The 71,579-nt window shown below is 40.8% G+C and overlaps 13 protein-coding genes across 13 annotated transcripts in view; 4 read left to right on the forward strand and 9 right to left on the reverse strand.

Annotated features, from left to right (window-relative positions):
* The window catches only part of Z517_09234 (uncharacterized protein), a gene marked incomplete at both ends in the record, with an annotated part of 1,416 nt that extends 1,050 nt beyond the window's left edge, over positions 1-366 (forward strand). Inside the window, 3 exons of the mRNA XM_013425144.1 lie at positions 1-5; positions 59-202; positions 258-366. The exon at positions 1-5 is cut by the window's left edge and continues 609 nt beyond it. Of these exons, the coding sequence (XP_013280598.1) occupies positions 1-5; positions 59-202; positions 258-366 (258 nt within the window). The remainder of the gene's footprint in view (positions 6-58; positions 203-257) is intronic.
* Positions 367-4,365: 3,999 nt separating this feature from the next.
* Positions 4,366-6,180, reverse strand: Z517_09235 (uncharacterized protein; the record flags this gene model as incomplete). Its single annotated transcript, XM_013425145.1, has 1 exon — positions 4,366-6,180. The coding sequence occupies one exon, from the start codon at positions 6,178-6,180 to the stop codon at positions 4,366-4,368; it is 1,815 nt and encodes a 604-aa protein (XP_013280599.1).
* A 5,993-nt stretch (positions 6,181-12,173) lies between these two features.
* On the reverse strand, positions 12,174-12,842 carry Z517_09236 (uncharacterized protein; the record flags this gene model as incomplete). Its single annotated transcript, XM_013425146.1, has 1 exon — positions 12,174-12,842. One exon carries the CDS (start codon positions 12,840-12,842, stop codon positions 12,174-12,176), a length of 669 nt encoding a protein of 222 aa, XP_013280600.1.
* An 8,871-nt stretch (positions 12,843-21,713) lies between these two features.
* Positions 21,714-22,070, reverse strand: Z517_09237 (uncharacterized protein; the record flags this gene model as incomplete). The annotated part of the gene is made up of 1 exon (XM_013425147.1): positions 21,714-22,070. The coding sequence occupies one exon, from the start codon at positions 22,068-22,070 to the stop codon at positions 21,714-21,716; it is 357 nt and encodes a 118-aa protein (XP_013280601.1).
* Positions 22,071-22,718: 648 nt separating this feature from the next.
* On the reverse strand, positions 22,719-23,006 carry Z517_09238 (uncharacterized protein; the record flags this gene model as incomplete). The annotated part of the gene is made up of 1 exon (XM_013425148.1): positions 22,719-23,006. The coding sequence occupies one exon, from the start codon at positions 23,004-23,006 to the stop codon at positions 22,719-22,721; it is 288 nt and encodes a 95-aa protein (XP_013280602.1).
* A 693-nt stretch (positions 23,007-23,699) lies between these two features.
* Z517_09239 (uncharacterized protein) lies at positions 23,700-24,227 on the reverse strand (the record flags this gene model as incomplete). Its single annotated transcript, XM_013425149.1, has 1 exon — positions 23,700-24,227. One exon carries the CDS (start codon positions 24,225-24,227, stop codon positions 23,700-23,702), a length of 528 nt encoding a protein of 175 aa, XP_013280603.1.
* Positions 24,228-27,349: 3,122 nt separating this feature from the next.
* On the reverse strand, positions 27,350-27,763 carry Z517_09240 (uncharacterized protein; the record flags this gene model as incomplete). Its single annotated transcript, XM_013425150.1, has 1 exon — positions 27,350-27,763. The coding sequence occupies one exon, from the start codon at positions 27,761-27,763 to the stop codon at positions 27,350-27,352; it is 414 nt and encodes a 137-aa protein (XP_013280604.1).
* Positions 27,764-28,527: 764 nt separating this feature from the next.
* On the reverse strand, positions 28,528-29,380 carry Z517_09241 (uncharacterized protein; the record flags this gene model as incomplete). Its single annotated transcript, XM_013425151.1, has 3 exons — positions 28,528-28,938; positions 28,985-29,283; positions 29,347-29,380. 3 exons carry the CDS (start codon positions 29,378-29,380, stop codon positions 28,528-28,530), a joined length of 744 nt encoding a protein of 247 aa, XP_013280605.1.
* A 4,587-nt stretch (positions 29,381-33,967) lies between these two features.
* Z517_09242 (uncharacterized protein) lies at positions 33,968-34,432 on the reverse strand (the record flags this gene model as incomplete). Its single annotated transcript, XM_013425152.1, has 2 exons — positions 33,968-34,168; positions 34,217-34,432. 2 exons carry the CDS (start codon positions 34,430-34,432, stop codon positions 33,968-33,970), a joined length of 417 nt encoding a protein of 138 aa, XP_013280606.1.
* A 1,160-nt stretch (positions 34,433-35,592) lies between these two features.
* On the forward strand, positions 35,593-37,762 carry Z517_09243 (uncharacterized protein; the record flags this gene model as incomplete). The annotated part of the gene is made up of 3 exons (XM_013425153.1): positions 35,593-36,234; positions 36,658-37,074; positions 37,142-37,762. The coding sequence occupies 3 exons, from the start codon at positions 35,593-35,595 to the stop codon at positions 37,760-37,762; spliced, it is 1,680 nt and encodes a 559-aa protein (XP_013280607.1).
* An 11,007-nt stretch (positions 37,763-48,769) lies between these two features.
* Positions 48,770-49,213, forward strand: Z517_09244 (uncharacterized protein; the record flags this gene model as incomplete). Its single annotated transcript, XM_013425154.1, has 1 exon — positions 48,770-49,213. The coding sequence occupies one exon, from the start codon at positions 48,770-48,772 to the stop codon at positions 49,211-49,213; it is 444 nt and encodes a 147-aa protein (XP_013280608.1).
* Positions 49,214-50,511: 1,298 nt separating this feature from the next.
* On the forward strand, positions 50,512-50,967 carry Z517_09245 (uncharacterized protein; the record flags this gene model as incomplete). The annotated part of the gene is made up of 2 exons (XM_013425155.1): positions 50,512-50,659; positions 50,735-50,967. 2 exons carry the CDS (start codon positions 50,512-50,514, stop codon positions 50,965-50,967), a joined length of 381 nt encoding a protein of 126 aa, XP_013280609.1.
* Positions 50,968-70,528: 19,561 nt separating this feature from the next.
* Positions 70,529-70,765, reverse strand: Z517_09246 (uncharacterized protein; the record flags this gene model as incomplete). Its single annotated transcript, XM_013425156.1, has 1 exon — positions 70,529-70,765. One exon carries the CDS (start codon positions 70,763-70,765, stop codon positions 70,529-70,531), a length of 237 nt encoding a protein of 78 aa, XP_013280610.1.
* Positions 70,766-71,579: the final 814 nt, after the last annotated feature.

A 71,579-nucleotide genomic window follows, 5' to 3' on the forward strand; every position in this document is an offset into this window, starting at 1 on the left:
CCGGAGTAGGTGGCCCGGCACCCCTTCACTCGCCTGGCTCTCGACTAACAATTCATAGGCAGCCTGGACCTGCTGGCACATCGCCATCCTGGAACCATCAGGAACATCAGAGTGTAGGAAGACCGGGAAACACCTATCACCGCTCAAATCCTGGCGGGTTGGGACCTCGACAGAGTCGTTCACATACCAAGGCGTTCCCACCGTAAGTTACTTGATTGACCGCCCGGTACGCATTGCTCTAATCGTTATGTCTATAGACCACCGCCTCCGTCACCCGCGACCGTCGATGGGGACTTTGGAGACGAAAGGTCGGGGAAAAGGTTGGTGCGCACAGATAGTCGGGCGCCATTGGTTCCCAAGAACTAAAAAGGAGGTTGACCAAAATAGTTGGGTTTGGGGGTGGACATTAATTCCTGCCCACCCGCGTCGTTGGGGATCCGGCTGTGCTACCCGCAGTTGTAGGGTGCGGTGTCTCTCTTCCGTCTGCGCGGAGCCGGGCAGAAAGCTCCCGAGCGAGCAGCAAGCTTGACAAGCGTGATTTGCAGTGGTGTGAGAGCGAGGACAGGGAATTACACAAAAAGTTATCTTCTCATCGAGTTATTGTTCTACCATAAATATCAACTATAACCTACCCGACGTGGTGTTTCGCTCTCCCAGGGCCCGCCTCGACGGGTCGTGGTACGCTCTGCGTTGTAGGTCCAAGGGGGTGAGCCAAAGTCAACCCACCCGTTGCCCTAACCCTATCTGGAAGGTTAGCCGAAATAATTTCCACCGCGCACACAACACGCGCTAGATAGTTTTTCCTTGCCGAATCAATCAAGTTATTCTACTTACACCACCCATGTTGATGGGTGCTGGGGTCTGGCGAACCACGCTGCAAGTGCTGTAGCCTCGATTCCTCGAGCCGGACAAATGCGTCCATGACACCCGGAGGTGCATCCTCTCTGATCCGCGCAGCAAGTCGTGCTACAGTAGCCTCGTCAACGCCAGAGGACCCATGTCTTTTTTCTTTTATTTTTCTTTTCGTTTTTCCACCCCGCGGGGGGACGGAAAGGGTGAGCTTCACTGGGCTGGGGGACGGGGCGCACGCGCAGGTAAGAAGAGCACTTACACGATGGTCTCTGCCACGCTGGGGTATACAAGGAGAAACAGCGACGAACGAGCCTGCGAGGGTCATCCAGCGCCTACCTGTGCTTCGGCGCGCTCTCGCACCATACGCTGCACTTGGTCTGTGGTTAGACTCGACGCTAGACGGGCCTTCTGTCAGAGCTGCTTCCTATATGGCCTAACGAAGTTAGGCTTCCTCAGTCACAGTTCCTTTATTACATAAGCTAGGTCAAGAGTACGTAAGGTATAAGTAGTCGAGTGACTTCAGAATAGTATAGTAAAGTAGATGTCATAAGTTAGCTACGAGAGAGTATAACTATAAAAGGGTAATGAGCGTAGCTATATACTTATAAGGTACGTCCCGAATAGGTAACTAGGAATAGTATATTAGTATATTAATATAGCAGTATATTAATATATTAATATATTAATTACTTCCCTTTTAGGTAGTTACGTACAGTACGTAACCTAGCCTTATGTAGTCAGGCTACCGCCCCGGTAGACCTACCTCTAGGCGCCCCGCACTCTAGGTCATATAAAGGCCGTTTCTAACACCTTCTAGGATTATTTATTACAGCGCTGTCATCACCTAGGTATTAGAGCTACTTCCTATCTAGCCTAACGGAGTTAGGCTTCCTTAGTTATAGTTCCTTTATTATATAAGCTAGGTCGAGAGTACGTAAGGTATAAGTAGTCGAGTAACTTTAGAATAGTATAGTAAAGTAGATATTATAAGTTAGCTACGAGAGAGTATAACTATAAAAGGGGGATGAGCGTAGCTATATACTTATAAGGTATATCCCGAATAGGTAACTAAAAATGATATATTAATATGTTAATATAGACTATACTAACATATCGCTATATCGTCTTTTTCCTTTTTCGGTAGTTACGTACGGTACGTAACCTAGCCTTAGATTACTAGGCTACCACCCGGTAGACCTACCTCCGGGCGCCCCGCGCTCTAGGTCATATGAAGGTCGTTTCTAATACTAGGCCGCTGGGCCGGGAAAGGCCTCTGTCATGTTCAGAACGTACAATGCGCTGTAGCCCGTTGGCAAGCCGTATCAACTCGACAAAGGCCAGCCTTCGTAGTAAGTATGTGTGTGGTCTGCTTACCTAATTTTCACGGACCTGGTCCCTTTGTGTGCCCTTGGCACTAGTGCCACCTGGGACCTGATATCTTGGCACGCCGATCACGTGCCATTTGAGGTATTGTTCACTTAACAGAACCTCAACCTTTTCAGACAGTCCTTCGTGCTTAGGGACTGAGAAAGGTCGGGAAGAGTTTGTGTCTTTTCTGGAACCTTCACGAGCCGTGGAACGATGCAGATTCTTGCGGCGGCCGGGGACCGGCCCATTCGAGTGTCACAACCCCGCTCCCCGGGTGGCCGCCAACGTTGTGAGTGTCAGTCGAAAATGTCCCTGTCGAGATGATGAAGATCTGTTGGTCAAAGACGTGTTGTCTTTGGCCAGCAGGATTTCAACGCTTCCGCTGCCTTGCATAATGCCGACCCCACGCCCACGTCGGTAGTCGACCTCCATGGGGCAGAAGGCCATGACGGCCCCGTGTGTTGCCTGCGGGTCAATATCCATGTTGGCACGTCCATGAGCCAGCCCTACGGACGCCCAGCCATAGTGTAACTACATCGGCGTGAAAGATGTGTGCGCGCTCAGCCTCGTGCGGGGTAGCCAGGCGCGCAGGCCGTAATATTTACACCTGTGGCTGGAGAGGTCCAGCCACACTACTCTCCCGTCACCTATCGTCCTCCTACTCTCCTCCCTTTCTTTCGCCCGCAACCGCGTGCGGCGCGAATCTGCCTCATCCCCACCTCGTTACCTGCAGCGGGCGCCTTCCCTCTCCTGTTCGAAGCAATGCTTTTCGGGAGTCAGCAATCCGTCCCTCTCGCACTCCACTCTCATCACGGTCCTTGTTGTTGTAGAGCGATAGTACCCGGGGCAGGACCGAAGATAGAAATCGCCACACGGGCAAGCCGACCGCGATGGACCTGGCGAAGCTATCCCTCCCTGCCTGTCGCCTTCTCGAGGCGGTCCTTTATGTCTCCTCCTCCGACCTCCCACCTGGCCTCCTCTTCTTCTCGACTCTCCACGTCTCGGCGGTGTGAAGGGCGGGGGAGGGGGTCGCAGGTTGACACTGTTGGTTGAGGGCGGCGCAGACAACTCACGCGACAAATGGAAGAAAATACTCGACCGCGTCTGGGTTTTGGGGGCGAGTACCGCAGCTGGAGTTTGCTCATTCTCGTCCCGTCACACACACTTTGGAGCAAAGAATGAAAGGGCTGGGAGTGATTTGTTTTCCACCATGCGAACGGAACGACGAGAAAAAACGTCAGCCAAGGACGCGAGATGGTTGAGGAATGGGCCTGCCACCAACTTCGACCGTGGAAAACGCCAATTTTGTTTTCCTCCATGGAAAGCTAGATCCGTTTCCGGCCATGGAATGCAGATCTGGTATGTTGTTTGTTGGCTGGAATTCCAGGGTGGCTGGTATTTGCTAAACCACCGGATCCGGCGTTGGGAATTTCCCCCTTTGCTCCCAGTCTTCCCTGGCTCGGTGCTTTATTCGCCCGCCAGATGTTGCGGCATCCGAACACGGCTGACAGACAGACATGTTGGCGATTTCCTGGCCGCGACTTTTACAAAACCAAGTGTCGGTGTTGGTTGCAGACCGCCCCGACCCTTGGCCAAACTTTGACTTTTGCTGCTGGTGTTAGGCTGTGGGGGGGTTGGGTAGATGGCACACAGGTAGTGTGTTGTGCTTCACCTGAAAATAAAAATAGAAATGGGGGGCTGCAGGAAAACTCTCTGTGACCCCGTCTCTCGAACAAGGCCTGACAGCATAGACCAAGCGGAAGATCAACAAGCGAATGCGTAGTTTCCGACGGCACATAACTTAATTGTCGCAAGGACTCGGATTTCCGCCGATGTTTATATTACTACTACCGTTATCCACTGTTCGCAGCGTACGAGTTGGCTGCCGCAAGCGTGGTCGGTGGCATGGGAGGGTCACGAAATGGCGAATCGCGGTCGTAAAGCACCAAGCATATTCAGTAAACGCACATTGATTGTGTCTAACTAAAGGAGAGGACGACACCAGGCTATTCCTAGGTCATCTATCGATATCACGTCATGTCGATCGCCGGATCTCAATCTGGATCTCAATCGGAAACTCAACCTGAAACTCAATCCCGCCTCTGTTCGGATCGACGCCATTCAGTTTGGTGATGGTCGCTTTGATTAGCGAGAGTCCAAATGCATAACCTCATTCCATTTCGCATCGATCATGGCCCACACCGGGTCGCCCTCGTCCCAGTACTGCTTGACGTTGTCGAAGTTGTTTCTCTTGTCGCGAGTGCGGTAGACACTGTCGATCAGACGAACGTCGGCGGTATTGCGAAGCAGTCGTAGTCCCAGTCCGCTATTGAATTCACTCGTGGACATGTTGTAGAATCGCTGAGTGTTGTGTTTGAGCTGCTGGTCGACACGCAGTGCGCAGTCTTTGCTCTCCCTCAATTCACCGTGGAAGGCCCGCAAGTGGCAGAGAGTGGAGGACGCAACGGCATCACGAAACGCTTCCACCCCTTGAGCGGAGAAGGCAGTGCGACCGAGGTCCAGCAAGCGGAGCTGCGGGTTCCGTAGGAGCTGCTTGAGCGCAGGCAGGGCATCGTCGTCGATGTAGTTGTAGCGCTGGCCGTGAGCATGGGTAGTCATGCTGGGCGAGAGGACGACGGAGCGAATGGCAGGGTGTCCGGACAAAGCCTCGCAGATGGCGGAGATGCCGGTGCTTGTGAGGCCGTTGGACTGGAGAGCGACACGGACGAGCGATGTGTTGGAGTGAAGGGCTCTGGCGAGACGGAAAGCGCCCTCATCGCCGGTCGGATTTGTTCCCAGCATGAGCGACTCCGGTTGCCACCCTGCCTCAAGCGTCTCAGCGATGGCTTGGGCCCCCTTCACACCAATCCCGTTTGCATTGAGGAATACGTTCTTCAGAGCAAAGGCCTTGCCCTTCAGGTTGGTGAATAGTCGAGCCACGGCCTCGTCGCCCAGCTCCGTGTTTTCCAGGTCAAGAGTTCGGAGGTTGCGGGTCTCCAAGATCAGTCTAGTGAGGTTGCCGACCGAGCTCGGCCCAAGAGGATTTCTCTTCAGCCAGACATTGGTGATGCTGGAGCTGGTGACCATTGCACTGACTAGATCCGCAAAACCCGCGGGCTTGATATGATTGCCAGCCAAGTACCAAGTCTCCATCTGGTCGGGCTTCTCCTTGATGAAGGAGGCGATGGCGTAGCAACCGGTGGCAGAGATGATGTTGTTCCCCAGCAGAAAGTGCTTGACAAAGCTGTTTGACTTGAGTGAGTCCATCAGCGCCTCGATGTGGGTGGGGCCGACCACCATCTTGCAGAGGTCGAGTCGTTGGTCAGCATACACGACTCCGCGATCGAATTCGACCATCGGCGTGCCCCAGATCAGCTCGTTGCCCACCCGCAAGTTGTGCGCTTTGTCCTGTCCCTGAGCGTGCTTTGATCCGCCAGGGAGGAAATCGTTTGGGTCCATGTCAGAAGCCAAGAAACGAAAGCAATCCTTAAAATGCTCCTCTTCGCCGATCTGCACAGGCATTGGCAGAGCTACTGGACCAGTCAGAGGGATGGGATCGAGCTCTTGCCCAGCCCACGGTCCTTGCGTCACCGGGCTAGCCTTGAGGGCTTCCTTGGTCGCCTTCTCGTATTCCTCGTTGGCTCGGACAATCTGGCAGGCTTTCCTACGACTAGCCTCATAATGGATGATTGCTTTGTCAGGACTGTAGTCGGGGAAGAGGAGTTGACTGATAACCTGCACCTGCTGTCTCACTAGGCGCGAGCTGCGGCTCGGCAGCTTCTTGACGTTGCTCGGTATTGCATGGGATTTGAAATCATTGTCGATGGCATGCTTAAGTACGTTGACGGCCTCAAGAATGTCTTGGTGAAAGACTGACAACAGCTCCTCATCGGCAGCACTGGGATTGAGAGAGTGTAGAATGGAATTTTCTGTCAGTTTCTGACCTGCCTCGGACGCCATCATGGATGTTGGTAAGATGGATGTTGGTAAGATGGGTTTTGGTAAGATGGGTGTTGGTGAGATGGGTGTTGGTGAGATGGATGTTGGTAAGATGGATGATGGTAGGATGGATGTTGGTCAAGAGGTCAGAGAGAAACGAGATACTTATAATCGATTGAGGCAGCGACCGACCCCACTGGCTAAGGCAGTGGACAAAGCAGTGGTCACAGGCAGTGGGTGAAGCCCAGGAGCATCACTCCATGTTTTCACTGGGATGGAGTCAAAGTGAAGAACACATTGCATACAATCGCAAGCGGATATGAGTCACAAAGCGTGTCTGGGATCCTTTGTTCAATAGCGGCACGACTCACCATGATGAATACGAGGCAGTGCCTTTGAGCCGTGGGCCTTTGTCCTCTGATGCCGCCCCAGGGCTCGTCCCAAGGTCTGACGTAGGATTCATTCGACGCCATCAACGCATGCAGGACCATTGAGCTCTGATGAGATGGTTGCAACCGTTTGGAGGCGATGTTGTCTTGGGCTTACATCAGGGACACACAAGCTCAAGTGAGTAAGTTTCGATGATTAGTCAGCAAGGCCTACAGTTTGGCCGCGATATTGAAGACCTGCAACTTGAAACCCGTACAGGATGGGGTCTGGAGTTGAAGACCGCAACTTAAAGATGATGCAGCATGTGGCTTGGGCGTTTTGCGGCAGCTTGGACGTTTGCGGCAGCTTGGACGTTTGCAGATCGTATCACGGCCTGCGCGCCTCAGGTGGTGGGCTACCCCGCGCAAGGCTGTCTTCCCCGCACAAGACTGAGCGCGCACAACCTTATCTTTCATGCTATCGCCGCAACCACTAGTTAGACTCGTTCGTCTCAGAATTCATGTCATAATTGCACCCTTAACAGCGGTCACGTTCCTGTTTTAGGTTGCGCCGTGATAGATCGAAGGACGGAGGTTGAAGGCAATGACGTCTTGAAGGCGGTGTCGAGACCTCGCAGACCACCTTGCCCACGCTTCGACGCAGACAACATAGTCTACTACTTCAGATGACACCGCGGGCCGTCCCCCCTTCCCTTTAGCGCCTCCCTCCTCGGCCTCCTGTTCCTAGAGGAGAAGCCCCTGCCAGTCCCGGATGCGACTGATGTACGCCAATACAGAAACACACCAGTTCCCCAGCCGCCGGTCCGTAAGGCTGTGGATACCTTCCCATTGGAGACATACGGTCGGAAGGCAGACCATCTCAAGACTTTGGTGCTCCTCAACCTGCAGGAAAAGGCGCCGGCGCTCGCGAAGTACCCGGGACTTTGGGGACCTATATTTGAAGAGATGGAGAAGTGTGTGCCACAGATAAAGCGGAATACATTGATGATGGCGATAAGGAGAGCACGAGAAAAGACAGCATACACAAGGGCCCAACCACTCACACGGAAATCAGGGACTAACCAACCACGCGCGGAGGACCTTGTATATTCAGGAATGACCGTTACTCATACATGACAAATCTCTCCGTTCGCCCGAGCGCGTCTCGGCGATATCCTTACTTGTCAACATACCAGCATCTAAAAGATATACCGAGCGAGCCAAAGAGACGTTCTACCCTCCGTCTCGGGACATGTGCTTATTTCTTCGAAAACATCGACGCCGCCGACGCGCTTGCTCCTCTTCATCCTGTGACCGAGGAGCTATAGTTGTGCTACATGAAATAGTTTCTCTCGCAACCAATACCGAAGAAAGGGGGTCCCATCACCCCCGGACCCTTGCACCGATGCACCTCGGTGGGCTGTGAGCGGGCTACGTGCGGCAGCTGCTCGGGCGAAGTGTACACAAGCGAGCCTCGCGCCACGGCTAAGCTGGCGGCCGCAGACCTGTACGGCGCCGAGGTGGCCGTGCCCGTGTCCGTGGCCATGCTGATGGCTGATGACTGGATGTACTGATAATGCAATGGAAGGCGTCTCAATGAGCGGTGGAACCAGAAAACGGGGTCAGGGTCTGAATGGGTACGAAGTATCCACTATTCCATCCATCATCAACTTTCACCTCTTATGACTGCTTCATGACAAAAGGACCCGCTCTATCGGCGGGTGCTCGAGTCCCTATGGGCTTAATCTTCTGTACTTAGCATGCCTTCGCTCTTTGTCCGAGTGTTATCCTCACTTGGGATGCGTCTTTGTTCTTCACTTCAGGCTCTTCCTTCTTGTCTCTAAGCTCCTCCTCTTTCTCTTTCAACCTTTGTTCCACTGTATGGATCTTCGTCGTAGTCTCTTTCGTTTTGTGGAGAGCGGTGCGGCAGAACCTGTTCGAGCAGAACAATGAGAAAAAAGACGCGAGCCTCGACCCGGTCCACAGCGGTCGGGAGGGTCAAAACCATGACTTATGATGAATATTTTGGCAGCCCAAAAAAAAGCGTAGAGAGGAGGAATTTGGCATCGACGGCCGAGCCAGGAAAGACCGGCAGATTGCAAAACGAGGTATCGAACCTCCCAAACGGCTTGAGCCCTTGTTGGATGCTCCATCACTGGTCAAGGAACTAGAAATAGACACGGGCGGGATTGAACCTAGGGGACTGGAAAGTTATTGTTCTGTTTTGCGGTTCGGATTGTCCATTCAGCCCTCATTGTCCGACTTGCCACTGAGTGTCGCGCAACAGTTATCAGCCACCAAACGGTCTGCTTTTCTCATTTTGGAACATGCCCCAAACTCCGCAGCACTAGTTGGCTATCCTCAAAGGCAGTTTGTTGATCTAGCATAGAGAGGAAAGGCTAGGGCCCAACAAGGGGAAAGGTTATCTTCGCAAGGGCGTTTGCGGCTTCTGTTTTGGAGTGCGATAAGGATGCCTTGAGCTTGATATCGGGCGTAAAGGCGGCGAAGGTGAAAGAACAATGCGGCTTGTACAATAGAACAATCCTATGCAGTAGACTGTAGCATTTGGTTCCGATGCATGTCTGTCGACTGGAAGCTGCACCTTCGGCTAATCTTCGGCTAGTCCAGAAAAGCTCTTCAAAAGGATGTCATGTGATCTGAGGTAGTTTAGCTTGGCAAATGCTCGGCCGCGGCAAGCTCATGTGAATCGCGTCCTCCTCCGACCTCTTTCGACTTGAAACATCAACCAAAATCACCCTCGCATTCTTCTCTCCTACGCTCAAAGGGTGGCCCTTCGCTACCGCCTCGTCATGGCCGTCTTTGAGTGCGTCGAGCCTCACGATCTATATGCAGAACCCAAACGCTGCTCCGAGCATGCTCAACAGCAGAACCGAAGGGCCCTACGAGTTCATATCGATTCGATTTAGGATTAGATTACCTTGATGAAGATATATTACTCTCAGAATGTTGTCGGGGTCCTCACCCTAGAAAAAGTTAGATTAGGCATACACCTTAGCGGCTGGGTGTTAGAAACGGCCTTCATATGACCTAGGCCGCGGGGCGTCTAGAGGTAGGTCTACCGGGACGGTAGCCTAGTAGTATAAGGCTAGGTTACGTACCGTATATAACTACCGGAAAAGGAAAGAGACGATATAGCGATATATTAGTATAGTCTATATTAACATATTAATATACTATCCTTAGCTACCTATTCGGGATACGCCTTATAAGTATATAGCTACGCTTATTCCCCTTTTATAGTTATACTCTCTCGTAGCTAACTTATAATATCTACTTTACTATACTATTCTAAAGTCACCCGACTACTTATACCTTACGTACTCTCGACCTAGCTTATATAATAAAGGAACTATAACTAAGGAAGCCTAACCTCGTTAAGCTATATAGGAAGTAGCTCTGATACTAGGACCGGGAAGCTATGGTAAAAGAGGCCCCGGAGAAACTAAATAACGGTATAAAGACCTGATAGGCAGGCAGAGGCGAGAACCTACGGTATACGTAGTACGTAGAGAGGAGGTACGGGAAGAGGAGGATAGCTAAGTGGTCTAACGTTAGAGCTACTTCCTACATAGCCTAATAGAGTTAGGCTTCCTCAGTCATAGATCCTTTATTATATAAGCTAGGTCGAGAGTACGTAAGGTATAAATAGTTAAGTAACTTTAGAATAGTACTATAAAGTAGATATTATAAGTTAGTTACGAGAGAGTATAACTATAAAAGTGTAATAAGCGTAACTATTTACTTATAAGGTCCGTCCTAAATAGGTAACTAAGGACGGTATATTAGTATATTAGTAGAGTCTAGCCTAATATACTAATATATCGTTTATTTCCTTTCTCGAAGGTTATGTACTCTACGTAACCCTAGCCTTATCCTCTATATATATATATCCTCGTTAGGCTACCTAACCTAGTAGACCTTCCCTTAGACACCCCGCTCCAGGTCGTATGTAAGGCCGTTTCTAACATCTAACTGGAAGGCTTGTACCCTGGATATCACGACGCAACCTACAGCAGGAGCGATCGCTGTCAAGGGTGCAAGTATGATATGAATTCTGAGACGAAAGAGTCTAACTAGCAGTTGCGGCTACGGCACGAAAGGTAAAGTTGTGCGCTCAGCCTCGTGTGGGGTAACCAGCCTTATGCGGGGTACACCGCATGAGGCGCACAGGCCGTGATACTGGATGGGATAGACTAACGCGGGAGGCTATACGGTTCAATGGCAAAGATAAGCACCTCTATAATTCCTTGTGTGGCTATGAGCTAGGATGCACGGTTCGTGTAATTGTTAGGTGCTTGGAATCGTGTGCGTCGAGAGCACCCGGCGTGGGGAGTTAGGCTAATTCTGACGAGAGCATGTTTCACGTCTGTTAGGTAGCATCCTCAAGCCAAAACATTTCTCTTGATGATCAGATAGCCTACACTTTAGGCGTTTATGGTGTAATGGGGGGATCTACAGGCTGGCACGTGATTAGTGGAATTTACCTGTACAATGTACAAGGAGACATTCCTACCTCCTGATTATCTGGCTCTCGGACACTAGGTCCGAGAGTTCTTTTCTTAGAGACCCTCTTAGAGGATCAGTTCTTAACAAGTGCTCAACAATAAAAAAGTAAGTAATCAATAAAGTAATGGAATCTATCTGATCCGGAGCTTCGATACTGTTTTATTGTTACTATGCGACAGTCGTTACTCCCCACACCGTGCCCACCGCCGTACGAGTTGATGCCTCTGGCTAAGAGCCTCGCCCCAATTCAATGGTTTCGATTCTCCCATCTCAACCACTCTGCAAATCCGAGTAATGCTAGGCTAGTCTCACCCCAGATGACGATTCTCATCTTATTGGCAGAAGGCGGTTTGAAATGCCTACAAAGTAAGACCATGACGAAAGTCGGCAAAGACCGATGATGTTGAAGCCAAATCCTCGAGTTGCTCTAAACTTGCTGCTTCACATGATGGATGTGTTCTACAAACAAGACGTTCTCAACTGTCAAAGTCAATATGCATAAGGCTGGAAAGTTTGTTCGTAGTATAACTTAGTCGACTAAACCTCATCCTAAAGCTCGCTGCCACAATCACGTTGGAGAATATCAGGACCTACGCCGTACAGTAGGCACTGACGATTGGAGAACTGTATCCGATTGCCTAACTGTAGTTCCTATTGACAACGACTCAACGCTTAGAAAAGGAGAAGAAACAGACCCCTCCTGAATCGCCAGGGGTTTATATCCTGTAGCTTCCCCTCTTGTACTGTCACGTGTATCAGTACCTTGTTCGAGGTGCTATATGCCGACAGCCTTACTCTCTCAGCCTTATCTATGACAACCTTATCTATGACAGCCTTATCTATGACAGCCTTATCTGTGACAGCCTTGTCCATGTCCATCCTGTTATCCTTTCCACTCCTGCGAAGCCCTCCTGATTTAGGAGGGTTCGCAGGGCATCGAGGGGGTACAAAGCCCTCTCGATTCAGGAGGGCTTTGCAGGGCGCCTGTGGTAGCTGTTCGTGACAGAGAACCTCACTTGATCGATTTCGAGTCATAATGAAGAAGCGTCTCTAGGGGATCCTATTGCTAGCTAGCATCGGTGACAACTAAGCGATACCGTCATGAGGTATACCGCGACATCATCCTTCATTGCCCTCATCCTTCATTTGTGTACTCCATCCTAGGCTATGTCTCCAAGGCCATAATGCAACGCCAAGCAAAGATTGAGCATTGCCCTCGTTTGATTGTTTTAGCTCCTCCAGCCTTATCCTGTCTCGAATTTTGTAAATATGGACGTTGCCTGAGGTTGCATCGCAGGCGTAAGGAGAGAACGGAATGTTGAAGACGCTAGCAGAGTTCTTCAGCTCGTTTCCGAGATCTTTCCAGTCGGGGCCGCCTTCCACGAATAAAAAGCAGTGCTTACTGTCGCATCGTCCTCCAAAGCTATCGATGATTTCCTTTGTCTGGCCAGGCTTTGTGATAAAGATCGTTCGGGCTTTGTGGCAGACATTTTGAGGGTGTGCCACCATCCGTGGCGTCATTTCAAACTGCCAGATTGCACCTGATGCCCAAAAACCTCTGGATTGGATAGTGCGGTAGAGCGAACAGGATTCGCGGTTCGATGAAAGTGCACCGTTATCTGGGGCCTGGTAGACGAGGACCTGGCAGCCTCGATCCATGAAATGCGCAGCCAGCGCCAGTCCGGTCGCGTCGAGTCCGATGACGGCGACGGTGTTATCTGCGGGGTCTTGTTCCGGTTCGAATTGCGGCGAGAATGCAGTGCCGTTGGTCGGCGTATGTCCCGCCATTTTGCGTTGTAGAACTGACTGTCAAGTTTTGCGACTGCGGTTGGGAACGATCTGGCTGACAGGACGCAAAAGGGCGCCGACATGAAATGGGTGCCTATTTCTACCTGAGCCATGTTACTACGGCGCGGTGAGTGATTAGCCCGACCAGCTAAAACTCCTTGGCATTACTACTTCAGTCACGTGGGCGTATCATAAGATTGGGATGCAGGTTACGTACCGTGATGGAAATTATTCGGCCAACCTTCCCAATAGGGTTACCACCTCCTGCCTAGAGTAACCAGTCAGAAGTTCCCAACAGAGTTTAATGCGGCCATTTAGTTGGCTACCACGCGATTATGAGGTCATGTCAGTATGCGGCTGGAAGAGGAAATCGGCCGAGAGCGAACATCATCTAAAAGAGAAAATCATCCAAAAGAGGAAATCCGTCCGAAAGAGGAAATCGGCTGAAAACTGACTGGAAGTGAAATTCATCCGAAAGAGGAAATCGGCTGAAAATTGACTGGACGAGAAAATCATCCGGAAGAGAAAATTGGCCGAAAAGGGAAACCAGCTGAAAAAAAAACCGCCCTAAAGAGGAAATCAACTGAAAATTGACCGGAAGTAAAAATCATCCGAAAGAGGAAACCGGCTGAAAATTGACCGAAAGAGGAAATCATCCGAAAAAGAAAATCAGCCGGAAGAGGAAATCAGGAGGCCCGTGTTCGTACAAATGGCAGACTGTAGCTGTAGTACCATTTGCTAACCTGAGCATGCATCCTGCATCAAACTGCTTCCAATACGGGCAGACAAAGTTTGAGGATATGCTGGTTTAGGCCGAACAGGCCGAGCTGGATCCCTTCTGGTGACGGTGGTAGGCTTTACATCCAGCCTTTCATATTCGTAATAGAACGGTCTGTGAGGTTCGGAGTCTCAGGCGAATACACCTTCGTCATCCTCATCTCGCCGGCAAAAAGACTTTCTTCAGCAGTTCGGTGCTTAAGGTTTATATCGAGCCCAGACTGAGGAGAGCATCTCTTGGTGGCGCCGGCAGCTCAAAATGCGGGGGCAATTATGCCGCTGTTCTTTTACGGCGGGAAGATGTCATGGCTGCTTTCAGGCACTGTTATCCGATGGGGAGCGCGGAGAGGGGAAAAAAAAACAAGGAATGCGAGGTCACGAATATCTTCTTTGTGGGATGGGACGAATTAATTTGGAACTCATCCCTGATGGTCCGAGTGCTTTGCTATCTAACTTTATTTTGTTTCCGGCTCTTCAATTCTCCATCCATCATGTCGAAAGTGGCCTCTAGCACTTTTCTGATCACTCCTAGCGATATCTACACACTATTGTAGGAAGTGACTAAAGTTTAGGGTTGGGGCTCTCTTTAAAATTTAGAAACTCAGTTTTAACCAAGGCTTTTAGCTGAGTAAACCACTATTTAATGGGATTTAAGTCCGGTGAGTAAGGGGCTAGGTAAAGTAGCTTAACACCTACATCGTCACACATTTACTGTATCCCTAGGCTACGATAAGACGAAGCATTATCCATGACCTGGACTGACTTAGGTTCTAGCTATCGGCCGCATTAAGGGAAGAGTTCTTCGATGTATATCTCGAAGATGGGGCCATCGGTAGGGCCTTGGTGGACGTAAGATGTTAGTATGCTGTCGTAAGTGTACGACGGTAGGATATGACATCGTTACACTCGTTAGAAACGGGCGATCTAAACCGGGGGTCACGCCTAAAGGAGACCAACAAGTGCGACGAAATCCCGCCGTATTGTCGCGGTCTATTTCGTCTACATATACAACCTAGTCTAGGTTAAAGGAGGATAGATCGTATAGGTATATATTACGTAGATCGGCACTCTACTCCCTAGAAATTCGACGAGCTACCTTCTTTGACTATCCGGCCTTCTTTAGACTCCTACTCCTATTTAACGCTAATAGCAGCTTATTATATTCGTCCCGTAAGCAAATGAACACCTTTCCTAGTCGTAGCTAGGGCTTCCTGCGAAGGAGGTCCAGTAGGCTACCGAGCATCTATTTTATCATTAACAGAGGGCTGCCTCCGCGGCCATTATTTAGTGCCGTCGTACTGCTAAAGAGTTATAAATTTGTCCGGTAGGTAATGATTATACCGGGGCTGCACCTAGCAACACTTACTATTTCATGATTTACTAGCCTTCCTTCTTCGATCACTACCTGAATCATCGCATGCTGCGAGGATGCGAGATTTGGAGAGCATCACATAGCTTGACAATTATGTATTGATCCCATTCCTCGCGCGGTGGGCTTCCCTCGACGCGTTACGGATCTTCTGCCATAGTAAAACCGGCTCGGCCTGAGAGAATCGACTCAATTTCTCTGTTTGTCTCCGCCTGACGCGAGAACTTGGGTCTTATCAACAACGGCTCTGTGTGGGTGGGCAACCCGGCCGACGGAGGAGGATCATCCAATTCGTAGTCAGCCTCATAGCCCTCACTGAACCTATCGATCCACCCTTCGGAATTTTGCTTGTACATATCTGGAGTTCTGTCAATGATGAAGGTCGCTTGATCCCGCTCCGCAGCCTTGCCCAATTCAATCGCCAGGATAAGGGTTTATTTCAAGTCGGGAAAATCCTTGGGAATCGACCAGAATCTACTGCAATGGCCTCATGATTTGTTGCTGCAAAAGCTTCCAGATCTGATCCTGTCCATTCGTCTTACTCGTCTCGTCGAGATTAAGCAACGTCTGCAAGGTGGCCAGGCCACTTTTCACCAGTGCTGAAAGTCTGTGCTAACTTCGGCCATGGCTGAGTTCATTTTCGAAAGGACCGTGTCGACACATTCACGTGGTTAGATAACAGACACACGGAGAGAAACGGGTGCTATACTGTGTCGCAGATGAAGTTGATAATAATGTGCTCGGCAGTGGCTTACCGTAACATCACCGAACATTCCAACTCGGCCATGGGGATTTGTTCGACTATTAGGTTATGCAGGCATACTTTCTCGGATATTTCCATAGGTCTCTACATGATAGATGGCGTTGGTCAACATAAGATTCCTCTCGAGAGGCTTAAACTTGCTGCGACGTACCTGTAAGGCTTTGTCTGAAAGATCTGTCCAGCGCTCGCAAACAATCTGGTTGACTCGTTCCTATACGTTTCCGTCCTCCTCCATGCTATCACAATAAGTCAGGACATCTCTCATTAGGTGCACTTCAAGCTTGGTGAAACAGGGATGTGACGGGGGACTTACTAATATCTCAAGGATCGCGGCTCCAACTCATCCTGACCTCTGATGCTGGCAAGCTCTCTTTGAAGCCCTGTCGTGTCATTTTGCATCTTCTCTTGTACCATTATCCGTAGCTCTTTCTCCTGGTCCCGTTCGGATGTCCTGTCGTGCAGGTCCTTGCTGAGACGGCCCTTTGCCATCTCCAACTCCTTCCAGTCCCTCTCTCGGTGTGCAATTCTTTGCCCGTTGTCCTGTTACAGCTGCTCTTTCTTCTGTTGATAGTCTTTCTCCAAGTCCTGTATTTAGTAGACTCGCGTTCGCACGACAGCCTTATACTTTCAGCCTTGTGATTTCAGCCTTGTGATTTCAGCCTTGTGATTTCAGCCTTGTGCCCTCAGCCTTATGTGTAATATCTGTTTATCCTTTGTACACTTATCCTTTGTACACTTATCCTTTGTACACTTATCCTTTGTACACTTATTCAGTCTTACCTCCACTTCCCTCCTGAATTGAGTGGGGAGTGTATGGCTCCTTGGGCGATTGTCTGTGACATTAGGGACCAACTGGGGTAATGTTTGTCGTCGCACGCTGACATTGAAGGGCCATGCAGGGTACTTTACGCTTGCGTGATTAGTAGAAGTTGCGTCTACGAATGGGATCCGCCCACGTTTAAGCATGAGAACATTGCATTAGACGTAGGGCCTGGAAAATCAGAGCACATCGAGTATTTGATACTTTTTATTGCCAGTGGGAGAAACAGAATGAGACAGCATCGAGCCGTCCTTCGGTCAAAGGGTGCACGTTCGAAGGTATGCTGCCCGGCTAGCTCATCCGTGTTGGCAAAAATGGGGAAGTAAAGACGACCGTATAGATTCCTGGGTGCCCAGGATGCTCTCAGGCTTGTGATTATGCATAAAGGTCAAAACTTGTCGACACGTCGCTTCCGTAAGCCACAGCATTTGTAGTCCTTGTCGCAATCACTATACCTGTCAAATCATTGCTTGGAAGGAGAAGGGACAAAGAGTAGATTGTAACCTTTTGAAGGAATTCTGATGTGGCGTTTTCCATACTGTCACGGTACCCCGCACGAGGCTGCCTACCCCACACGAGGCTGAGTGCATAACATTATCTACCGCGTTGTCTCCACAACCACTAGTTAGACTCTTTCGTACTACAATTCATCAATTCAAGCGCACAGCGTGATACATACCATGGACGCTTTGGAGGTTTATCATAATGGGTGCTGAAGCTGAAACATGGAAGACCACCTGTCGATCGAGGCAACATCTTCGTTCGAGGAAGCACATCAATTTCACCATCACAGGTTCTTCTGCAGTGTTACCTCGGGCTGATTCTCACGAGAATAACCCCATAACCCCAGGCATCCCAAACTGGTGAGATCAAAAGCTCGGAGTAGAACAGTGGGTTAGTGTAACGAAGAGCGATGATCTGCCGTGGCAGCATTATCTGACTCGGTGCATTACTTGAGCCCCCGGTCGGCATATAGTAGCGTCTGACTCGTGCCTCTCCGTCCTGTGAATTGAGAAGATATTCAAAGATATCTTGATCCCGTCTTCCACACATCTTCGTGTACATCTCTGTTAAAATGGTCGCTCCAGCTTCATTAGCGTCGCTGTTGAGTCCACGATAACCGGGGATAATCTTATCTAGTAAAGCTTTAGCTAAGCTAGTTTTTACCGGCTAAACTAACTAAATAGCTACGCTTCTAATTAGTTACTCTTATCGACGCTTATCGATTAGCTAACGAAAAGATAGATAACGTAACTTTCGGATCTTAGTTAATCCGATCCTAATTTTAACTATTTTACTTTCTATTTACCGTCTCGTCACCGCTACTCTTTAACTAACTTAACTTCCTTTAATAATAACATTAAATTAATCATCGATAGCCTTATTTTATCGTTCTCTAACTAGAATCTATCTATAAATAACTCTATTAATAATTCCTTTATAAAATTAAGTTATAGACCTATTAAACTAATAAATTATAGGACCCTTAAAATTACCTTAAAATTACCTCCTAACTAGTCGAAAACCTTCTTTTATTCCTCTAATTATCCTCCCTTATCTCTACTCTTAAAGGCTACTAACGTTAGATAAAAAAAGGTAGAACTATAGCGTTATAGATCTTAATTAGACTTACGGTTAAAGCCGGCGTCGTAAGACTTAGTAGGTTCCTTAGTACGTCCTCCGGACTTAAGTAGTTATTTATCGCGGTTAGTTAAGTATAGGGTTCTATAACTACTAATAATATATAACTATTAGCTCTTATTTATACATTCCTAGGTAGCGATAGCTATATTCTTAGTCTTAAGTAGCCTTCCTCTAGGATCTCTACTACTAGGACTACTATTAGGACTACCTCTAGAACTACTACTAGGGCCTTCTAGACCCTTAAGAGAGATAAAAATATATATTAATTATCTTTAGACTAAGCTAATTAATTAATTCTATACTATCTAGAGTAATAGAATTATTATAACTTACCTTACTTACTATAGTTATTCTACGAGGAGTAAGCGAGCCGCTATATCTCTAGTAGTTCTAGTATAGAGAACTCTAAGTTTTATACGTCTTAGTATAGTCTCTATAGTACGCGTAATTATACCTTCTATACCTCTTCGTCGTAGATAGTATAGCTAGGATAGCCTTACTATAGCGGCTATACGTCGTAAATAGACCGTTATTTAGAGAGAATATTAGGCTTAGCGACGTTAGAGTAAAGCGCCTTCTCTAATATCTACTCTTAAGTAGTTAAGATAATAACGTTAAGCTTTAATTAATAATCCTATAACGTCTTTAATAGTTAGAGCTTAGACTTCTTTAGTTAATAGTATTTAAAGTTATAATAGTTCTATTATATCTTCTTAATTCCGGCGGAGTTCTACTCTTAGTTAAGCTTAACGCTATACCTCTTCTTAACTAGTTAATCTTTAACGTCCTAACCCTCCGCTTAATCTAGAAGATACTAATTAGTAAGTTAATCCTACTCTTTATAATACCGATTAAGGCTACTTAAAGGACTTCTATAATACCCTTACTTAGTATTAATTAACTTATTATACTTAGTATAATAAGAGATAGTTTAACCTTAAGTTAATACTAGATAACGTCTACGCCCGTTACTACCGTATCGATAAATACCTCCGTAATAGCTAGCCTTTCCTATATGTTCGGAGGACTTAGAGGATTACCTAGATAGGTAATAGATAGGCTCATTATAGGATTAAACCGATAGGTATTGACTATTCGACTGTAGAAGACTTAGTGAAACTTGACTATCTAAGAGAGGGGAGAGGAGTATCTTTATATAGGTAATGAGTGGCGATAGTTAGAAGGTAAAAGAAACCTATCGAATCGCTATTAGTAAGCGATGATGTGAGTAGCTACGCTACCTAGTTATCTTACCTAGCTAAGCTACCTAGCTACGTAATCAGGTCATAAGCTAAGCCTAATTAGGTAAGAGGCCTAGATAGCGATATTCTATACTATATAGTATTAAGAACTATATAGATCCTAGGCTAGGCTATCCTAGTCTACCTAAACTTACTTAAATTAAGGAAATACTTATTACTTACGTCTACATTACTATTAAAGTTCGCTAGGTTAGAGGCGCCTAGTACCGTTATAAAGGTTACATTTATAACTTCCTTTATAATACTAGACTTATCTATAGTAAGCTACCTCTTCTACCGTAAGACCTTAAGTTAGTCTTACTACGTCCTCCTAATACTAAAGCTAATCTATTACTTAATCGCTAGTTTAGACGAGACTTCTGTATTTATTAGAGGACTATCTATAATAGCTCTAATTCCTACGCCTTAATTATCCTAACTATTCTAATATTAAGATTAATAAGGCTACTCTTTAATAGCTTCTAATTAACGATTCTATTATCGACTAACTAATTATAGAAGAAGTATCTAATAGCGTTAAAATAGTAGATAGCGATAAATAGGATATTATAGATGAAGACGAAGGTATCTAGACCTTAGTTATCCCTAATCTTCTTACCTATAAGGAAGAGATCGAAGATCTCCGTCGTTAGGTTATATAACGACGCTACTTAACCTTATCGCCGATATATACTACGCTACTATCTAAGTTTAATATAATCTAGTTAATACTATCCTAGGCGTTTCCTACTCTATTTCCTTATAGTATTATAAAGTTTATTACTCCTCGCCTACGATCTATAATATATATTAACTACGTTAAGTATCTCCTTAAGTATTAAGATAGGCGTTTTATAAAATATCCTTACTTTAAGTACGTCGTCTTTAATATTATTATATAGAAGTAAGTTAAATACTAGATTAAGCTTCTTTATTAAGAAGACTAATCGTAAAGAGATAACTATTAACGATCTACGAGCTACCTTTAATAATAATACCGTTAAAGCTTAAACTCTACTAAATTTAATTACTTACTACGTTAATAGCCTTCGTAGAATAAGACCTTTTTAGGCTAGCTAACGTCGTTAACTTAAGATCTTTATAGAAAACCTAGGATCGCCTTATCTCTTTATTACGCTCTCCGCGGCTAATTACTATTAATATAATCTTATAAAGTATCTATCTAAGTTCGATTAATAGAAGATAGTAACTCTAGATAAGCGAATCTAAATTATTCGTCGTAATATTCGCGATAATCTCCTAATCGTTATCTACTACTTTTATACTTATCTTAAGGCCTTTAAATAGACTATCTTTATTCTAAAGTTTAATATTAAGGACTAATAGAGTTATTATAAATAGTAGAGCTATAGTAGTATCTATATATACTATAAGTAGTTTTCTATTATAGTAGCTTACGTAATTATAGTCTATAAAGCTTAATAAATAACTATAGAAAGAGCTATTCTAGACTTAAAAGAACGAGACTTCGCGGTAGGACTTAATTACGTCGCTATTTTACGTATTAAAACGCTTAGTAGTATCCTATTTAAGAAGTTCTTTAATTACGAATACTTCTAGGTTCGTCCGTTAGAGACTATAAAGGTACGGAATACCGATCGTTAGCGTCGATTAACGTAGTATCTACGTACTTAAACTAATTAGGAACTAGTTATTTAAAGTAGTTTACTAGTAATACTAGAGTAAAAAAAAAAGCTATAGGAAAAGGCGCGCGAAGAGGTACACGAAAAGGTACGCGAAAAGGTACGTGAAACGGCGCGCGAAATAGTCGAAATAGCGTAGGTAACGGCTAATAATAAGGCGTAGGTAATAAGGCGCTAGCTAGCGCTAGCGTAAAGTAGTCGATTATAGAGGTTTTTTTAAAATTAGCTTTAATTTCCTAATTAGATAGGTAGTACGGATAGGTAGTAAGGATAAGTAGTAAGGATAGGAATATATAGTATTTTAATATATAGTTTTCGTAGGATTCTACTACGATATATAAATCCCTAATTAGGCCCGTTTTCTACTGTAATTATAGGGTAGGAGGGGTATAGATATTATATAGAAACTAGATGGAGGAGACTAATTAAAAACGCGTATAGTAGTTAATCGCTTCGCTAGCGTCTTAAGGAGTACCTAAAGGGTTTACTCATCACAGTCTATTTTTATAGGTGGCTGGTAGAATATATCTATACATATGGTTCAGGCTTTCGAGGTCGGAATCCCAGATCTTTCAGTTTCCGCAGAATTTTCTCTACGTAAACTTGGGATGTCTTTTACTAATGCCCTCGTTCGCCGCCAGCGAGAGGATATTACCGTGAAGAAGTTTTTGTAATCCGGTGGCAGTCACGGTTGCTCCACCTTTTCGGGTGTCGTAGGGGTAGGCGAAGGAGTCCATAAAATCTCTGCGAGCTTCGCAAATACCGTCGCCGGATGATTCCCATGGCCCATGGGCATCTTTAAATCCAGCTAGGGCTTCGAACAATGCTAATCTCGGGTACAACCTCATGTCCACACTGTGGAAAGGATCGTTCCAGGTTGACCCCGAAGAGTCAGCTGTTGCATTTTGGGCCATGGTACGCGGTCCTAGCGGAGCTGTAGCCACTGACATGTTTGATGCCGGCTGGGTGGTGCGGCTACAGCCTCGTCAGAGGTAGTGGGGGGTTCGGAGACAGTGTCTCAAAGACGAGACTGACTCAATCTTAGTAATAATCTTGATTGAGAGGGTGCTGCGAGCTCAGATGACACTGTCACACGCGAACGGATGCATCCAGGGCATCCGATACGTCAACGAGATCACGTACATGAGGCAACGTCGTGGCGCACCATGCTGGTGGGAGAATGTCCAGTATTAGATCCAACTCTTCGAGATCTGCAGAAGTCCCCGCGGTGGCGTGAGGGATCGTCAATCAAGTCTGAGATTCTTTTTCGCATAAATCGAATAGTAAACGGCATAAGTTGGTCGACAGCGTAAAGCATTATTCTCCTTTAAGCGTCTGTAAAATCCCGACGATGCTATCACCAGAGCTCCGGCCCGCTCGATCCGGTACAACAAGCACAGGCACGCCAGATATGTCAGGAGCAAGATTGGATTGTCAGTGAATTCATCGGCTTCGATTTTGGATTCAAAGCGGATGGACTGTCCAGAGGTCTGGAACCACATCGGCAAGCGACTCTCCAGCGATGGTACTTTGTTCATCGGTGGCTCGTTTAGCTCACAAAGTCCGTGGATCTCGGTGAACAAAGACGTAATGTTCACTCATGCTTGCGAATACTTCTCAAGGGCATACCCAGGCTGGCCAATCATCTTCGCGCAATCGGCACTGAACTCGTCTATCATGGTCACGCTCGGCTTGTAGTGCCCATTGTCCATCACATTTGCGTCCGGCCCGGGACATTTGAAGATGATGGCATGACAATATGGCACCTTGCGTTTCTTTTTAACCCAGTCAGGTTCATCCAAGCGAATGTCATTACCATTAGGCTCCTCCAAAGTTGGCGTCCTGGCTCTTCCCCATTTTCCTCGATCTCCAGCCTTCCGAAGCATGATCGAACTCATGCCACAGCGTACCCCAAAAGAATTGGTTATCGGTCATCCGCTCGCCCGGAAATGCCACCCATTGAAAACAGCAAATGGCGGACACTCCCGTTTTGACAGGAACTGGGCGGTCTTTGAGAAGGGGATTCCTCATGCTCACTCGTGCCACAATATTCGAAATTCGAGTAGGAGTTTTGCTGCTCCGTGGCGCTCATCAGTTGCTGCATTAGTCACAGAAGGTCGAACGGGCTCCGAAGTGGGCCGAAATGGAGGTCTGTGCGGCCATAGGTCGAGGACTAGGGCACTCAATCCGGGACTGAAGAAAGCCGAGCCTCAGCGATACGATGAGATAGATGAGACCAAAAACGTAGTGAGTACAGTAGATGTGGGCATGATTTCTGTGATATATGCCTGAGGCATAGGTGCAACGTGTCGATGAATGTATGTCGGCACAAGACAAGATACCTGCCCACTGTGGCGACGGGTGTTGAAGTTGATAGGCCGAAGCGTGAGATTGTGGAACAGACAGCGAGGCTGAGTGGCCAGCCCGCTCAGTTCGGCCAGTTTCATGGAACACTCGGCATGCACCGACCAAATGTTCCTCGACCGCGTGGTTTGAGTCGCTTTTTTCACAACTCCACTCAAGGTTGAGATCAAAACTGTGAGTTTTGGGTGTGGACATGGTTCCTTATGTACCAGCATTCAACCCCTGCCCCATCGAAACATGATTCCAATTTTGGTTGAGAAACTCAGAAAATTTGACACTTCAGGAAAGCGATCGGCCAGGTAGGGTTGCTCGACATCGTGGTCCCCGTGTACGGAGTCTTTGTATTCTTGGTATGATGGATTGCCGGTCAAAACTTCGTACACCAAACACCCATAGGCAAAGATATCAGTCTGTTCGGTAACCCTCGGTGTCGATGGTCGGTAAATGAACCATTCATAACAAGAATTTGTGACTTCGCCATCAATGCTGCAACCTTCGAAATCCATTACCGTGGTTCCAGTCTGACATCCAATATCGGCATGAACAATCCTGTTTCCATGCATGGGATCCTCGTCGTCGTCGGTGGCTGTGTGTTGTTTGATGACTTTGTTCTTGACGAATCCGTAGACAATACTTGATTTGCCCGCGCCGAGGTATTCTGGTGATCGAGGGAGTCCTCTTGTCGGTCGGAACAGAATCGAAAGTCCAGCCCGGGGATCTGGACTGGAGCACGGAAGCGTCATGTGTCACCGGCCAGGGTCTGTTGGGTATTTGATTGAGTTGATTGAGTTGATATCGTGGTATCAAAGAGGCTAAGACTAAGAGATCATCAAAGCGTGTTAAAGCGCGGACGCGCCCCAATCGTAGGCGACGTGACAGCTACGAGTCGGGGCCGTGATAATCATAAAAGACTCGCTGCGCCAGATGACGCACAATCACAGTGCATCCGCGCCACAGTCATTTATCAAAAATAAAAAAAAAAAAAAAAAAAAAGGGATCAAGGGCGCGAAGAAAAAATGGATTCATGGCCAAACTTCCACTATCTGAATACAATGGCATACCGGCATGCAGCGTGGTTTCGATACCGTATCGATAAGCCTGATACAATACTACTATGAATTGGCTAGTATTGGTAAAATGATGATACTCTTGGCATATAGATACTAGTGCTGTATCTAGACTAGCGTAGTTAGATTGAGCCTGGTCTATCTACATATAGTCTAGCGTAGAGGCGCTCCCTAATTTCCGCCCCACCTTTACCCGGCCTTCCGTTAGTTTTGGCCCCCTGAACGCTTGTACCAAAGTATCATGATACCTTCGATACTTATAATACGCCCTAATACTAGTATTGTCATAATCCCTTTCGATACCTGAGGTATCCAAAACCACGCTGCCGGCATCGTTCCCGTACAAGGAACGCTGTTACAAGATCATCCTTTCCAGGTTCCGCATCCAGTCCACTATGACACTGGAGCTTGGTATTCCACCTACACGTCCCACACTTCAGTGACAACAACCATGAACGGGGAACGCTCAACATACGTATGTGACTCTCACAATTTCCTGTGTCAATCCAGAATCTCGGCAGTATTCACACCTTCCACCTTTTCTGCAAGGTTCCGGATCGTAACTCGGCTCGTGCGATGCATCCTCGCAGCGCTGTCCTTTTCCGGGGCGAAGTGCGCATCTGCGGACGATGCGTATCTCAAGCCGATGTGGTTTCAATGGCGGTCGCCTCAGACATTCATGCTTCACCATGAATGCTTTGCCGTACTTGCACATGCTGTCGTGATAAGATGGGGGAGCTGGTTGTTCGAGTAGTTGGGCTCTGACGCATGTCCGCTGTCAGAAACGGCCCATATAGATAGGCAGAGGGTAGCGATAGGGTAACAGGTAGGTATAGGTATTCCTTGATAATATATATTGACAATGACTCAAAGTGCGAGGGAAGGAAAGGGGAGTTGACCTCAGGCGGTGAGCATGCGGTGGTCAAATGATAAGGGGTTGTCACGTGTGTCATGTGCTTGGCGCCTCGTGACATGCGCCCTTTCATGTACTTCGAAAAGAGGTCATGAGATCATTTATCCCTTGTCCAAAATGCATCTAGTCTCCCTCGACCTTGACTTTTCCGCCAGTAATGTACAACCCCAGGCCCACTCGAACTGCTCCTTGCCTCGTCCGGCCAGCCACATGATATTCTTCTCCCTCCCTGTGTTTCTCAAAAACAGTCACGCTGGAACCTTTCCAATACACAGTCTGGCCCCTTGCCGATGACTTGTTTAACGATGTTCGTTCCGAGGCTCTCTAGATCAATTGATGGATCGAGTGGTTGAGGTTTGAACTCCTGCTCAAATGTCAGAAAATCTAGATCGTTCTGTACATGACTGAATTACCATAAAGGTCAAATGCTGTCCGCGAAACCGCTTGCAGGGTTCACAGTGGTGAGGCGGATGGAATGTTTGCTGACTCAAAATGGGAGATTGACAAAACTTGTTTGAAACAGTGCAGGCAGGGGAAGGCAACAGATCGGCCATGTGATGTTCTCGGATCCAAGTTTCTCCATGCGCACCTGGTCGGGAATATCGGATACATCGGATTTCCGAACGGAGCAGCACACATTTGGCAGATTGAACCGCGGTCCTTCCCGTTGCCACGGATCACTTGAGCATCTGAAACCACATATGCGAATGAAAAGCTGTATGCAAGCGGCCTAGTAGACCTTGCACCAAAGCCTTGGAGAACCGGGTGTGATGGGTTGAATCCAGGAGAAGGCTCGGTTCTGGTGAACCAGCGCCAAGACGAAACGCCACCTCCTGATTGGTTGAATTCGCCTGTACAATGTGCAGACAAAATACGGCCTCCTGATTGGACGAGACGCGCACGGTGCAAGAACATGTACATAAGGGATGGATGGCGTGTGCGAAAGAGGGAGGCAAGGGAGAAGGGTAAGACAATGGGCACCCCTTACAGTAGAGCATACGATACAAGGAGAGAGAGAGGGAGTGTTCTTCCTGCTTTCTCTCCCTCCTTATATTTGTCCTCCCTATCACTAGGTTAGCCAGCTAGTTACAGAACTCTTTCCAAACACTCACTAAGCTATCTACCATCTAGAACTGGACATTCGCCCATGACACGAGTCCCCTAACGACGTGTCCTCCCAAACCTCATCAAGGAGTCCGTCACGGACAATTGCCAAGGAGCTATACATACCCCTACCCAATTCAGGAGGGAAGTGTAGGCAAGACTGGGTAAGTGTGCAAAGCACAAATAGGCATTGCACACAAGGCTGTCAATGCACAAGGCTGCCAACGCACAAGGCTGTCATTGCACAAGGCTGAGGGCACAAGACTTTGGGTCAAACGTAAGTCTGCTGACTACCCCACCTTGTGCTTACTCCACGTGACAGTATAGAGGGGCAGCTGCAAGAGCCCTCTCACCCAACTCAGGTGGGAATTAGTTCTTCCTCCTTCTCAAAGCGTTGAGTCGTTATATATATAAGAAACGTTATATATCGAAAATACAGATAGGCAATACAATATACCGAAATCCAAGCTGTCGGCACCTACTCCCTGGCGTAGGTCCTGATAACATCGTCGCCAAAATCAAACTCGTAAAGAGGCCGCCGGCGGCTGAGTCCTTTGCCTCACGACTCACGCTACCCCATCGACGAAAATACACAGTCACCCTGCGGCGAAATAGCTCTGGTGACATTTGCCGCTCGTACGCGGCTGCATGTAACGATGCTCATCAAATGTTCTGTAGATCCAGACTGGGCTTGAAAGACTGATTTCTCATGAAAAAGCTGTGTCGCAGTTGAAATGATGGTGGACAATATGCGTGTCTCATGATAACGACCTTTTTCTTCCTAGAGGATCTCGGTGCTTATCTCGCAGCCTGGGACAACGATCTTCCGTAACGGGTCCATGTTCTTCAACTCTTTCCACTCGAATTCCAGTGTGTACGGAACCGTCGGATCTTTCTTCGGGTGCTCCTCAAAGACCAAATTCGCCGTCTTCGGATTCGCGCTGAACCTCGTCAGCGTTACCTCTGCGGCGTAAGAGCCATTTCGATCGGGATGGAAGTTGTTGTCGAGATAAATTCGACTTTTCGCGCCGATCCGGCTGTCCAAGATGGAATACAAATATTGCTTGAGCTTTGTGCATTCTGCTCTCTGGCATTGCTCACAGCCTTTCTGGTGATCTTTGAATCGTTCCGTCTTTTGTACCCAGTTGGCTTTGTCTCGTCCAGAGGTCTCTCGCTGACTCGATCCTTGATTCATTGTCGTGTATGGGTGAGACGCGTGCCGCATGTGTGGATGGATGATAACCGGCCTGGCACGGTCACCTCCGTCAGGTCGATCCTCGGGTGGCGGATTGAAGCAACAGCGGAGCCAAGTAGGCAACACTCCCCAAATGCTGAAACATGTTTGCCACTTCATACTTTGTTGTGATCTTGATGCAGAAAAAATAAAACCGCTGAAGTATACAAGCTGCGGTGAGGGTGTCGAGGGCGGGGGAGGGGGGCGGGTGTCAGGGGGGCCTGTCGTTATGGGCCAATTGCTGCGAACACTCAAAGGGCGCGTCTGCAAGAGAAATCCCGCGGAGTCTGATAGATAGATGGATTGAACGAATAAACCAAGGCTATGTAGCTATGTCCTCTATGTACAGAGATTCGAAGCCTTGAAGAGGCTGCGAGGAGTGAGCGAGGGCACACCGCTACTTAACCGCCCAATTCGGGTGCGCCCACTCCTTGGCTAGCTTACCCTGGTTAGAGGCCATGGCATATCACACCTTTGTCACACCTTGGCAGTGCGCAACGTGACTTGGAAGCCGTCGAAACAACACTAGGGAGCCATGTCCATCACGATGACTGTAATTGCATCAATCCTATAGAAAATGCCAGACTAACTTTGGACGAATCTCCTTCTCTCCGCGCACTGTGAGAATCATGGCCTGGGCTTGGTTTCTTGAGAAACAGCAAAGGTATGCTCTCCTTCTCTTGATGATGTGAAGACCTGGACTGCAGTCCCTGTTGTGGCTCATATCAGAGTGGTGGCCAGTTTTGCTTTCTCGGCGGATAGTTGACCGGTTGAGATACTTTGAGGCGCACATGTCGCTTCAGGAGCTTGAGGAGTGTCTTCTCTGCGTCGATCAGAGCCTTCTGGGGTCCAATTATCGTGTCTGGGAGCAGTGGTGACCCTGCATGGGACAGCGCTACCATGTTCATCACATGAACATGGAAGCCACTCACCATGGTCAGACATTCAAGCCCGTTTGACAGGTCGGACAGGTTAGAAGCGATAGTTGGCAGGGCTATGAAGTACTCTTTCTGCACCTCGCCATACAGCCAACATAGATCTCGGTGGCAAGACGATAAGTCGCGATGCTTGATGAATCGGTCCTGGATGTCGTACAGCCGCGACAATAGACGAAGGAGAGGGGTTAGATGTTCGGCCTTGTATCAAGTCAGCGCTGCTCAAATGAATCATGGGAGACTCGACCTGGAGACTGCGCAGAAGCACAAAGTCTTGTGATGGTGGGCGGCCCTGCCCGATGTAGACAGCGATCCAATGTCCTGTGTCTGTCATGTCGCTTCCACCGTTCTTTTTCCGGCTGTAGTATCTGAAAAACTCATCTCTGGACATTTCGTTCCAGCCATCCAAGATCCCGGGAGGATACCCGTCGTAAATCTCCATTTGATTGTGGAATTCCAGGTTTTTCTTCATTGAGGCGATATGCAAGTCTATGGGCCTTACACGTCCAAGAACATATTTTGGCTTGAGGTCCTCCAAGTGTGTCACTGTTCGAGATGTGCTTGTCAGACATGGGTAAAGCGGAGGAAAAAGATGTAGGAAATCCATACATTCCAGTTGCACCGATGAAGTCGATTGGGCCATTATCGTCTCATGCGTATCCAATGACGAACCAAGATCTTTGCGTTGAGTTGATTGTGAAAGTGAAATGAGGAAAGAAAGTCAAGGCAGCCGCAGGGGAATCAGCAGTAGACGACTTGTCCCAGCCGTATGTTGGCCTAATTGGGAAGGTTGGCCGGATAATTTCCGCAACTAATCCCAAGGCGCGCTAGATAGACTCGCTTACCTAATCAATCAAGTCATTCCACTTACACCGTACGTCGCCGATGTTCTCAAGCATGCGTGCAGTACCAGGCTTCCGCGCTCTTTCCGCTAGGGCCTTGCCAAAAATACATCGCGACAAAGCGGAGCCATTGAAAAGTTGTCAGGCTGGGAACGGGAATTCTGTCCCACGCTGGCTCGAACTCGCTTCCAAGCCTGCGTGACTCCACAGTCACTCATAGTGCAACAGCGAGGTAGCACTCACACCTCGGCGAGCGAAAGTTGTCGAGCGGCGCTCCTACGCCATGTAGCAGCACCCGGCAGTCTCACCAAGAGGCCCCAATGGTACTCGCGAGGTGCAGTGTCGGGGCGGTCGGGGACTGCTGCCCTCAGGCGCTAGATGAATCTAGATCGGAGTCAAGCAATGTTCATCGAACATTTGAGATTCCCCGCCAGGAAACCCTACTTTCCTTATCTCTATTTACCCAGAGTCTCCAAACGGGAAAACGCTCCGCTTTAGGTCAGTGGGAGATTGAATCTCTTGTGCAGCAGCCCCATGACTGAACCCCCCGTGTAGAGCAGCTTTGGAATGGCCTCTATTATGACGCGCCGAAGATCCCTTGGCTTTTCGCGTGAATGTATTCCCCCTCCCAGACACACAACGACAAACACGACGATAACGAGATAGAAGATGATGGACCAAAGTGATAGTGCCTGGGTAATTGATATCAACAAGAACGATGAAAAGCACGAGGCGGCCCATCGGGCGGTTTCGTAATGGCACAACGACATAATTGCTCCGAGATGTTGCGGCGGTCTTGGAGCGCAGCTAAGATACCCAGCGAGGACAGCTCGGTGTGTGGAAACTCCGTCACTCGCTGCAGCACTGGTTCTCGTCCAAAATGCGGCCACTACTTTGTGATCTTCCCGGTCTCGGCTGACATATGCTGCTGCATCTTCGCCGATTTTCTCATCAGTCTCCACATGTGCGAACATGCCGGGGGAGGAAGGGTACCAAATTTGACTGACAACGGGTTTCCAGACGAGATCATCGCTACGCACCCCCCACTCCTTCTCCAGGTAGGCTGCAAGTTCTCGACTTTCAACGTTGGCTGGCAGGGCTTGAAGTTGGCACTGTTGCGGATGTCGCAGCGCTTGCTTTCAGAAGAGGTATGGGCCACCCAAGCCGCGGTGGTTGTAAACCTGTTCAAGCACGAGGGGCAAGTGACTTGACCGCCAATGTGCGCCCGTGGACAGAAGATGTGCTTTGCCCATCCATATGGACAACGACCATCATCACCATGAACACAGCCGGACGATGTCGCACTGGCCTGCCTGCCTGCCTCTCGCCCCCTTGCGGCTACTCTATGCAGGGGTTCAACTCCCTCCTTACAGAAGTCAAGATCTCTGTCTCCCCGGCATCTCTCTTGGCTGGTCTAGACGGAGCCGCATACTCCCACCGGCGGTCACCCACTCCTCCTACACAAGCCAATGTGTCGAAGCGAGACAAGCGCAGGAGTCAGCATGTCGCGCAGCAGCAAAGAACTACAGCCAATTTCATGGAGTATGGTACTCGGACAAGGAGACATGTGGTGATTGCTTCGGAGTCGGGACAAGGGCCCGAGAGTAGGCCGCCTTGCGACAGATAGACGGATAGGTACAAGTTCCACGACTAGGAAACATTGCTCGCTTGAAAGTCCAGCATTACACAGTCCGGCAGGGCCCTCAACAGCGTCCGTACCGACCCAGAACTTCTCCGGCATAATGACACTACCGCTCTGGCCGCGCAGGACCTGCCGGACCAACCGGAGCAGCAACGTCGACGGGCTCGAGGACCTGTTGGCGCGAACCGTGGGCGAGGACCAAGACAATGACTAAAGAGTCTCTTGCTGCTGACACAAACTTTGCGTCATCAGTCAAGATAACACCGACCAGCGTGCTCGTTCCCACCCCCAGTTCGGTATATCAAATTTTGACCCAGCTATACCGAGGCAACCCCTGGATCTTTGATTTCTAGCGAGCAAGTTTCAAATCAAATAATTGCCAACAGCGTCATCACCTTCCCCCAGGTCGAAACGGGGGGAGCATGGGCAGACTTCCCCCGGATCTTGTCCGATCTGCAGTAACGGTGTGTAATTCGGGAGGGTTGGACGACCTTGTCCCAGCCGTATGTTACCATAATCCTCGGGGATCAGGAAGGTTGGCCGAATAATTATCTTCCACGTCGGTATATAAGAGCTCTAAAGTTGTTTCCGTCGAGTAAAATTGCGGACGTCGCTACCGTCGTGTCATCTATACCTTGTCTGTCTTCCATTACAAAGTCCCCAATCCACAGAATCCACTAAATCTCACTACACCAAAATCTCAAACCTCAATTTCGGTCATGCGCTACCTCCCAAAGCCCTCCCAGCCCGACGAGGATACTTTCGACGGGACGGAACCAAATTCAGAAGGCGGCACTACATTCAAACTAGTGCCCGGCACCTCTGAACACTCGCCACCACTCTAGCGATTGTTGCCACACCTACCACATCTGCCATTCTCTCCCGCAAAACTACCTGCGGCATTGACGGAGGATGAGGCCAAAGAGTTCCCTACCTCTCACACCAAAAGACCCATCCTTTCTACAGGGTTTTCATCGCAGGAAAGACAGGATAGAAGCTTCGAGCTCGCTCCAAAATTCCAATAGACAGTCCCAATCTTACGCTGGCGCCGCCATCTCGAATGCAGGAATGTGGTTGCTCTGGGATCAGCCAACACGACTCTACACATATACTCTGGCACTCTGCGCGCAAACAACCGACCAGATAGCTGTACAGGTCAACAGCGGGGAAGAAATACCAGGAACTGTGGCCGCCGTTCGACTAGCGGCGAGACGCGACGAGGACAGACAGGCCCGTGGCGGAGATCATCCCCATCACGGTCACCTACCAGCTTTGGCGAGAAAATTTGGGGAGGCAAATAGTCGTAAACTTCAGAGAGACATACGAAGCTTCTTCAAGGGGAACGAGGGATATAATATAGGCATTACATTTTGTCCACCATCGGCATATTGGGCTGCCGCGTCATTTGGTGTATACGTGAAGGAGAGCGTTACAGCAAAGCGCTCAAGTTCATGTGAGTGCTTTGCAACACCATTGTGGTAGGGATTTGAGAGGAGGCGGGCAGAAGGGGCGTTACATTACCGTATAGTATAGAGAGCTTCAATTATACCTAGAGACGAAAATTTCCAAGCCGTAAGCTTCATTTTCAAAGGATTTGCTCCCATTTTGTCAGGCAGTGTCAAGTTAAGACGGTGCTTCACCGATCTCGGAGAGTGCTTGGAGGATTTGTCTACGTCCCTTCGCAATGTGAGAGAGCTTTTCTTTCACCAGAACATCTGAACTCGCCTTGTCGCAGCAGGAATCGGAAACCAATTTACGAGGGCATATCCTCTTTTCCTCAGATCGGGTGACAGTTGACCATATCCTTCACCGTTTTGTTCGCGCCCAAATGAAATTCTCCTGATCTCAACCACTCTATAAGTCAAGCGTTCCTTTCATAGCCCTGTCGATGAAGGCCGACTCTCAGCTACTGCCTACAGACCGAAGGTATCAAGGGAAAGAGAATGGTCTTGAGCCCCGGTCCAGATCTCTCAGCACCATACTGCAACAATTTGACACCTGAGACTCCGCTGACATCATGACGATGAAACTGCACGAAAAGTTATCCCGGCGAGCATCGAGCCCATCGAACTTCCTCAGATGGGTCACAACGCCATACGACTCGGCCGCTTCGAACAGATGTTGGGGCTCCTGGGGCGACCAAAAGCAGTCACGAAGCTAAAGTCGATGCCAAAGACGATGTCACGAACACGGCCTCTCAACAAATGATGCGCCCCCGACCTCTCATTCGCTATTCAGACTCTACTCCGGCGGCCTGGCAACGTGGGAAGGATGTGATAGCGAACGATCATAACGCCCGCTCCGAGTCGAGGACGGGGGCGCGGGGATGTTGAAGGCGTATCCATGATAAATGTGGAAAGGGATGCAAGACTTGGAGATCCCGTGTCGGGGGACAAGACAAGGTCGAGCCGAGTTGATTTGGCTTTGTTCTCGACCACCCAGGAAGGATTCTCGCCACGCCAGGGGAGATGCAAGGTAGATACAACCCCACTGAATTGATGCTCCGTAGCTCATCCATGTTTTTTGACGTCTTCCAGGGAATCTTGCCGTCGGAGGAACCGAGGACCACTTCATGTAGACTGATATGAGGCGAGATTCGGACGCAATTGTCTCTTCGATATGGGTGCCTACAAGAGGATTCTCTTGAAGAAGTGAGAGGTACGGTCAACGTGGACCGAAAGACTCGGGGCTGAAATCACCATTTGGGGGACATTTCTGGTCATTCCCCATTTGTAGTGCGATTGGCTCATGGTGGTGCTTTTGGAGTTGTCGCTGTCGCTTGCCAGGACTTGCAAGAAAAATCTCCAAATTGCGAATTGAAAGCACTGATCCATGACGTGGACGACTGTGAAACCAACAGCAGCCGTGTGATGAAGGCTGATAGAACGCCCGTGATCAACTTGACTCGTCCGAAGGCTTTACAGCGCAAGTGCCGTACTTGCGTAGCCTGTGGGCGTTAGTATGGGCGCACGGCCTGCATAGTGAGTGGACTTACCTCCACAAAGCCTTCGATGGCGTGTGGCGGAGCCCATGGACGTGTCGCAGCCCGGATCTGTCTGGCCGCAAGTGCAAACTGGATCAAGCGGTGGCCGGCAAAAAGGTAAAAAGGGGGGTTCCAGGCGTTCGACCCTGATGCAACATCGAAGGCCCGGATGCTGAGACTGACATTCACACACTGGAAGACAATTGAAGTGATGAGGCAGTCAGCCATGGCGACATGTCTCTTAGCGATGCAACCCGGCGAGCAGATGCAGGTCTGGGAACACGGGTGGCCATACAAAAACAGGCATGGGATGATGCAAGACTACAAGATTGAACATTCCCTGCTTTCGTGCAAGAACATAACTTGGTCACTTTTGCAAGGGCACGGCGACCTGGGGATAGGGGGGAAGGGGCCCCTGGGGTTTGGCACCGCTTGCGGCTTAGGGTTGCCCACCGAAATGCTTGGCAGGCACAGACTAGCGATAGTACTGACCCTAACCGCCACCAGTCCCCCCTATGGCTCGCTGCAAAAATCTAAGTTGGGAGGAGAAAAGGGCCGGAACGCCCCCTGAACTTACGTCAAAGGTGATCCGGAATGCGAACTCTCCTGTCAGGCCGGGTTGGGGCGCAGGCCGCTGCCTCGCTTCCTGCTTGGCTCCATGCACCTGGTCCTCACAGTGGCCAACCGGAACACGACAAAGTTGCTCGCCGCCGCGCTAGTCATTCGGAGTCTTTGACGGCCAGCTACGGACATGCGGACTAAGTCGTGTGGAATGGCGTGACAATAGTGTGCCTTTATCAAGGACAGTGATTAAATTTGAGGATGAATTCGTTAGCGAGGCGATACAATAGACACTGGGCCAGTCATGCATGAAACGCTGGTTCACAAGCAACCAAGTCTAGCTTCTGAGAACCAGCGTTTGGCGTTGAAGCCAGATCAATCGTATCACTCATGTGGCAGCTTAGGGCACTCCCTTGGATCCTCGCAACCTCCACTGGTACAACCTGTACAACCCATAAAACTCCTCCAGCCGATCAAGGATCCTGTAGGACCTGACCATTTCGGATGGCCGCGCCTCCCCTGGCCACCGAGACTACGCATTTCATCGGTCTAGGCATCCCCAATCGCCGATCACAACACGCCACAAGATTTTTTAGATCGATGGACCTTCGTAACTTCCGTGCCACCGACGTAAACTGCGAAGATTCGCCGCTTTGCTCGTCAGCGGTTGACCCTCATTTTGGCTATGTGAGGAAGCAGTGCTCTTCCGCACTCGTCCACCCATACTACAGATAAGACACCCTGCCTCGAAGAATTCGACACGACACGACTCGATTCTCCAGTGTCTTCCAAAACTCACTTCCGCTACAGAGCAGGAGAATCACACCATGGACTTTGAGCCTTTGGAAAACTGGTACCCTCAATCCAGTCCTTCCTTCGCCCACTATGATGCCGCTCAGAGCTCCATCAACTTCGAGTCCTCGGAAGACTGGTACCCTCAACTCGGTACTTCTCTCGCCCGCTATGACGCCGCACAGAGCTCCGTCGACGACATATCTACCTCCTTCCGAACTCCTACATCCCATGAGACTGAGATGGCAGCGACTCAAGAACACAAGGTGCGTGAGAAATTCATGGTGAGCCCTGCTGCATACAACAATCATGATCGCAGCAATGACGAACCGGTTCGATGTGACGACGAGGATGAAGCTAGCAATCACCATGACACGTCTACCTCCACGCCGTCGCAAGAGACCGATACACCCCTCGAAAAGCTCCCGCCCTACAACGAAGATGGCCAGATATACTGCGACCACGTCAGCTGCTTGGGAAAAAACCAGACATTTCCCCACCCCTATTACTGGAGAAGACATATGCTCGGACACGAGCGAGCAAACACGCACTGGCTAGGGCACCACAAGAAGCGTCCGAAAACACACTTCTGCCCATTTCCCGAGTGCAAGGTCAACAACAGGTACGAATTCGCCTCGGCGCGGAGTCTGAGGGGTCACCTGCTGAAGCACTACCCTGTTTGTAATCAATGTCTCCAAAGGGGATTGAAATGCGACAAAGTACGACCTGAATGCGGGCATTGTCGTAAGGAAAACTCGCCGTGTGCTTTCGAGATGCCTTTTCCCCTACCGCCGCGCAAGAACTGTGACCAATGTCGACGAAGAAGAATTCATTGCGGAGAACAACGACCTGTATGCGGGGGATGTCGAAAAAACAACTTGCCGTGTACTTTCGACGATCCTCTTCTCACGCAAAAGACACCAGAAAACTGCGGTATGGAGCAGGAGAAGCCCTTGGAGAGACAGATGAACCACACTCTCCGGATAGAAAACCCTTCCTCCCGGAGCCCATGTCGCTCCGACGGAGACACCAATTCAGAGTCCCAGCCAACAACACTAGAGCGATTTTCAAACCACCTGCCATCTGACCATACCGCCAAGGCACAGCTCCATAGTGGCCTCCTCTGTCCGGACGCGAACAGCGCGCCCTGGGAGGCGGCCAGCCACGAAGCGCCATGGACGCACGACATCCTGGGACAAGTGGGAGTCCTGCACGGCGATTCCACAAGCGACGTGTTCGAGGAAGTGCAGCAGTCCAACTTCTCCGCCCTTTTCAACCTTGACCAGGAACCTCCGAAGCAAAATCCTCTTCCCCCGTCAAATTTCAGTGGAAACACCCCACTGGTCTCAGATGTGTCGCATCATCAGAGTCATCATTACTCCTCTTGTGACACAATAGCCCGATCCTCGACGCAGAATATGGGCCCATCCATCTGCTTCTCATTCGACCCCGGTGATGACTGGAGGAAGATTTCCCATTGGCGTGACAGAGCGCTAACTCGGGACCGGGTTTGGAAGGTACGCTGACCCCTCTGGTGCTGGCTGTGAGTGGAAGGCATATGGCATATACTGACCAGGAGGGCAGCGACGGAAGCGCCTGAAGCTCAAGAGAGAAGCCATCGAGCGCGAACGCCTGAAGCTCATGAGACAAACCATCGACCCCGAACGCCGCGTCGAATCTTCCTCTGATCCCGAACAGCAACAAAGGGCGCTGGCCACCTTAGCGGCTCCAGAGTCTCCGGAGAAGCCACCTCCGATTGAAGCTCCGCAGAACCCGGCAGGGATCTTGCCTTTCGATGATTGTTTCTCGCCGTTTGATACGCCGGAAGCCTACAGCCTCCCTTGGGGAGTCCATTCCCAGCCAGCGTTCGGCTTTTCGACGCACCCTGCCACCGCCGCCAATCTGGAGTATGAGCTACTACTACAGAACACGTACGCTGGTATACCCAGTTACGACTCAAGTAGCCTGTATCAGTGGGATCAGCTCACCCAGCCTACATGGCCTCCTGACCATGTATACACGTACGCTGGTATACCCAGTTACGACTCAAGTAACCTGTATCAGTGGGATCAGCTCGCCCAGGCTACATGGACTCCTGACCACGTCTACGTTTACAATATGCAGGATTATCCCATCGCGAATGGGCCGCGGGATGGCCTTCCTCAACAGCCCCTTGAGCAAATTTGCCCATGGGAGGGACGGTGAAATCTATCCACCGGCGACTCCATCCATCTCAATTTCTTGAGATCAATCAATCTGGCGGCATGACGATGTTGGTGTATTCCATGGACATAGACCTCTACATGTCTCATACACTTGTACATGGTAGTACCAATCAAACAAGACAGATAGCTAACATTGTACAAGTGCACAACATCCCTGCAATGCCCGCAGCCCATCTACTGACTGTCGGAGCGCTGAGTAGTGACCATGGTACAACGCTACTTGCTTCGTCGAGCTGGAGCTGCCCCGTAGGTTGACAAGACGTCGCCCTATGCAGCTCCAAGCTGCTCTTCGTAGAGCTTCTCCAACGTTACTTGAGGCGCTTCTTCCACAGTTCGCAGTGGTTGTTCGCGCAGTTTCTCGTTGCCTTTGCGTGGTCCCCTCAGTTTCTCGATGCATGGCTAGATGTAGGTAGACATTCATACCCATCGGCCATGAAAATGCTGTAGGATAGATTTCGCCTTTCGAAATCTCGTGGTTTCTCACAACCCCAGGTTGAGAGCATCTATCACCGTCCAATACTTCGCCGCGAGCCTGTTGCAGGTGCCCCGGCCTCAAGGGCTGACTGTCGATCCTGATCACATTGTGCCTGACTCGTTGGGAGGTATAGTAGTCTCTCCAATCCTGCAAATTAACGGGCAACAAGCCACAATAATGGTAGTTAATGACGAACTCAAATCCCATTGTAGGATATTCTGGCGTACCCGAATCCTCCATGCACTCAGTTTCCCCTGGGAAGGTTGTTCTCTCTCCTGGCGCCGCTAGTCGCCCGGCACCTAACTTCTTTCACCCGCATCCAGCGCAGTCTCGCTTTCTCAACCTTCTGCATCTGTCTCACATTCAACAGATTGGAGATAGGTCTGAAAGAGCTGCCATCATGGCATATCTCGATAACAAATATGAGCATTCCATCCACGGGGACAACTTGTTTGTTGAACAACAGCCCCAACCAAAGGGGGGCCTTTCCCAGAATCCTTTCCCTCAACTCATTCAACTAGTTACCTTGCTGACAAGGCGATTTAGACCACTCCCACAACCTGCGATGAAGAGCCCACTGTAATGCGATCTCGAAACCCCCCATCCCCAGAGGCGCTACCTGGCCGCCCAATGCCACCTGAAAAACCAGTCGGGGCAGAGAAAGCACCGCGCCACCACCCCCCACCCATTCATGGACAAAAAAGGCAGAGTGATGAAGCCCGAGGCTCGACACTAGAGACTCCAAAAGACCACATTCCGGGGATGATGTGACAACAAACGTACCATTACCAGCCGAGCCAAAGAAACAGACTGCAAGTTCCGTACATGACCGCCAATAGGCCCGACCAACCCAATTTCCCAACCCATCAAGTTGGTACCCAACAGGTGAAAGCCAGACAGAGTGTATCGGGAACCTCTGCCGGGGAGGAAAAAGGAGCAATTGTCACGGGGCTCGTGCTGCCGATGCGAGGAGAGTGGGAAGATCTTCATTTGGCCAAAGTGCAGCTGCATTTTGCTTGCACCAACTTTGCCCACTTTTGTCAGAACTGGCAGCAGAGCACGGCTTTTGACGGAGATGAAGGTGACGAAAGACTCGCGATGCCTCACAAGGTACAAACAAGAGCAGTCCGGAGACGAGTGCAGACTGATCTCGACTTCAGTCGAGGATCTTGTCATTCAGGTGCGGAAGAAGGTGGATCTTGGCTTCCATGCGGCCTCCGGGCCTCGTACCTTGAGGTCTTGTGGAATGTGATTCCAGCGTCGTTTGTTCAGCTTTGACCCAATGTACGTAGATGCGCGGTCAACACACTTCCCACCACCGCTGACAGTACCCGACTCTTGGATGGCTTGCACCTAGTGATGTTGACGAGGCAGTATGACATGTGAAGCTGTCGCCCGAAGCTCGACTTGGAGCGTTGCCTGGACAGAGACTACCCAGGAGCGGTTGTCGAAACGCCAGATCACTAGTTGGTAGGTCATGCTGATATTTTGGGCGAGAAGTCATTGATCGACATCAGTTCGCTCGTTCCGCCCAGGAGAGACGACAAGGATAGCATGGCGTGTGCACTGTGGGAGGCCTGCACCCGTGTGCATCCTCGTTGCGACTCGTAGCATAATGCTCCTCGAATATGCACCGATCCAAACAGGGCACAGCAAGGCATAGTGCGACATCAAAAGTCGATACGACCCTAAGCTAGATAGACTTCACGCAAAGTCTGAGTATGCCAGCGGCTCGCTTCTGCCAAATCTATCATGAACAGGTGTTTCCGGACCTCTCCTTGTCGTTGCGTGGTCAAGTTGCGCATCTGGTCTCCGTTGCAGGGTCATAGTCGATGTCAAAGTGGTGTAGAATGAAAGAGGATTGAAACAGACACAACTGCCTTACACTGCATTTGCCGGTGCGCTGTTTATGTAACTCGTATATCGAATAAGTCCTGCCTCCCTAGCCAGCACAGGCCGATTCGATGCGGGTGATGACCCTACCAGCAGCCCGATCCGCCCCGAGTTCAGTAGCGGCATATCAGACCCGTTATCTAACTAGAGGGTAAATGTATATACTATAGGATTAATAATGATAGATAACTAGCCTATAGATAGAGATATTAACGCTTAAAGAAGGCTTTAAGGTTAATAGGTATAACCCCTCTTACTATATATATATATAGTAAGCTAGCTACTTAACTAGCGGCCTAACTCCTTAATTAATATTACGTAGAGTATCTAATATTACGTAGATATTCGTGATAGTTACTCTTCTTCCTTAGGTAGTTCACCCTCGAACTAATAAGATAGTTAAGTACTTAGTAGCCTTAAGTAGTCTCGTTAATTTAATACTAATCTTAATATAGAAGTATCCGTATTTAGGTAATAATAGTACGTTATATTATTATTATATTAAATAAATGCCTTTTATTTAATTTAATTATACTCTTAATATTTCGTTCTTATACATTAATTACTTAATATATTTACTTTATTACTATTTAGCTTATTTATTTCCTTTTTCTATTTATAGTATAATTATATTATACTTAATAAATAGATAGTTTCTAGTCCTATATATATCTACGTCTTAAACCTCTATTAAGACCTTCCTTTCCTCTCTCTCCTTTCTCTTTACTATTACTTTATACGTAATACTTATCTACTTAATTCGTTCTTAAATTAAATAATTCTCTTAACTTAATCTTAATTATAATAGCTCCTCGTTAGTCTCTCTCTAAATCTCCTATCTCTTTTAAGGGTATACGCGCTTAGCGCGAGTTTTTATAGTATTAACGTTATATCTAGACTCTATAAGTATACTCCTATACCGCTTATAGCGTACTTTAAGTATATTCTATTATTAACTTCTATATAGAGCTAACTCTAAGAACGACTCTACCGACGTCGTTAATAATAAGTATAAGGTACCTGCTAATATTAGTAAATATACCCGTTATATTAAAGGTAACTACCCTTATATCCCGGTCCCCTTATTAGAAACGGCCTTTATATAACCTAGGGCGTGAGGCGCCTAGGGGTAGGTCTACTAGGGCGGTAGCCTAGCGATATAAGACTAGGTTACGTACCGTATATAACTACTAGAAGAGGAAGGAGACGATATAGCGATATATTAGTATAGTCTTAGTTAATATATTAATATACTATCTTTAGTTACCTATTTAGAGTATATCTTATAGGTATATAACTACGCTTATTCCCCTTTTATAGTTATACTCTCTCGTAGCTAACTTATAATATCTACTTTATTATACTATTCTAAAGTTACTTAACTACTTATATCTTACGTACTCTTAACCTAGCTTATATAATAAAAAGGAACTATAACTAAAGAAGCCTAACTACGTTAGGCTACGTAGGAAGTAGCTCTAATACCCCTCTTATTTTTAGTCTACTATCGATAAGGTATATACTACTATTATTCCTATTAAGGAAGGTAAGGTCCCTACTCTCTCTAGTATATTCTCCCTATCTTTTCTAGTTACTTACTTACTTAGACTCTACTAATCCCTTACGTAGCTAACTAGATCTATAATAAGACTACTAAACTTAATAAGGCCTTTACTAATTATAAAAAGGAGGTAAATAAGGTCTTTAAGAGCTTTAGTATCTTAACTCCCTCTAAGTCTAGCGCTACTATAGATAGTAGTATTAGTATAGATATTACTAACCTTACTAGTTAATAGATTATTAAAGCTTTATATACCTTAACTACTATATTAACTTAAGCTATAAGTATACTTCTAACCTACTCTTCTTAAGTCTCTTTTAGTCTAAGCTAATAGTATACTTCTTATAATATAATATCGTACTTCTCCGCTAGTTAGATCTTAATAACTATTAAACTAGTAAGTACTAGAAAGATCTTCTAATAGAAGATAGTAACGACGATAGCGATAGTAATAGCGATAGGGAGCTAGACGGCGCTAGTAATAATAATAATAATAATAATAATAATAATAATAATAATAATAATAATAGCGAGAGTAATATCGACGATATAGATATCTTTAACTAATTAATAGATATAAGTTCTATTCTCTTATCTATTTCCTACTTTTTTCGCGCCTTATATACCTCTTTCTACTACTAGTAGTAGAGTTTTAGCGGACTTCTTACCTTAATACGAGAGGAATTAAATAAATTATTTCTATTATTCTCCTTTCTTATCTATTTATTTAATCTATTTTAATAATTTTAAAGATAGATTCTCTATAAGTTAGTATAAGTTATCCTTAGAACTATACTCTTTCTACTTAAGTAAATACTACTTTTCTCTACCTTTTATTATATAAGAATCTAGTATCTCTTCTACTTTATAAAATTAGTTACTATCGATATCCTCTAACTCTAGTAGTATCTAATTAAGTCGGATATAAAACGGTTTAATAAGTAAGACGTAAAATATTAGATATAAACGCTAATATTTTATAGGAAATATTAATTAATAAGTATTCCTTTTAACCTTTATAAGGATATAAAAAGACTTTAAGAACTTATTAATAAGCTTTATATTAGATCTTTACGTACGAATATTACGCATTAAGAACTATACGAAATCGTCTTTCTTAAACTTAATAACCTTATAATAGCGATTATAAAACTATTTAATAGATTATTAAGCTTTCTACTAGAGGTTCTTAATCTATTCTTCTACTTCTTAATTATAATTAACTATTACTTAAGCTTAGATATTCTTATTCGACTACTCTTCTCTTACTATATTTATATATATTATTAGTAAATAGCGATAATATATCTAAAATAGAGATATTTTAGTTACTTAATTAACTATATTATTATAAGTAAATTTAGCTCTAGATAATAAGGAAGTTTAGTTATCTTAAGAATAGTTAATATAATAGCGTAAATACGCTTCTAGCGTTTAATTTATCTACTCTATCTATTTATCTATTTATAGATAATAGAACGTAGATAAATACCTACGTATAGTAAACTAATAGTAGAAGGTTCTCTAGTATCTAGATATAAATAAGGAGCCTCTATCGCTTATAATTAATTAAGAAACGCTCTATTTAGATATAATCTCGTCGTTAAATAACTACGTTAACTTAGATATCTTAATATTAGAGTAGTATAGGATAAATCTAACTATCTTAGAATATTTATAAACTACTACGAAAATTAAGTCGTAAACTTTTTATTTACTTATCGATAGTAGTAAGTTTATAATAAAATCTATAGTTAGGTTCTACTATAGCTAATTAGACTATAGTAGCGACGTTAATAGTCTATATAACTTATATCTTAGTACTTATATTCTCTAATAAATACTATAAGTTATTATATAGTCTCTAATATCTTTAATTATTCTAGACTACTAGTAAAACTACTATATTATCTCGCGTATTCTATCTTAGTTAAAATAGCTTCTCTACTATAAGTTATCGTAATTTATTCTTAAAATCTTATTCTATATAGTAAAGTCCTCTAAAATATATACTACGCCGTTAACTTATACGATTCTAGTAAAGTTAATATACTACTTTCTCTTATAGAATAAGTCTTCTATTTTACCTTTAAGAAGGTCTTTTTAGATCTAGTAGATATATTATTAATCTCCGATCTATAACTCTTAGATTTAGTCTTTTAAAGACTTAGAGATTAATAAAGTTTCTTTAGAAGATATTAAAGACGATTTCTTACGCGTATTTCTCTTTCTAGAAGTCTAAGACTTATATATTAAAAGTATAATATTTTAACTACTCTCTTTCGAAACGTATCTTATTTCGTAAGTTTAAGCTCTTATTAACGCTCTTACGTAAAATAGAGAGACTTTAATTATAATTATATTAATTAATTCTTATAAGCGTAAAGTAATTAAGTTACTAAAAAAGTTCTTAAGTTCCTTCTTTATAACGTAATCTAGATATCTTAAAAGGCCGTCCGTAAGATTTTCTTTATCCTTTTAATAGTAAATTACGAAATTAAAGGATACTAGAAGTTTTATCTACTTAATTTATCTTTAATCTAGTATCTTTATATCTATAAAACTCTATAATATAATATAATTAATTAATATAAGTATACTAATAGTAGACGCTTTAAGGAAGTATCTTTATTCCTTAAAAGTACGTATAATTACTAATATCTCTTAATCCTCTATAGGATAGTTTCGCTCTACTTTATTTAACTTCTTTAAGTAGAAGACTATTAGATACTATTTCTTCTTTATACTATTTATAAGTAAATTATACTCTTAGAAGAGGATATCGCTTATAGTTAATCTTAAGATATTAATTTTAAGCTTTATTAACTTATTATTCTTAAAGTAAAAGAGTATTATATTATACTTAAAGCGTACTTTTAGCTACTTAAAAGCGAGCTATATTACTATCGTCTACTAAAATAGCTCTAATTTCTTATCTTTTACTATCTCTTTAAGTAGATCTATAATAGATACTACTATTCTTAAGTAATCCTTAATAAATTCCTAATAGAAGTTCGTAAATCCTAAAAAGATCTAGATTTCGCGATAGCTCTTTAATACTAATTAGTCTTAAATTACTTCTATCTTACTAAGATCTATCTATATATCTACTATACTTACGCGGAAACTAAGAAAATTAATACTCTCTATCTTAAACTCGTACTTAAAGAGTTTTACGAAGAATTTATATTCTCTTAACTTTTATAGTACTTATTATATATATTTAATATACTCTTTTAAGTCTCTACTAAATATAAGGATATTATCTATATAAATAATAATAAAATCGTTAAAGTACTCCTTTAACGCTTTATTTATATATACTTAGAATATCCTTAACGCGTTTAAGAGACTAAAAGATATTATTAAGTACTTAAAATAACCGTAGCGCGTATAAAAAGTAATCTTTTAGTAGTCCTTCCGCTTAATTAAAATCTTATAATATATATCTCGTAAACTTAGTTTTATAAAGACTTTTATATCTAATAAATAATTAAGTATCTCGCTAATTAATAAAAGTAAGTAATAATTCTTAATCGTTATCTTATTAAGATCTCTATAGTCTATATATAATCTAAGATCTTTATCTTTCTTCTTTATAAAGAGAATTAAGATACTTATAGGCGACTTATAAAGTTATATCTAGCTCTTTATACTTATCTTATTAATATATTCTTAAAGGACGACTAATTTATTTCTATTAAGAGAGTAAATAAAGTAAAATAGTACCTTAACTTCTTCTTTAATAGAGATAAAATACTATATCTTTATATACTTAGATAGAATTAATAAATCTAGTTCTTTAAAAATATTAACGTAATCTCTTATATATTTTAGAATAGATTTAATTATTACTACGTTTAATCTAACTCTAAAGACTACTTCTATCTTAAGTATATTAAACTTAAAATAAACTATATATAAAGTTATATCTTAAGAGATAATCTACGCGTTAATAATCTTAATCTCTTATCCTAGACGGTAAGTCTATATTTCTTTTAATTAACGGATATCTAGATCTATATTTAATAACTATTTAATATCTAAGATTATATTAATATAGTAGATATCTATAGTAATAAAGTTATATAGGATATCTCTCGTAATTTTCTTTAAGTTAGTAGTATATATTAAGTAAGTATATTACCCGTAAACTAGAACGATCCTTCCGTCTATAACGCGCGCTATAAGTCTAACTAGTTCTCCTAGTATTATATTCTTAATATAAAAGCTTTATAATATAAAGTTAATCTCTACTTTTAAGTTAATCTTTACTTTTAATATATAAGGATCTTACGAAGTTATTACTTATATATTAATAATTATATAAAGTAATACTTATATTATATCTTAATAAAGAAGTTCTAATACTATTAAGATACTTATAATATAAGTACTTAGTTTTTTAAATCTTCTACGAATTTACCGCTTAACTTATACTTTAAGTCTATATTCTTCTTTAAAGTCTAATATTTACTAGAATAATAGTCCTTCTTACTATAATTATAGTAGTTATCGTTAAACTTTAACTACTACTTTTTCTTTATTTTTTTAATAACTATTATCTTCTTAAAAGTAGTTATAGATCTTATAGATATTCTTTATTTACTTATAGTCTACGCTTTATATACTTTATAACTTCTATTAACCTCTTTAATATATTAAGTTATAGTAAGGACTTATTTTTAACTAGTTACCTCTAGTATCTCTCTTAAAATAGCTATCCTTAACTTAAGATATAATAAGTTAAGGAAATACTAGACTCGTCGCTTAAATAACGGTATATTATCTAAAATATTATACTTAATAGCGACGATTTTATCTAGAAGTTCCCTTATAGTCTAATCCTTCTACTATTTTCTTATTTATAGCTTAAAAATAATAAATAAAAGGTAATTACTTAAAGTAATAATAAAATCCTAATAAAACTATAAAAACTTCTATTACGTAGTAACGTTCCTTTTCTTAGATATTTACTATCTTATAGCGATATTCTTAAGATATATAGTTACTATATTAATATAAAGCGTATACTCCTCTCTTAGGATATTTATATTTTTAAATTAGAGTTCCTATACTATCTTAAATTTAATATATTTCTTAAGGTTATTTATAGAATATCTTAATAACTTAATTAAACGTAATTATTTACTCTAGTTAAACTCTAAATTAATTAATAAAGGTCTTTTTACTATTTAAGTTAATATATCTTCTATAAGTACGGTATTAATAAACTCTTTACTTATTAACTCTCTCTCTTTATTATATATTACTTCTTCTATCTTCTTTTAAGTTAGCCTTTAGATAACCTCGTTATACCTCTCTTTTACTATAAGTTACGGTATCTTACCTTCCCTTTATAACTTAACGTTATTCTCCCCTACGGAATAGATATTACTTAATAGCTCTCCTCCTACTTAAGTAGAGGAATTATTAGATTATAAGAGGACGATCGTAGGTTAAAGAGGCTATTTAATCTCTTTAAATTTAGAACTTAATCTCGATTAGGATCGATTACGGGCCTACGCTTACGTCCTTACCGCGCTTAATATACTTATAGTATACTAGTACTATATTTACTATCTACGATAGGAAGCGTTAATAAATTATTAAACTTATTATCTAACTAGAGAGTAAATATATATACTATAGGATTAATAATAATAGATAATTAGTCTATAGATAGAGATATTAACGCTTAAAGAAGGCTTTAGAGTTAATAAGTATAACCTCTCTTACTATATATATACGGTAAGCTAGCTACTTAGTTAGCGGCCTAACTCCTTAGTTAATGTCATATAGAGTATCTAGTATTATATAGGTGTTCGTGATACGGTATATGTCTACCTGAGTAAGTAATAGTCTTCTATGCCTAGTTTCAACGGGCGAGGTAATCCGGTCTTTTACACTTGAGGGGTCGTCCTTGGCCGTCCCGATCGACATGGACCTCAACATCAGGATATCAAGGCATTTAAGGCTAACGCTGACGAGATTCATTCTTTCATCAAAGAGAAAGAACTCGAGCCAGTTCTCTGAGCAAGCTATACCCGGACTGCTTTCCAGATCCCCCGGGGACAGCAGGATTCGGGTGTGATGTCTGGCCTTCGCGCGAAGAAAGTGCAAAGTCATTCAATAAGAGCAAGGTTATCAAGTCTGGGATCGCGGAATGCACCGTACAGGATTGCGGACGAGCACTGTTCCAAACGCTTAAGATCCATTCACGGTCGTTCTGCTCATGATAGGGACCATGGGGTCCTACGAGTACCCGCCCTTTTGACTCTGAGGCAATCGATGGTCTGGGTTTGCCCTTCGACTTCATGCCTGAGAATGACGCACCGCCTTGGCCGTCTTCAACCCTCAATGTTCGACAATGGCGTCGTGATCAATGGCAGCTTCCCTCGTTAGTTTCCCATCTCGGCTTGCAGAACCCGCAACTCATACTCTGTGCTAGTCAATGGGATCTTGTATCATCCTTCTTGTGGTGGCCTTCATTCGAGGTCGTCACAAGCAAAAAATTAGATCATTGCAGCCAGTGGTTGTCCAACAAAGACGAAATGGATCCAAAGGATACTCGGAACAATCTCTCGAGTCTTCCCGCACGTCGAGGTCAGGGTCAAGAGCAGGCTTGGTCTACTGGCCTGAAAGATCAGGGAGGCAAGGGGAATGTGATTCGTTGCCCCGCGAACGGTGACGCATACCAGTGTCTCGCGGTGACGGCAGCATCCAAAATAGCTGTCCCGATCACGTGGTCGCCAGGCAACAGTCTTGGGAATGCTGGACTTTGTCGTTTTGGTGTCACCGTAACCCTGATCGGGAATGTTAGCCGAATAATTCCCACCGCCGCGTACAACAAATCCGCAAGCTGCGCTTGATAGATTTCCTTGCCTCATCAATCAGTCAAGTCATTCCACTTATACTTGAACCTCTGAATACACAGTGTCAGTCCCAGCACACCATCAAATCTGCTTCTATTGACAAATGGAAGCGTCCTTAACAACCGCTGGAGCGATGGGGCGACCAGACGGTCCTCGGAAAAGAGCCACAACGGCCTGTCGAGAATGTCAAAGATACAAAAGAAAGGTGCGAAATTGAACTCCTCAGGCCTGGCTTTCGGAGGTATTGATTCGGCACAGTGCAGCGGAACCCTACCTTGCCATCGTTGTCTGACAAAAGATTTGGCTTGCCATGTCGGAGATGATCGACGCATGAGGCCGCATCAACAAGAAAAAGAAGCCAAGATAGCATTGCTGCATCAGATTCTGAATGTCATGCGAGAAGGATCGACTGCGGAGCAGGAAACAGTGATCAGATTGATGAAGGAAAGCAAGGACGAAACCGAGTTGTTTTCCCATTTCAACATTGCTGAAACAGGCGGTGGCGCAGACATGGACAGTGACAGCGAGGACAGTTCTGAGGACAAAGAAAGTCAGCCCTTTGAGTATTCCAGGGACTCAAACACACAGCGGGATACGGCAATTCCTGTCCAATCCCTATTGAACTAGGAACACTGATATTCAGGTCGCAGTTGTTGATGAAGCTCTCGTCGAGAGCGGGAGATTACCAACCTACAGAAAGTCGGGTGTCCTTGCTTTGCACTTTAGTAGGTGGCAGAGATTGGTTTGAGGTGCCGTTCCTTCGCTCACAATAACTTCCTCGCCGCCCCGTATATCTTATCTCAGGCTCAGTTTTCTAAAGACTAATTTGGTCTTCCGCCTTCCCAATCTCCCAAAGTCCCCTCGATGAATCGACCTCTGAACGTTGACCATCGAACGTGGTCTTCGTCAGCAGACGACAGCTCGCAGGGGTGACCAAGGGGTGAGTACAGGGGGAAATCACCCTCCTGCCCGAACGGGGTGGGCTGCCTGCAGATTTGCCTGACGTTAGCATAAGTACGGGCTCCGAACACAAAGACCAAGGCCGAGTTCTGTAGGAGCTGGGCGATCGACGCGCTAATGACGGGTAAGACGCCTGTTCTATCCTCGATCCTGCACTATCAAGGTCAAGTCAAACCTTCCAGTCCCTCTTTAGCATTGGTCAACCCATCGCCGACGTTCTTGACCCTGGTAAGTTGCGGGAGAATTGTGCTGTGTTTTTATTCGATTGTGTACCGAATTTTTGGTGCCCGCTACCTTGTCGCCTGTTTCGTCGGATGCTCGTTCGACCGGTTCCTCCACTCTCCGAGGGTTTCTGGTGATTCTCGGCGCTTGCAGCTCTTCAGGCTCGTAGTACTTGACACACGTTGTAGGCCTTGGTCTGTGGGGTTTTTGTTGAGAGAGAACTGATTTGGTGACGAGGGATGGATGCAATTGCTTGTGCTGAGAGAAAGGTCGATCTGACTGTCGAATTACTCCTTGACACCACGGCATTTACACTCCCCTGGAGGGTTAGAAAGAGTTCTGCAACTGGCTTCCCAACCTAGTAATAAGGAGGACAAATCTGAGGAGGGAAAGAAAGAAGGAAGAACGCTCCCCCTCTCTCTCCTTATATCGTATGCTCCACTGTAAGGGGTACTCATTGTCTTACCTCCCTCCCTTGCCTCCCTCTTCTACATAAGTCATCCATCCCTTACGTACGGAATATTATTCTTCCGCCACACGTGACTTTCGGGCTTAGCACTGGTTCCTCCGAACCGAGCCTCCTTCAAGGTTCAACCCTGACGTCACATTCCCCTCAGCATTCCCAGATCGCAATGTCTCTACCCAAGCTTACCTCTCCCGGCGCTACTCTGGAGGAATTACTCAGTTTACTTCTTACCCGTCTCCATTAGGTGCGAAAGAAGGAACACCTCCATCTTCACATGATGCTTTATCGACCCAATGCGGTCTATGTCGCCCGGTTCAATCCTTACTTCACCCACGGCATTCAGGTCGTTTATGGCGGCAAGACCTGCCAAAACGAACTGGTGCAGCGTCAGAAGTATTCTGCCTACCATAAGGATCTCGGCCGAGGTCTGGAAAACCCCGAATACCAGGTTGATAGCCTTCGCTCCCCGAAGACAGGCATTGACTAAGGCGACATTTCAGGGAAGCAGATGAAGGAATCACACGCTCTATTTCCGAAGGCGGAGTTCATGGACTGTCCGGAGGCTGGCAGATGGTCCCTCTGCGTTCTGGATAGCGATGCGCTCCAGAACCAGATCATCGCCGCCAAGTTGGGGCAGGTTCTGTTCGACATCGCCTTCCTGGCAATGGACAAAAGCATGATCGCGAGCATAGCCAAGGTTGCTGCGGACACGGCCATGCAATTGTACCAGTAGGAGTATCATAAGGAAATTGACCTTACCGGCATGCCACCATGAACAGCGTCGCTCCTCACGGCTGGAGCACGACCATCGTGTTTGGCAAACGCGGACGCATTTACAGGACGGCGAGAGAACCAGACTGTCACGGCCTATACCGCCTTCCCTAGGGATCCCTTACGTAAACCTAGGATATACTAAGAGCGTACGCCCTATTCCCACTTATTGTACACTAGGAGCTCTCTCATCGAAGACTCCCCTAATACTATAGATAATCTTATATATTATACCTTCTATACCTACTATCTATTAGTTAGCTAAATAATCTACATTCTATCATCTACCGGTAGCCTCTTTAGGAGCTCTAGTAGTTTTATCAATAGTATTCCTATCATCCTAATAATATAGGATATTAGTTACGGCCCATCCACGCTTAGTATATCTAGCGTGGCGCGAACTTAGGGTTATTTACGCGGCTAGTAAGTACCTTTAAGTCCTAGAGGAGCTTAAAGGCGAAGCTGCTAAAGAGACCATGGGAAATCTATAGCCTAATATCATTCCTAACCCCCCTTCCCTATAATATAATGCTACTCGTATAACTAGCTAAGAGTAGGGTAATAGTATACCTAGACTATCTAGAGGGATAACCCTAGATAAAGAAGAGGATAGATGAGAAGCGTCTATATACTCTTTAATAAGGGGATAAATACTCTGATTGTCTTTATATAGTTAGTTTTAGATTAATAAATAGATAACACTAATACTATACGAGCTTCTTATAGAGCGAGAGTAGCTTATAGGAAAGGTAGTATAAAAGAGGGTAAAGTAAGAAATACTGTCTCTATAGGTAGAACTTAATAGAGGGGTCGTTAAGGACCCTATCTCTAATAAGAGTATAGCTCTGTCTATTTAGAAGCGTCTCATAGACTTATTATAGGCGCTATTATCTAGAAAGACTCCTTACCATAGTAAAGAGATAGAGTGTAGGGATGTCATAGCCTACGCGCCTTAGGTAGTAGGATACCCTATATAAGGCTAAGCGCGTAGAACTTTATCTTTTATACTATCGCCGTAACTACTAGTTAGATTCCTTTAACTTAGAATTTATATTATAATTATACTCTTAATAGATTATATTTTTATTATCAGTTATATTATAATGCTTTCTAAGATCTTTAATTAACTAACCTTAATGCGCTATAATACAGACTTTATAGAACTTATATATAATTATATTAAATTAAGAATTATTAAGTTTACCTACTTAAGATTTCTTTAAGCTTAATAAACTTTAGTCTTAATTATATTAAAGCGTTAATAAGAGATTATACTAAATATAATTATTTAAGACTAGTTAAGATTTATCCTTTTCTATTACTTTATTATAAGGAATTATTTAACTTTGAAAAACTTTAAACTTATAACTTAGTTCTATATATAATTATATTAAATTTACTATTATATTGAGAATTATAATTAAGGCCTAACTTTCCTTCTTTATTTCTCTTCCTTCTCTTACTCTCTTTACTTATTACTTAGAACTAATGTTAATTACTATATATTTAAACTTAAGTAATAGAAGATAGAACTTTTATAACTTAAGGCGTACTTACTAATCTTCTAAACTTTAATTATCTCTTTATAAGAGAGCCTTCTAAATTTAAACTTAATCCTTCTATCTAGTAGTTCTTATAGATAGCTAGATATTTAGAAACTTAATTACTATTATAGGTTTCTATATAACTCTTAATTCAATACTTTATCAAGAAATAGTTTTTATATATTACTTAGTCTTAGTTATGAATACTATAAATCTACTCCCTTAGGTCACTTTCTTAATATCTAATATGTAGAGTTTATCCTCTCTTTATCTTCCTTCTTATTATTCTTAACCCTCTAGCATTACTATCTTAGATATTAAGGCTTAAACTTAATAAAAGAAATATATAGAATAAAGGACTATAATATTAGAAATAGCCTTTATACGACCTAGAGCGCGGGGCGCCTAGAGGTAGGTCTACCGGGGTGATAGCCTAGTAATATAAGGCTAGGTTACGTACCGTACGTAACTACTAAAAGAGGAAAAAGACGATATAGCGATATATTAATATACTACTATATTAATATATTAATATACTATTCCCGGTTACCTATTTAGAGTATACCTTATAAGTATATAGCTACGCTTATTCCCCTTTTTATAGTTATACTCTCTCGTAGTTAACTTATAATATCTACTTTACTATACTATTCTAAAGTTACTTAGCTACTTATACCTTACGTACTTTTAACCTAGCTTATATAATAAAGGAACTATAACTAAGGACGCCTAACTACGTTAGGCTATATAGGAAGTAGCTCTAATAAGATTAGAGACTTTATTAGTAGATAATATCCTAAAATCTATAAAGAAGGATATCTTTATAGAGTTACTATTTAATTAAGAAGGCGCGCTTATATAGACCTTCTTAAAGATTAGAAAGATTAGTCGTAAAGTAGCTTTATTATAGATAATTAGAATAATCCCTTATAAAGCGTAGTAAGTAAAGTCCTTTTATATTTTAAGAGCGCTAAAACGAAAGGTAGTTAAATTAGTTAAAGATCGTATTAGAAAAGGCGTCTTAAAAGTATACTATAAGTTATACTATAATCTATTTTTCCTAGTTAGAAAGAAGAAGACTAGAAAGTATTATATTATTAATGTAGTAATAAATATTAATTATATAACTATTCGTAATACTAACTTACCGCTATCTTTAGACGAATTCTTTAAGGAATTTACTAAGATATATACTCTAAGTTTAATCGATTAGTTTTTATAATAGAATTAAGTTAATCTCGCTATAAAATATCGAGATATAACTATATTTTAGACGCTCTTAGAGTTAATAAGATAAACGACGCTACTATAAGACGTAACGAATTTAATTACTTAATTTATAAGAATTTTAAATAAGATATTAGTAGCCTAGATTTCTAAAGTTACGTAACTATTTATAGATAATATTACGATAAAAGGATTAAATATTAATTACTATATAAAGGAAGTTATACTAGATATTCGTCGATTTATAATAGAATACCTATAAAATCTTAATTAAGTACTATATAATATTAAGAGAGTAGAGGCGACGATATTAGAAGAAAAGTCTTAGTTCTATATAGTTAGAATTAAAATAGTTAGATATATCTATAATAGAGAAGGTAGATATTCTAATACTTTAAAGGTAGAAAAGATCTTAATATAATTACTATCTTAAAATATTATAGAATTAAAAGGTTTTCTTAAGATTTATATCTATTATTAGATCTAGATTAAAGAGTTTACTTTTATTCCTATAGTATTATATTATCTAATTAAGAAGAGTATTAAATAGAAATAGAAAGAAGTAGAGATAAAGATAATAAATTTATTATAACTTACTCTAACTTTAGCGCTTATATTAATAAGTATTAATTATAATATTAATACTAGTTTAATTATTCTTACTTTTAACGTAAGCTTAAAGAGGTAGAGTACGGTTTTAATATAGTTAATAAGTAATTTAAAGCGCTAATATCTTATATAGTACGAGAGTAGTCTTTAATTAAAAGCTAAGGCTAGGTATAACGTTAGTAAGCGAGAACATCGTACGCTATTAAAAGTACATAAGAAGTTTAAGATATAGCTATATAGTATAATCTTTACAGTAGAAACTAATATCCTAACTCTAGCGGTATAATTAAATAGATTAGTAATAAACTTATTAAGAGCGCTAGTTACTTAATAGTTAATATAGATTAAGTTATTTAACTTTAAAGTAAGATATATACTAAAAGTAAAGAATATCGCGATAGATATACTATTATATAGACTAGAAACGATTAAAGAAGTTAAAGTAGTAGAGAGAGAAGAAGATATTAATAAATAGATTATAATTTAGTTATTTATAGTAAGAATATACCTAGTTAAAGTAGAGAGTTATAAATACGAATAACGACTAGATAGATACTTAATTACGTAATTATATAAGATAGGTTAAAGAATAATAAAAGAAAAAGTTTACGAATAAATATAATAAGAGTAGGCGACGAAGAAAGAGAAAATAAATAGGAAGAAACTATAAGCGGAAATAAAGGGGAAAGTAAAAGAACGGTAAGTAATATAGAAAATAATTAGTGAAAGAAGTTAAAAGAAGGGAAATACTTAAATAAATTAAAGAAAATAGTAGAGTACTTATAACGATTTAAGCGGCTAACTAAATTAATTAATAGTAAATTTAAGAGATTCTAAAGAGAGATACTAAAATACTTTATACGCGAAGATTATCTCTTTTAGCGATTAAATATTATAAAGTCTATCTATAAAATAGTTAATTAAGAGACTACTTAATAATTAATTTTAAGGAAAATATATAATAATAGTAAATATAAGAGTCGTAAGAGTATATTCTCTTAAATTATTAATTAATATTATTAAGATAGATTATACTTAGATATTAAGAAGTATATATAAACGTACTAAGAATACTAATTTAAAGTATCTTAGGGATTAAAGAGAAGATATAGTTAAAATATATAGAGAAGAGATAAGAATAGATATAGTTAATATATATAGATAAGAGATAAGAATAGATATATATTAATATATTATCGATATTAAAGTCCTATTAAAAGAGTTATCTTATAAAAGCTTAGAGTTTATTTAGTAGATAAGTAAAAGCGCGGGAGATAGCGTAGAATAATAGTACGATAGTTTCTAAGTTTCTATAGGAAGACGTAATCTATTAATATAGTATCTTTAGAAGGTTAATCGTTAATAGTAAACTAGAAAATAAGAATCTAACTATTAAGTTAATAAAGAAGTATAATATTAAGAGAGTAATAATTTTAGCGTACTATCCTTAAATTAATAGATTAATTAAGGTAGGATATTAAGTAACTATAGATACTCTAGCGAAAACCTATAAGTATCTAGCTTAAATAGACTAGATAGATTATCTTTATACTATACTATAGGTAGACTAGACTCTATTAAGTTAGGTACTAGTTTTGTACTATATAAACTAGAGTATTTAGATCGTCCTATTCTTCTAATTAAACTAGAAGTATTAACTTAGTATATTCTTCCGTAGTGTGGAATATCGCTATCTAGGCCTCTTACCTAACTAGGCTTAGTACGTGACCTGATTACGTAGCTAGGTGGCTTAGCTAGGTAAGATAACTAGGTAGCGTAGCTACTCACATCATCGCTTACTAATAGCGATTCAATGGTTTTCTTTTACCTTCTAACTATCGCTACTCATTACCTATATAAGGATACTCCTCTCCCCTCTCTTAGATAGTTAAGTTTTACTAAGTCTTCTATAGTCGAATAGTTAATACCTATCGGTTCGATCCTATAATGAGCCTATCTATTACCTATCTAGGTAATCCTCTGAGTCCTCCGAATAATATATATTAATATCTTATTTTATAATTATTATTAAGCTTATACTTATTTTTAATAAGAATATAACTTAAATTTAGAAAGTAATATAAAAAGAGAATATAAAAGAACTAAAGACTACTTAAATTCTTTAACTTTAATTAACTTAACTTATAACTTTAATATAGAATTAATTATCCTTATTATAGATATAAGGAAATAAGAATAGAGAGCTATAATTAATTTAATAATAGAGGAATATATCTTCATAATATATAAGATTAAAATTAAAGTTAAAGTAAAACTTAAGTATAATATCTTTAAGAGAGAGACTTAAGTATTATATAAAGTCCTTAAGAAGTTTAAAAGTTAATTATATATAGTATGTTTTATTATAAAAGTTAATATAATAAGTCTTATTATATAACTTAATTAATAGTCTATAAACTTACTTAATATAATTATTAATTAATAATTAACTTAAATTTAGAAGTTTAATATTCAGATTTAATATATAATAGATAAGAAGAGTAATATTAAAGCTATTCTCTTATAATACTCTTTAATAGAAGAGAATCTAGAAGAAATTAAAGAGAAATAGAGAATTAATATTAAAAATATTTTTAATATATAAATAATAAGAACTTTAAATAATTATAAAAGAATTTAGTAAATTTATATATATAAATAGATTATTTACTTAGAATATTAATAGAAAATAAATTAAGTTATTAAATAATTAATAATAAAGTTAAAAGAAGAAGGATTCTTAAATAAATATATAATAACTTTAAAAACTTTAAATATAAGATAATATATTAGTAGATATTTAACTATTATTATTAAAATAGTTAATATTCTAATATATAGAAGTTTATTAAGACTTATTAAGAATTTTAATTTTATAAAAGTAGAAGATTATATATATAATAAGATATCTTCTATCTTTATTAATAAATAATAATAGTAACTTAATATAAATTATACTTGAATATTATTATAATAGAAAAAAAGATACTTTATTAAAGTAAAAACTAATATAAGTATATAAGTTAAATTAGGAGAAATTAGGAGAAATTACTTTTATTAATAATATAATAATTATAAACTTCTTATTTAAGGAAATTATTTATTTATATAGATTATTTATAAGATTAGTCTATAATAATGGTCCTAAAACTAAGAGTTAAGTAAAAGAATTTCCTATAGAATATAGAATTAAGTTATTACTTTTATCTACTATCTATAAGTAAATAATTATATTAATATTAATTATAATAAAGGAATTAATACTCTTTTAAAGATATATTTAATATATATAGAAGATATTATAATAGGGTAATCTATAGATTAGTATATAATTAGTAGAATTTACCTATATAATATATAGAAAGATATTCCTACCTCCTAATTAACTAGTTCTTAGATACTTGTCCTAAGAGTTCCTTTCTTAAAGATCCTCTTAGAGAAGTAGTTCTTAAGTATATAATAAGAGAATTAATTAATTAATAAAATCTATTTAATTAGGATCTTTAATACTTTTTACTACCACTATATAATAATTATTACTTCTAATAATATACTTATCGCTATATAAGTTAATATCTCTAGTTAAGAGCCTTACCTTAATTTATTAATATCTTAAGATAAAGATATAGCTATAATAAACGCTTCTAAAAGAATATCTCTCTATAACTATCTATATAATATACTATAATAGCTATTTATTAGAGCTACTTCCTATATAGCCTAATGAGGTTAGGCTTCCTTAGTTATAGTTCCTTTATTATATAAGCTAGGTTAAGAGAACGTAAGGTATAAGTAGTTAAGTAACTTTAGAATAGTATAGTAAAGTAGATATTATAAGTTAGCTACGAGAGAGTATAACTATAAAAGGGGAATAAGTATAGCTATATACTTATAAGGTATATTCTAAATAGGTAACTAGAAATAGTATATTAATATATTAATATACTACCTATACTAAGGCATCGCTATATCGATATATTAAATATTTCCTTTTCCGGTAGTTACGTACGGTACGTAACCTAGCCTTATATTACTAGGCTACCATCCCGGTAGACCTACCTCTAGGCGCCCCGCGCTCTAGGTTATATAAAGGCCGTTTCTAATACTAGTAGAGTTTAAGAAGTAAGTAAGCTACGGCCTTACTAGCTCCTCCTCTAGTATAGTAAGTTCTAAGTTTTATACGTCTAAGTATAGCTTCTATAGCCTATACTACTACGCCTTTTATACCTCTTTATTATAAGTAGGCTAATTAGGATAGCCCTAATATACCTACTATATATCGTTAATAGACTTAGATTTAATAGGATTATTAAGCCTAACGTCGTTATAGTAAAGAGCCTTCGTTAATACCTTCTCTTAGTTAATTAAGGTAAGTCCGTAGAGATAGTCTTTAAAGTTATACTAGTTCTTAAGATTCTTAACTAGACTCTCGTCTTAGTATAGCTTAACGATATATCGATAATTAGCTAGTAAATCTTTAACTTCCTAAATCTCTACTTAATCTAGATAATCTTAATTAGTAGATTAATCTTACTCTTTATAATACTAATTAAGGTTACTTAAAGGACTTTTATAACTAACTTTATTACTATTAGTTAATATCCTATACTTATTATAAGAAGCGATAGTTTAATTAAAACTTATAATTAGATCTATATACATTATTATCGCGTTAATAAAGGCCTTAATAATAATTAACCTTTCCTTTATAACGCTAATAACTATATAGATCCTAGACTAGACTATTCTAGTCTTTCTATACTTACTTAAATTAAGGAGATATTAATTACGCGCGTCTACGTTTCTATTAAAGTCCGCTAGATTAGAGATATATAATATCGTTATAAAGACTATATCTATAACTTTCTTCGCGATACTAGACTTATCTATAGTAAGTTACCTCTCCTTCCTTATAATCTAGAGTTAGTCTTACTACGTCCTCTAAGTACTAATATTAATCTATTACTTATTTACTAATCTAAGCGAGACTTTTATATCTACTAGAGAGCCGTCCGTAACTAACTCTATTTCCTCCGCCTTAATTATCTAGACTACTTTAATATTAAAATTAATAAGGCTACGCTTTAATAGCTTTTAATTAACGACTCTATCGTTAACTAATTAGTTACGGAAGAGATTCCTAATAATACTAAAATAGTAGAAAACGATAAATAGGATATTATAGATAAAGAAGGAGTATAGACCTCTATTATCCTTAATCTCCTTACTCGTAAGAAAGAGATTTAAGGTCTACGTTATTAAGTTATATAATTACGATATTTAAGCTTACCGTCGATCTATTCTACGCCGCTCTCTAAGTTTAATATATCTTAACTACTACTCTTATAGGCGTTTCCTACCCTATTTCTTATAATCTCGTAGAATTTATTACGCTACGTCTATACTCTATAACCTATATTAACTACGTAAAGTATCTCCTTAAGTACTAGAACGGACGTTTTACATAGTACTCTCGCTTTAAATATATCGTCTTTAATATTATTATAAGAAAGTAAGTTAATACTAAATCTAGCTTCCCTCTTAAGAAGATAGATTATAAAGAGATAATTATTAACGATCCTTAAGCCGCCTTTAAAGATAATACTCTTAAGGTCTAGATATTATTAAATTCTATTACTTATTATATTAATAGTCTACGTAGAATAAGATCTTTTTATACTAATAGACGTCGTTAACTTAAGATCTTTATAAAAAACCTAGGATCTTCTTATCTCTTTATTACTCTCTCTACGGCTAACTATTACTAGTATAATCTTATAAAGTATCTACTTAAGTTTAATCGCTAGAAGATAGTATCTCTAGATAAGTAAATTTAAATTACTTATCGTAATATTTAAGATAACTCTCTTATTATCTTCTACTATTTCTACGCTTACTTTAAGGCCTTTAAGTAAAGTATCCTTATCTCTAAGTTAAATATTAAGGATGAATAGAGTTAATATAAATAGTAGAGCCGTAGAAGTACTTATATATATAGTTATTACTAGAGCGATAGTACTCTAGATCCTAATATCGATTAACTTAATCCTAACCTTATAGATTACTTTACTAAATTCTAGAGTATCTATATCTCTATAATTAACTCTTAAAAGAACTATCTATAGCTAGCGTTAGAGACGCCTCTTTCTCTTACTTCTAAGGATTAATAGAACTAACTTAAATATCTCTCTACTATTATTAATTATATATAGCGCTATTAGTACTTAAAGGTCTATTACCTACGTAAAGAGAAGGCTACTAGTCTAATTAAGTACCGTTTTAATTACCTATAGTTTAAATATAAAACTTCTAGCCTTAAGATCTCCCTTAGAAGTACGTTCTATTATTTCTAACTTATATAGAATAATAGTTATCTAAATAACTATAATAGATTAGTTACTATAGTATAGCTTATAAATATAGATATTATACTATATATAGGCGCTATTACTATTCTTAATTATATTATTAAATATACTACTAAGACGGAATAGTAATTAGAGTTATATTAATAGATTATTACTTAATTACTTCCTTATCTTAATACTACTAGGTCGTTAACCTCCTTTATCTTAAAGACTATAAATCCCCTTCTTAAGGAGTAGAACTAGTCTACTTAGAAAGTCTATTATCTCCTTCTTAATCTACCTCTCTTAATTAGTAGCTAGCTTATTTAGCTCGTAGACTATTATCCTAAGGCCTAATAAGTTACTACTTTTAGAGTAGAAGATAAAGGAGAGACTCTTAAACGCGGCTAGTCTCCCTTATAGAAATATAAACTACGCTCTAAGCGACTAGAAGGTATTTTATTCCTTTAAATATTACGCCTTTATAACTTCCGTTAACTAGATTAAATATAACCCCGGTCTTAAGCTTCTCTATAGATTCTTAATTATTATCCTTATTATAATCCTAGCGATATTAAGAATTATATATAAATTAAACTTACTCTTTATATACTATTTAGAGAGATTAACGACCTCTTAAGACTAGATAATAAGCGCTTTAAGACGTTCCCTAAGGCTTTTAAATACTAGCGATAAGTCTATAATCCTATAGTAGAGCTAGATTTCCTTAAAGAACTACCTTCTAAGCTTAACGAATAGGATAAGTTTAAAGATCTTCCTAACGATAATAAGGATATATAGTAGTTCTAGGAAATCCTTATACGTTAACTACCTTATCGCGACGATAATATTTAAATAGAGGATCTTAATTAATCTAACGAGAGAGAGCTTAATCGTAAGTATAATTAGACGTCTTACGTTAATTTCGTCGATAACGATAACTACTAGAAGTAGTAAAAGTAAGTTAAGCTAGCGGCTCTCTATACCTAATCTACTATAGATCCTAATTAACTTAAGCGTTAATAATAACGTTTCTTTAGCGTAATTATAGCTTACTACGCTAGCGACCTTACTAGTCTTTAGCCTCCTTAATTACTTCTAAATCTTAATAGAAAGGCCGATATAGGTAAGTCTTTTATTATTATACTTATCTTAACTACTTTATAATAGATAGCTACTAATATAGACCGTAGGTTTCTAATCCTACGAGTCGCGCTAATACGTATAGTAGCTTACGATATTAGTAGAAGGACTCTTTATACTTTACTCCGTTTACTTATTAGATTCCTAAAGAGCTATAAGAAGCTTAACTCTTAGAATCTCTAGACTATTTAGGCGACTATACGTAATATTTAATATCTCTTTATTAACGAGAAATTAATAATTAACCTTAAGATAATCTTATAGATAGATTAGCGACTATATAAGATCTATCCTATAAGAGACCTTTTATTTAGTAGTCTTAATATTATTATTATAGGCGACTTTTATCTATTACCGCTAGTAGCGATAAAGTTACTATTTTACTAAGGTCGATTAGTTAATCCTACTAAAGTAGCTAGTTAGACGCTCTATAGGCTATTTAATAAGACTATTAAACTTAACGTTATTAAACGCTAGAAAGGCTAGATAGCTAAAGTAGCTACCTTTAGAGAGGCTCTTAACGCTCTCCGAGAGGATAGAGTTTTAATTAACGACTAGAAACTTCTAACTACTTACGTTATAGAGGTCGTTCCTTATAAAATCCCGACCTTTAATAATACTATCTATATCTATAGTAAGAAGCTATAGGTTAATAAGTTAAATTACGCTTATATACGAGACCTTAGATAGCTAATTCTTAAGATAATGGCGACTTATAAGAGTCTAAAAGTAGATAGAGTTAGTTCTAACGAAGTAGAAAACCTTTACGCTAAACTATCTCTTACTCTCGGTAGCTAAATTATACTTATAGAGAATATCTAGGTTAAGAGAGGCCTCGTTAATAGCGCTCTTAAAACTATTCGCGATATCGTCTAGAAACTAGACGCGGACTAGCGATAAGAACCTCCCTTTACCCTACTTATCTAATTTAATAAATATAATAGCCTAATCCTCTAGGAAGGCGTAGTCCTAATCTTTAAGTTAACGCCTTAGTTTCTATAGAGGCGCCGTTAACTATTCGCGTACGTAGTTCCCTATTATAGTTACTTACGTGATTATAGTCTATAAAGCTTAAGAAATAACTATAGATTAAGCTATACTAGACTTAATAGAACGAGACTTCGCTATAGAGCTTAGTTATATCGCCGTCTCGCGTATTAAAACCGTTAATAATATCCTATTTAAGGAGAAATATAAGAAATAATTTTAATTACTTATAAAGATATTATTATATTATAATAAACTCTTCTAATATCTTTAATATTTTAAGTTAATACTTCTTTTTTATTATATAATATCTTTATTAGAACTTCCTTCTTAAGAGATATTAAGTTTAGTTTAATAACTAATTCTTTTAAATACTTAATTTTAAATATTCTTCTTAAGACAACTTTATAAGTCTAGAATATATCTATTTTAAGAATTAATAAAGCTTTTCTATTATTATAATCTTTTCTCTCTTTATTACTTTTATTCTTTAATAAGAAGATCCTCTAGATATAAAACTATTTAATTAATCTATATTTATAAACTTTATTTTATTAACTTTTCTCTTATAAAGAGTATTAACTCTTACTTCTAAAGATTACTTTAATTTAAGTTATTAATATCTTTACTTATTCTTTAATTTTTAATTTAATATTTTATTATTAATTAATCTTAAGAATTTTATAAATTATATATTATCTTAATTATTAAAAGATCTTATCGTAAATTCTAACTTTTAAAAGTTTTTATTACTTACCTTAAAGAAATTTATTATTAATAATAAGTTATTATTCTTATTATTCTTATTATTAATAAAGTTAGGCATAAATACTTTACGTTTATTTTAAACTCTCATTAATATAAGTATAGACTCTCTTATATATTTATACTTAAATATTCTTTTAAAGAGACTATATAAGTAAACTTAAATTTTATTAATATATTATAATCTTTATTAAGATTAAAAATAATCTTTATAATAATAAAAATTTATTTCTTAATAAAGTTATTAATTTATCTTATAATATAAATATTATTATTTTTCTTCTATATTAATCCTTAAGTTATCTTCTATAATAGTCTTTTTAGAATAAAATAATATATATAATTTATTATATTTATTTTATAAATATTAATAATTATAGTAATCTTTAAATATTTATAATAAAGTCTTTAATTATTCTTATAAATTTCTCTAGATCTTTATTAAATTTAATAATATTTAAAATTAACTTAACTTTCTATATATTTCATAATAAAACTATTTCTTTTATTAATATTAATAATATTAAGTTAGTTTTAACTTTAATATTTAATAATAAGTTCTCTAATAAATAGAAACTTCTCTAGATAGATTTATCTAGATTATATTAATTATAGTAGAAATATTATCCTCTTTAACTTTAATAATATAAGTATTTCTACTTTAAGAGATATATACTTAATAAATTAGTTTTTATTTTATTTTTTATAATATTAATACTTTTAATAGAACTATTTATCTTAAACTTTCTTATTTAATAATACATCTTTTATTTAAATAAAGACTTTTTAATTTAAGAGAGAATTTATAATCTTCGCTATATTATTTAAATAATATAAAAGAGCCTTTTTAAGAGAACTAGATCTAAAAGGTCTATATTATATCTATTTTATAATCTATAATTAACCTTCTATCATTAAAATAGACTATACGGCGTAAACCCCCTAAGACGCTAGCGAAGTACGTCTTAATTACGCGGTTTTCGTTTAGTTCTTATATAATAGCCTCTAACCTACCTTACTATAGAATTATAGTAGTAATCGTAGAACTTACGTAACTTAACGGAATTAATCTAAAACGCTCTAATTTATATACTCCTACTATAGCTATCTAGCCTTTTTATCTACTTAATTAGGAAATTAGTACTAGATTCGCGAAAACCTCTAGAATCGACTTCTTTTTATAGGCCCTAGTCTACGCCGTTCCTATACCTCTTCCTACGCCTCTTCCTACGCCTCTTCCTACGCCTCTTCCTACGCCTCTTTCTACGCCTCTTCCTACGCCTCTTTCTACGCCTCTTCCTACGCCTTTTCCTACGACGTTTAATTACTCTAGTATTATCGGTAAACTACTTTAAATTACTAGTCCCTAAACGTCCTAAGTACCTTAATACTAGGTTAATCGCTACTTACGATTAGTATTCCGTACCTTTATAGTCTCTAAAGGACGAATCTTAAAGCGTTCGTAGTTAAATAACTTAATAAATAAAAGAGTTCTTAAGAATATAAATAACTTTCTTATTTAATTAACTTTTTAAATATAATTAAATTAATTTAATATATAATCTTATCTTAAGAACTAATAAACTTAATAACTTAATTTATATATATTATAAATTATATTCTACATAAATAGATCTTAAAATATATATAACTTCTTTTAGATAATATTATATATTAAAGAGATTAAAAATAAATTATAAATAAGAGAAAATAATTCCTAAAATATATTACTTTATCTTAAAATACTTATAGAATCTAGATAAAGTCTTACTTAATATTAAGAGAGTAAATATTATTATTAATTATTAAAAATTATAACTTTATATAAATAGAATAAAGATAGTTAAGTATATTTATAATTATAATAGTAATAATATAAGTATAGCGTTTAGTATAAAATTCATTACGTAGCTTTATCTAGCTAGGGTTACTATAAACCCTAGTCTATTTAGACGTATCTAATAGTCCTAGAGGAAGTCCTAGAGGTAGTCCTAGGGGTAGTCTAGGATAGCTACCTAGGGTTAAGAACGTAGCTATTACTACTTATAGTGTATTTTACTAGCGATCGTAGAACCCTATATTTAACTAACCGCGACGAATAACTACTTAAGTCTAGAGGCGTACTAAGGAACCTACTAAGTCTTACTACGCCGACTTTAACCGCGAGTCTAACTAAGATCTATAACGCTCTAGTTCTACCTTTTCTAACTAACGCTAGTAGAGCCTTTAAGGACTAAGGATTAAGGGGTAGAGAGGAGTAGATTTTAGATTAGTAAGAGGCGATTTAAGTAGCCTATAAATCGATTAGTTTCGTAGCTCTATAACTTAACTTATAGAGGTTTTTTTTTAGGAAGACGAATAATATTACTAGATAAATAGATTAAGACCGTTTAATAAAGGTTTTATAAGGTTTTAATAGAGTTATAATAAAGTTATTAATAAAGGTATTAACGAAATTAAGATAATAATAGCGAAGATAGGATAGAAAGTAAAATTAGGAGCGGAATAACTATAATCCGTTAGTTACGTATTTTATATTTTTAGTAGTTAATTAATAAGCTCCGATAAGACAGACTAATTAAATTACGCCCTTTTAGTTAGTTTTACCGGTAATACTAGCTTAGCTACGCTTCGCTAGATTAAGAAATCTTAATTAAATTTTCTATTTTAATATTCCTAAAATTTAGATTTTATAATTAATTATTCTATATATTATATAAGTAAATTCTAGATCTTTAATTAATTAAAAGTTATAACTCTAGTAAAATATCTTTAATATTATTATATATTATTTCTTTTATTAATTATATTTTATATTTTATATATTATTATTAACTTTCTTTAGAAAATTAATAAGCTCTAATATAAGATTATTTTATTTATTTATATTCTCCTTATTAAGGTACTAAATCTTTTCTTAGTATATTAATATAAGTAATATTCTATAATTAATTAATTTAAATACTTCTTATATTAACTATAATAAAGGCTTAAAAGTTATTCTTTAAGTCTTTTAAAGTAGAATAATTTAATCTTAAGTTAACTTCTTATAATATATTATACGAAAATTAGTTAAGGTTTAGATATACGTATAATAACGTATAGAGGCCTATCTAGTAGGTCGGTAGTCGTAAGAGATTCCTTTATTAGGATTTAGCCGCTAGCGCGTTTAATCTTTAGAGTTAATATCTAGGTTATATCGTAGGGTATTATAGATAGTAGAAAGAGATTAGATAATAATAGCGATAGTAGTAAGAAGAATACGGTATAATAAAGACTGAGATATTATTAACGCCTTATAGAATAATAACCTTTTCTATTTCTTCTAGAGTTCTCTTAGTAATACTTAATAGAAAACCTATATTATATCTTCTATATAGTTACGTAACTATCCTATCCTTCTTTTAATCTACTTAGCTTATTATATCCCTCTCTTACCTACTTATAGGATACCCTTATCTAATTAAAGTATTTATATAGATATCTCCTCTAATAATAGATAGTTCTAGAGCCTCTTATTAAAGATAGCGATAATATACTAGCCTTTCTATAGTTAATACCTTACTTACTCCTTAATAGCTTCTCTAGTTAATTATACTTATATTTCCTACTACGTTAAACTATATTCTATTCTATTTTAATTATATAGTTATATAACGATATAACTTAATTAAACTATATCGTAATCTCTCTCTCCGTCGCGATATACCTTATTAATACTTATTCTTCCTTCTATACTACCTTCTATAGATATTATAATAAGAAATATATTTAAGAAATAATTAGTATCCTCTTTAATAAGCGAGAACGTTAAGTTCTACTCTTCTATCGGGTAGTTTCTATTATAACTTTATAGATATTAAATCTACTTATAATATTAAATACTAAACTTAAGTAATTTTAATTAATATAGATAGTTAAATAATAGAAGATATAAGAGTAATTAGAGGAAGACCTCGCCTCCCTCCCTATCTTATATTAGTAAAGTACTTCTTACTTTTTAACTAATTTACTTATTATATTTAACTAATTCTACTTCTATCGCTAAGACGGAGTAGGAATTTCTATAATAATTCCGTCGTTAGGAAGACTAGGAGATACTATATATCGCTTAAGTCTCTTTATATCTCTCTTATAAGTATTCCGATCTCTAGTAATTATAGTCTCTAATTCCTCTTCCTCTTCTATTAACTTAACTTCGTCTTAATCGTCGTATTTCTCTAAACTCTCTTCGTAGTCCTCTACCTCTTAAGGGTAAAACCTTTTTAATTAGTTTCTAGTAAAGATACTCCGTAGTTAAGTATCGTTAAGCTTAAAGAGAGTATAATTCTTAAGTATAGGATTCGCCTATAGTACGCGATATAGATCTATCTATTAAAAGGAAAGCTTCTTTAAACTTAATATATCTATAGCGTTAAAGGTATTATATATTAATATAAGTATATTAAGTTCTAATAGATCCTTATAGAGTTAGTATATCTTATCGAAATATTCCTTATCCTTATCTCTTATCTACCTTAAGTAAGCTTACGCTTCTTCTAAATCTTCTACTCTTCGTTTAATCGCTTAAGCTCTTATTATTACTAATTAATTAATAATATATACTTATTCCTACGTGTTCGGAGGACTCGGAGGATTACCTAGATAGGTAATAGATAGGCTCATTATAGGATTAAACCGATAGGTATTAACTATTCGACTATAGAAGACTTAGTGAAACTTAACTATCTAAGAGAGGGGAGAGGAGTATCCTTATATAGGTAATGAGTAGCGATAGTTAGAAGGTAAAAGAAAACCATCGAATCGCTATTAGTAAGCGATAATGTGAGTAGCTACGCTACCTAGTTATCTTACCTAGCTAAGCCACCTAGCTACGTAATCAGGTTACGTACTAAGCCTAGTTAGGTAAGAGGCCTAGATAGCGATATTCTACATATATAAATATATATAAATATATATAAATTTTAAGAAAATTATAAAGTTTTTATTAGTTTTTTTTAATTTAATTAATATTAAATTTAATCTATATTTACTTCTTAATAATAATAATTATTATAATTATAAATATACTTAACTATCTTAATTTTATTTTTATTTATTTATAAGTTTTAACTTATAATAGTAATATTTATTCTTTTAAAATTTATAAATACTATATCTAAATTTTATAAGTATTTTATAATAAAGTACTATATTTAAGAATTATTTTATCTTATTAATAGACTATCTTAAGTCTTCTTAATTTAGTATTTACTTAAAAATTTATTTTTATAGAATATAATGTATAAAATATATAAATTAAGTTATTAAATTTATTATTTTTTAAGATAAAATTAAATATTAATTATTATTAAGTTATAACTTACCTTTATAAACTTAATTAAATTATAATTAATATGGAATATCGCTATCTAGGCCTCTTACCTAATTAGGCTTAGCGCTAGGATACGTGACTTGATTACGTAGCTAGGTGGCTTAGCTAGGTAAGATAACTAGGTAGTCTAGTCACTCACATCATCGCTTACTAATAGTGATTTAATGAGTTTCTTTTATCTTCTAACTATCGCTACTCGTTATCTATATAAGGACACTCCTCTCCCCTCTCTTAGATAGTTAAGTTTCACTAAGTCTTCTATAGTTGAATAGTTAATACCTATCGGTTCGATCCTATCATGAGCCTATCTATTACCTATCTAGGTAATCCTCTGAGTCCTCAGAACAGCTACCATCTATTAGTTAGCTAGTAATCTATATTCTATCATCTACTAGTAGCCTCTCTAGGAGCCTTAACACGGACCCTCTACATCCTAGGCTACTTCAATAGGTTCCCCCTGGAGTTTTCATACACCAGTAGTAGAGTATTACGAACAGGCCTTTTAAGGGCCTATACTATGTAGGTAAGGGGAAAGTCACCTAAGGGCGCGAGGCTAAGAAGGGACATCTTACTCTAGGATACTCTATCACGTATAATAAGAGTATAGTAGAGTACTATAACGCGCTCTAAGATACTCTAACTAAGAACTATAGAGTATAATAAAGCACTACGAATCTCCTTAACTATATAATTATTAAACTCTTTATAGCTTTCCCTCGTAGTTAACTTCGTTTATAAATAATCGAGTTCCTCTTAGTTATTCGCTTTACTTATAGTTCCATATACTATACTCTTAGTTTCGTCTTAGGTTCTTCGTTCTACTACTATATCACTAAGTAAACTACTCGGGTTTACTACGGACACCTCACGTGTAAAGCGGCTCGTAATATAGAGCCCTCCCGTAACATCAATTTAAAGCCATAGATGACGTGCTCGGCACGCACGGGAACCGCTTCCCTACGCTACGGCGGAGACGCTCATCGTAATGAGATGTATGATGACACCTAGGATTATCTCGACAATCTTAGTCAGTGTTACTAACTCCGGGACCATCGTAGAGGATATGACGTCGCCTAGTGTTTAATGCCCCCTTCTGACATTCTCCTACTTCTATTTCGATCCCACCGTTCACACGCCCACGCCGTGGTTTCTCCTCTTTTATTCTCTCATCTCTACACAACTTCGTATATAAACCATCCAGCTCTGTCTCTTCAACTCTTTCCATTCTCTCGACCTTTTCGCCGCCTCTTTCTGTTCCTCTCTCCTTCTCCTCCTCCCTCGTCTCCGTCTTCGCATTCTACCAGCCAGGTGACCAACTCCGCGACACTGTCGATCGCCCATACCCACCCACTACGCACCACTTGAGAGCACTACACTAAGGGGATTTTAGCCGGGCACTGCCATTGACGATCAGCACTGATCTTCGATCACACCGGAAAAATAGACATAGAGAGAGGAGGGGGGATAGAATGGTAAGTATAGCCAAAATTTAGTGAAGGTGATAGAGCAGCAATGTCAAACGAGACGTTAATCTCTCTCATACTTGACTACATCACGAGGTTGGTTGGACGGATGTGTTGAATCCTGTTCTTCTCCTCCGCGTTTCCCGTCCGTAGCCAGCGTCGCTTGAGAGCCCGTCTCGTCTCGGTTCGCTACGTTGAAGTTCTCGACGTCGATCCTGGTTTTCGCGAGTGCAACAGCACGAGTGATGGATTTGCGCAGGAGGACGCGGACGCAAGCGGAGACGGAGGAATTGGTCGCCATTGCTCGACGGATTCGAGAGGCTTGCTTGAAGGCCAGTACGCTGGTGGGGTTTCCAAAGGTAAGTCGAGTCGCTCGCGACATCCATCCATCCATACCCGCGCCTATCACAGTCTCGTTTCATCGGCATCGCTCATCCCAGATTGGTTGTCGAGGGTGTAGGTAAGGGGTGAAGTTGAGGCTTATGCTCGCTTTCAGCAAGCCACTATCAACTGACATACATCTGAGACTTGGAGACTCGAAATAACGAGATAGCGAGCAACGGTCACCCAAGAAAAGGGTGGTCCTGGCATGAAAAGCAGAACTGACTATTCCAAATCTGACTAGGAGCGACGCCCGCTGCTGAGTAGGACACCTTTTCAGACAACTTTGACTGGCTGGTGGAACGGCTACGGGAGGACCCTCTTCAACGGCATCCTCGGGATCTACCTCCTCGGACAGTATGACTGCAAGCTTCCTGACGACCGAGGTAGCATGACTTGTACATCGACTCGAGTACCAAGGGAGCAAGAAGAGTGGAAGAATGGTCGCTAAGAGCGAGTACTTTATATAGAAATATGTCATCAGATGCAAGTGGATACCCTTTTCTTTCTACGACTAATGAGGTTAGCGCGGGACCTTATTACTTCAGCCTCGTGATCTCAGCCTTATGATCTCAGCCTTGTCAGCTCAGCCCTCGCAGTCTCATTTACCGATTGATATTTAGAAATACAGCTAACCTTCGCACAGCTCTCACGGATTGGTAAATATACCTGTCTCTTTTCATGTATTAGTCTATCGTCTTACCCTTTTATGGCATCTCTTTCTTCCTACCGGC

Source organism: Fonsecaea pedrosoi (genome assembly GCF_000835455.1).
Source record: "Fonsecaea pedrosoi CBS 271.37 unplaced genomic scaffold supercont1.6, whole genome shotgun sequence".
NCBI lineage: Eukaryota > Fungi > Ascomycota > Eurotiomycetes > Chaetothyriales > Herpotrichiellaceae > Fonsecaea > Fonsecaea pedrosoi.